A 72089-nucleotide genomic window follows, 5' to 3' on the forward strand; every position below is an offset into this window, starting at 1 on the left:
GATCCAGGTCATACGCCTTTTGCAGACTAGCCATGTTAGCTTGGGATACAGCTTCACAACACAGTCTTACTCTACAATCATCCTACATTCTGTTAGAACAAAGTTTTGTGGCAGACAAACTGAGCAGGACCAGAGTAAACCCTCATGAATATTAACTAGATTGAGGTCTTCCAAGATTTGAGCCATCTATGGGGAGTTATTTAAGGAGACCTCTGTGTCTCCTCTCTAAAAAATCAACTGACCTGGAAGGCAGATGCCTTTTCTTTGGACAAGAATGTTCCTGTATGCTTTTTCGCCCTTTCTGATGATATCCAGGGTAGTTCTGAAGATTCAGAAGGAATCCTCCTAGATCATTATGGTGACTCCCTTCTGGCCCAGGCAGCAATAGTTCTTCTTTCCTTTGGAAATGGCCTGGGCAATTACCAAAAGCTTCCACCTAGACTGGATCTGCTCACACAAGAACAGTGGTGTCTGATACACCCTGACATGAATTATCTTCACTTGACTGCCTGGATGATAGGGTCTTAATTCCTTTTAGGCACCTGTTTACTGAGTATATGCAGCCTGTACTAATACAGGCAAGAAAGCCTGCTACTAGAAAATCATAGAACAGCACATGGAAAAGGTTTTCTAGTTGGTGCCAACAGCATAACCAGCACCCATTCAGGCCTAGTTGTTCTCTGGTTTTACAATGTTTATGCGAGTTAGCATCCTATGGCCTTTGTTATTCCTCTGTTAGGGTCCATTTAATGTCCATTTCAGCATGTCTGTCCATAAATCTTCCTCATTCAATGCAGTCTTATTTCAAAATGTTTTTGAAAAGGGGTTCATTAGAGGTCTGCATGAAAACCAGTGGCCCCTCCTTGGGATCTTAATTATGTGTTAGAGAAGCTAACACTTGCTCCAGTTTAATCAGCTAGTCTGTCTGACTTCAGCTTCTTAACATGGGAAACAGTTATACTGATTGCTCTGACCCCTGCAAGAAGGGAATCTGAGTCGCAAGCTCTAATGGTGAGTCACCCCTATCTCATTTTCTACAGGAGCATGGTTTCTTTGAGAACTAATCCTTCTTTTATGCTTAAAGTGGTATCTGAGTTTAATTTAAGTCCAAATATCCATCTCCTCATTTTCTTTTCTGAAGATATAAATGAGGGAGAAAGGATACTCCATACCTTGGATGTCCACAGACAAATCAGGTACTATCTTGACAGAACTAAATCTTTCAGATCTTTGAATCAATTGGTATTTTCTTGAGAAGGTGTGAAGAAAGGGAAACCTGTGTCAAAGCAGATTATTTCCAAATGGCTAAGTTTCTTACCTTTTATTACACTCACCATAACAAATCTATTTCAGGAAAGGTCAAGGCCCACTCTACCAGGGCCTTGGCTTCATCTATGGCTTTTTGGAAAGAGTTGGACTCTAGAAGTATTCTAGAAGCTGCTACTTGATCCTCTGTATATACTTTTAAAAAGCATTACAGCTTGATTCCTTCTCTGTGTTCATATCAAGCTTTGCTAGGATCATTCTCTAGGGACTCCTGGACTCTTCTCCTTCCACTTCCCAAATGTAGTACACTTATACTGATGAAGTGGCATCTACACACACTGCCATGGCAGGTTTCACCGATATAAACTGGACAGTGTGGTGTAATAGAGACACACTTATGATTAGGTCCAAGTGGCTGCCCCATGGTAGTAACCTGTTGAGGTGGTCTGTTTCTCAGGTTTGTAAAGGTGTTGCACTATCTGGGCTTACTGTGGAGTGAGGGTCTTTATTGTGGCTGTGGTAGATATCAATGTTGCATCTCTTACCCTATGTATAGCTTCACATTTACACATTAGGCTGGTTCCTACAAAGCATAAAGGAATGAAGAAGGTCTCCCAGGCAGAGGTTGACATCCTGTTGCAGGCCATCCATGAGCATGGCTGACAGATTCTCCTAAATGACAAAATTGAAAAGGTCTTTCTTGACCATGTATGGTGAGACACTGTTGTGGACTGCAAATTTTGTCAATGGGTATAACAGACTGGTAAAACAAGTGTACTGTAGGGTCATCAACATGATTCACAGTGTCTGCAACAAGGCTATGAGATTGCATAGGGAAGGATGGGTCTGTGTGTGTGTGTGTGTGTGTGTGTGTGTGTGTGTGTGTGTGTGTGTGTGTGTGTGTGTGTGTGTGTATGTGTGTGTGTTTCCCTCTACACAGACTCCATTTTTTGGACATGGAGGAGTTCCTCGCATCTCAGACCACTCCCTCATATCCAGTGGTGGACTTGACATTGGAGGGGAACTTCCTCCACAAGTGCCTGTAGATGATGCCTTAGGTAATTATGCCTATATATATTTTCATATGATGCAACTTACCAGAGCCAGAACCAGACACAGTGAATATGGTTATTTCAGGTATTCAGCTGCAGTGTTTTTTTTTCAGAAAAGGTAAGTGGGCTTATATTCTTTGCATACTGTACTGTTTTACAGTTGTTGCATCTCTAGAATCTGTGATTATCACTAAGCAACAGTGATATACTAGGACATTTCTTTTTGCTTTCACAGTGTTTTTGGTTCATGAATCCTCCACTGAAGATGTTGGCATCCCTGATGAAGATGATAGCAACCAAACCATGGCACAGTCAGTGGCCACAGCATTATTGACAGGCAAGTGCTCTGTGGTGGGCATATTAACCTCCTCTTCCACTGTCATACTTCCATTCCCTGTACTACCCGCCCCTCAGTCCCAGGTGATCAGTGTAGGCCAGGAATTGTCTGAAACTGCATGCCAAGGTGCACCCCTTCCCCTGACTTCAGGCAACAGTGGATGCTGGTGACTTCAATGAGCATGAGGACAGAAGTAGAGGATAGTGTGCTTGCTGGCAGTACCTTGTTTCTCACTTCTGAGCTGAGTGACTTCATGACTGCTACACAGTGGATATACAGGGAAATCATACAGACACAAACTGATGCCATCATAGCCACTGCAGGGCTATTCAGGGCTATTCAGTGTGCTGCATGGGCAGCGTGATGACATCAGGAAGGGATTTGCTTATTTAGGCAGTATTTTTGAAAGGTGCCAAAGTGACTGCATTTCCTACAGGAGCCTGTTTGCTGCTGCATGCTAAGGATGATGTCACTGATGTGGCCATCCTTCATTTGCCTCCAGGGGAGGGAAACCACTGTCGAATAGTCAGAGTATGGTCTTGGTCCATTCATCCATGTTCTGCATGCCTGCTGCAACAATTGATGGTGCTATGTCCCATTACAGCTGCATCAAACACAATGTGTGTGTGTGTGTGTGTGTGTGTGTGTGTGTGTGTGTGTGTGTGTGTGTGTGTGTGTGTGTGTGTGTGTGTGCTGGGCATCCCCATGGCATGGTCTGCCATTCCTACTCACAACATGCAGCATCCTCGGTGCCAGCCATTGATCATGTCAGTAATATTCCTCAGAGGGACAGTCCCATTGGGGACATGCGCGATCAGAATACATGCCTACTCAGAGTATCCTGGGCCTGTCATACAGAAATACATACAGTATAGCAACATCTGCAGAGGCTGTATGCACCCACACACAATCTGACCAACCACCACCCATCTCTGCCCACATACTCATAATTGGAGACACCATCAGCTACCTGCACAGATTTTTATGTTTTACACACACACACACACACACACACACACACACACACACACACACAAAACCACATCATTAGCCCACCCAGTGCCTATTGTCAACCACTGTCATCGAGGTCCTCCTTACTTTAGCAAATGAATACATGTGTGCTCTGCCCTCAATGCTGAGTTACTGGGGTTGCATTTTGTATGATACACAGTATGGTCAGTCCATGCACTTTATGGCATACTCCTGATGTTATATTGCATGGATCATTTTTACTCTTCTTCTTCTTTCGGCTTTTTCCCGGTTAGGGTTCACCACAGCGGATCACCCGTCCGCTTATGATTGGCAGTGGACGTTTACAGTGTCGAGTTGCCAGCCCCGCGCCCAACCTTCCACAGAAGGCACACACACGCACGCACTCACACCTAGGGCCAATTTAGAGTGTCCAATCCACCTACAGCATGTCTTTGGGATGTGGGAGGAAACCAGAGCACCGGGAGGAAACCCACGTGACCACAGGATCATTTTTACTCTTAATTATGTTTAATTTAGCCCTTAGCTGTGATCCAAATACTGCCCATAGCCAGTGTCATGGTGTACAATGCACACCACATGGTCATCCATTGCAGGACAGTCCTCCATAACCTCTTCAACATGCCCACCCACAGCTGCTGGCTCTTGTAAGCCCTCTTCTCTGATGGCAGTATCCTGCTGTTTCTCTTTGTGCACCAACATGTGGCGGAACATTGCTTGCACACATGGCAAATATCTTGCTGCAGGTTTTTGGAGCATACTGCAGCATGCCATCAGATGCATCTAAGCAATGGAGGTGGGACTTCTTCAGTCCAAACACTCATTCAACAATGGTGCAGGTCTGTAGCAATGTCAGTTGTGTACATTCTGTCCTGTGGTCTGTGGGTTTTGTGTGGGAGTCATTATCCATGGCTCTAGGGCCTATCTGCCATCACTAATAAAATGTCTCTGAGGGAATTCATTCCTTACAAATTTCTGATGCATGCCAATCACCTTCCAGTGTAATATTTGGTCAGGATTCATAATCTTAGCTTATGCCTCACAGCAGGGTGGTGATAGTGAGGAAAAGAGTGTATTCAGACTGCAGTCGCAGGACCTACAAAACAAAGAAGGACAACATGAATTGTTGTTAATAATGGGTGATCTGAAGGACATATTGGAACAGATAGAACAGGATATGAGAACTGCCTGGATCCACATGGATGAGGCAGCAGGAATAAAGAAGAAGAAGCCATTCTAGACTTCTGTCTGGCAAATGGCTTGATGGCGGACAACACATGGTCTCAGCAAAAGAGGCAGTTACAAGATCACATAAAACAGTAACCAACATCCACCTCAGGTAGATGTCTTCCTTGTAAGGAAAGGCCCAGGGGTAGAATCAGTGATTGCAAAGTCAGCCCCAATGAAACAGTTGGGCCCCAGCATAAACCATTGGCTACCATGATTAGTGACAAGCAGTGGTCACAGAAAGCTCTATGGTTAAAAGAGACTAGGCCGAAGACCTGGAAGATGACTGGAGAGAAACCACAAGAGTTCAAGGAAATATTCTGGAGTCTGAAGATGAAGTAAGTGGAGTTGAAGAAAAATGGCAGCACCTCAATAGCATTTGTGAGGACTCCAGAACATATATGCAGCTGAGCCAAGTATGGAATTAAGGTACATAAGGAAAGCTGGTGGTGGAATACAAAAGTCCAGGAAGTCATCCAAAGAAAGAAAGAGTACAGCTAAAATCGGGAGATAGAAAAGATGGACTAGGCTAAGGAAGAATACCAGATAGCTAACAAAGAGGCTAAGAGAGCAATTGCAATAGCAAAGAACAAGGCATCAGAAGCACTCCACCAGCTTTTGGAAAGTGACTCGGCAGATGGTGCAAATAAACTCAATCAGTTTGCAAGACAAAGACTGAAAGATAAAGAAGGTAGTCATCTGACACCCTTCATGAGGAATGTCAGCAACAACCTGCTTACTAGTAAACAGGACATCAAAGGCAGACGTAAGTTGTACTTCCAACAGTTTCTGAGTGAACCCTGCAGAAGCTGTACTGCCCCAGATACATCCTATGACAAAATAAGAAGCACAGCCCACCCAGAACTAAGCACAGCACTAATGAAAATGAAGTCAGGAAAACAACAGGCTCAGATGGGGTCACAGCAGATATGATCAAGATGCTGGGCTAGTTAGGGGAGAAATGGCTCCAGAGGGTACTCATAGCAGTATGCAGAGAAAGGCACATCTCAGATTTTTGGAGAATAAGCAACCTAGTACCAGTGTACAAGTACAAATGGGACATTCACAACTATAGGCCATATAGAGGTATCAAACTCCTATCACACTGCATGCCAGCTTTGGAGAGAGTGATTGATAAATGAATATGCAGAGTAGTAGAAATTAATGGTGGGAGATGAGCAGTTTGGACTCAGATCAAGATGCAGCACAACAGACCCAATGTTTGCAGTGAGACAGAACATTGAGAAGAAGCTTGAAGTGATGAAAGAGTCCACCTGGGCATTTCTATACTTGGAGAGGGCATATGATAAGGTCCCAAGAAAGCTGATTTGGGCAGTCCTGCAATGGTTTGAAGTCCCAGAAACATTAGTAGAATTAGAGCAGGTTAAGTATAGGCACCAAATGACACAAGTATGAAGAGTGTTTGGACTCACAGAGGGGTTTCTAGTTGGAGTGGGTATGCATAAAGGTTTAGTTGTCTGCCCACTGCTATTCAGACTGGTGATGGAATACATTAGCAAATAGGTCAGCAGGGACAGATTAACAAAGCTGCTGTATTCAGATGATGTGACGTTACAGGCAGATTCTGAACAAGAACATCATAGATTCACAGATTCATAGGTGAAAACCAGGCTAACTGTCCTGAAGGACCATTTTAAGCCTAGCCAATAACCTGAGGACACAATCAAATCCGATAGCTTGAGTCTGTGAGGTAAAGACCTTAACCATTATTTCAAGCCCACTTCTGTAAATGAGAGGTGAGTGGAATGGACAACTGAATGCATATGGGATGAAACTGAGTACAGATAAGACAGTTGCAATGGCAACAAATGGGGGTAGAAGAAAAAGAAGCTGAGAACTAAGACGGTAAATAGTGCAACAGGTTAATATTCTTAAGTATCTAGGTGGGTGGTTAAAGAGAAGCGAAGTCTGAATGAGGAGGTCAAAGTTAGAATCAGAGGGGCTGCAGCTATGTGGTACAGTGTGTCAGGGGTAGTGTGTGATAAAAGAATGCCAAAGAAGTTGAAAAATAAGTTATACAAGATAGTGGTGTGACAAGTATGGACTACTGTATGGTTCACAAATATGGGCTGTGAAGGTACAACAGTTGAGGAAGCTAGAGGTGACAGAGAGTAAGTGCCTGAGATGAGTGGTAGGATGTAGACTGTGAAACAGACAAAGAACTGAGGACATCAGAACAGAAGTCCATGTAGCTCCAATTGCAGAGAAGGTCAAAGAAAACTGATTATAGTGGTTTGGGCACATGTTCAGGAAAGCAGAATACAATCTGGTATAAAGATTTGGGACAGTTTAGGAAGAAGGTAAAAGAAAACAAGACTGTCCAGCAAAGAGAGGAATGGATTGTGTAAGAGATCTGCAACATTCAGGCATGACTGTCAGAGTTGACAGGAGAGTGGCACTGAATTGAGAGCGAGAGGGATGTTGACAGTTGGTACATTGCTCAGATCCAATGTAGAAAATGGGAAAAATGGGGCTGATGATGATGACTTCATTTCACCCAGTCAAACACCAAATGAAGGAGATAAGCTGATAAGTTTTCAGCCCCCTTCCAGAAGTCAGTCAACAAGGGACACTCCCAAAGCCATCAAGATAACAGGTTCACAGGTGAGGAGCTTTGTAAGAAAAGGAACAGAATCCTAATGTCTCATAACACAGAATTTGAACTGACATCAGCCCTTGCAATGCTGAGCACAAGGCCCAAGTAAGGTGGTTGGGCATTACTAGCTACTTCAGGTATGAATGACCCAAGTCATGAAGGACAAGTGCACTAACTGTAAGATCTTATAGATGATTCTGTACCAAGCAGGTAGCCAATGCAGTTTGCACAGAATAGGAGTAATGTACTGGTAATGTGCTATACCGGTAACCTTGCAACAGAGTTTAGCACAATCTATAAGCAGTCAATTACAGTGTTTGGATGTCCCAGGTAAAGGGCATTGTAGAGGTGTAGCCTAAAAGACACCAAAGCATGAACAACAACTGAGAGACTGACTTGAGATAGCTGGTACTTGCTCTTAAAGGTCTTTTACAGAGGAAAACACAAATATTTCACTATGGCTAATACCTAGTCCTGAAGTGTCAGCCTTGAATCCAATATCTCACTTAGGTCACATACTTTATTAATGAATTCAAGCCTATTACTGCCGTATATAATGAAATTGGTCAAGTGGGTTGGGGGAGAATCCCTCAAAGATGCATGAACTACCAAGGCTTAATTTCAGTGTGGGTTAGCAAAGAGTGTATGTCTTCAAGGTCATCAGCAGATGAATTCATACTTGTCATGTCATCAAACAGAAAGGAGAGGTAGGTACATAACTAATGTAAAAATGTTAGCAGCATAACTATGGTATGAAAGATCTCACTTATTTAAAAGATCTTGTAGAAGAAGCATATATACCATGAACAAAAAGGTATAAGATAAACCCCTGTGTTGTTCTGCAAACTAATGGGTATATAGAAGAGGAACTAATCTTTGAGTAAACAATATTTGCTAGCATAAAATCTAATAAAAAATCTAATAAAAAATAATAAATAATAAATAAAAATAATCACAAATAGATAAAAATATTCATGAATAAATAAACAGAGTAAACAAAACACCCTACAGCCATTTATTCCTTAATACAGGCTTAATGGGGACATGATCATTCAACTCCATGGCTAGGTGTGCCCCCAACCTCAAGATCCACTCTAACTTGATCACCTTAGTACGAGTCAATATATCAACACCTTGCAGACCTGGGTTGATCAAACATAATACCTGGAAAACAAAGTTATGTTCAGGGCCAGTGGATAAGACATGTTTCGCTAAGGCATTAAAATCATATTGCTTCTTCATGCAACACACATGGTCCCTAATTCTTTCTTTTAAGCTCCTGTTCATCTTAACGACATAGAACGTATAACACAGCACTGGCAATGTGCCAAGTAAACCACATTTCTAGTGGAGCAATCAGCTGATGCCCTCAACTTCCACAAGTAGCCCGTGACAGGGTGCCTAAAGAACCTAGATTCATCTATAAACTGACAAAAATTAAGTTTATGGCATTTAGATGTACCCATCAAAACTTGGGATCCAGACATAACATGTCTAGGAAAACGTAACTGTTGCCTTAAGTTACTATGGTTCTTATATACAAATCTCGGGCCATCTGCTAATATAGCGGAACATCTGCTGTTAGTCTGCAAAATATGCCAGTTCCTGGTAACTATATCTTTCACCATATTTACACCATGGGAAAATTTCAAAACAATGGGAGGACAACAATACCTATGAGGTGATCTAATTGAGTGCCTGTATAGAGCAGAAAAATACGGACACGCTCTACTGTCACACTCATTGGTTATTCTGGCACAAGCTTGATCAACTTCAACTTGGGTATAACCCCTGATGGCAAACTCTTTCTTCAAATCTGACAATCTTCCTTCAAAGTCAGAAGTAGTACATGACAACCTCGAGACCCTAAAGGCTTGACTTCTCACAATGTTCCTAAATATGTGTTGTGGATGCATACTACAACTATGGAGATATGATGGTCTATAACAGTCATTCCTATGCATCCTGGTCAGCATTTTGCCATTCTCCAGCTGGATGATCACATCAAAAAAGTCAACAGTGACTTGGGAACAAGTGAGGGTAAATTTCAAAAAGTTACTACTATTATTTAAAGAATGAAAAAACATGTCATCAACAAAAACATCTATATATGGCAATATGACCTCTATGTTGTCCCAATACATGATGGAATTCCCATTCTGATATCAACAAATTGGTGTAACAATTTGCGGAGCTGGTCTCCATTGCCACGCCAGATTGTTGCCAGTAACATTTATCCTGAAACATAAAAATATTATGTTCAAGGACCAGCTCTAAAAACATGCATAAGAAGTCAATATGCTTCATGTCAAATTTATTGCTCCTAGCCAAAACTGCCCTGACCATACTAATGCCTTCCTGGTTAGGGATGCACGTCAGCAGGGATACAACATCTATCGTCACTAGGAATTGAATATCCAACACATCTCCCTCACTGGTCATATTATATAAATCTCTCAAAAATTTTATGATCGGTCTAAACTGTAGGAGTGTGGGGTGTTTGTGGATCTTGGGTAAGCTATGAATCTGAGGAGCAACAGGAAATTCAGTGATAAAGTAATCAAATAGTTCCTTGGTAAGTAGACCTAAATTAAAACATTCAAGTAAACAATTATCAGTTCTATTCTTCATCACACTCACAATATCAGCTTCCACATTAGTATATGTATCAGTATCAGACAACATCTGATTCATTATATCATAATAATATCCAGAGTCTAAAATCACTACACATTTGCCTTTGTCTGCCGGGCGGATGGCTATATTTTCATTTTTAATCAACTCATTCAAAGCTTGTTGTTCAAATCTAGTCAGATTATTACAACTTGTATTTTATCAATAATTTGATATATTTCATTCTCACAAACTGTAAGAAAGACATTAAATGCTGGTGTAAAGGCTGGTGTAAAAACACTAGGTTTCCTAAAAACCTTGGGTTCAGTATTCTGCCTCTCAGAAATATTAGGTCCATCATCAAAAAACATACGTAAAGACAAATTACGTGCAGACGTAAATTAATCATACAGTCAACAAAATCCACTTTAGCTGCGGGTATAAACGATAACCCTTTGGACAATATTGACAATTCATGCTGTGGTAACACATCTGGAAATATTCCAAACTAAGTTGTGACTTCCATCCCCAACATCTTTTTCAAGGAGCAGTTCTGTTGGACAGAAGGAGGTTCTTTGCGTTTCTGTCCTTTCTGTGTTTCATTGTCGAAGGAGTATTTCCTCCCTGTATGAATAAGGAGGGGCAGAATCTAAAAATCCAACTGAGACTGTGGGGGCAATATTTTCCTTCTAATCACTGGACCCAAGTCATTATAAGTAGCTGGTTCAGTACTTTTAGTGACACCAGGACAGTCCATCATTGGTGTAAAATACACCGACCTCTGGGGCTCCGGTGAAGTCACTTCAGTGCATAAATTCCCACTCATATTCATGGTATCAGAAGGCTTAACAATAGCCCACTGTACAGGGGCTGAAACAAATTCCATTTCTTTGTCCCCTCAGTAGGAACAGAAGAGTCTCTATTATCAGTATGGTTAACTATATGCTGTGTTCTAGGCCATAGAAAAACATGCTTGTAGCAGTGCACAGTATTCCTTTTTTGTGTTAGAAAAAGTGAAAAAAGATGAAAGGGGAGGCTTATGGAAGGAAAAAATAGAATATAGAGAGCTTTGGTGGCAGGTCACACTACAGGCTAATAAGTCCCAAGGACTAAATGATTTTATATCCATAGCCCCCCTTCTCAAATTGAGAGCTGCAAAATTATGACCCTTATATACATATTTTTACACCTTTATACTTACATCTTGGTTTATTTATATTCATATTTTGTTATATTCAAGTAACAATGAAATATAGAACTTGTTAACCTTTTTGTATTTCACACCTATGTGTTTTAACTAGTAAATTTTTTAGCATATTTATGTGTTTTAATATGCACAACTTTTAGTATAATCTAAAGATTCTATATACACTATTCATTATTTATTATTCATGTTTTTTAATCTATTTAAGTGCTTTTAGTATTAAAATTAATTTGATTGTAGGCAAGTTTGACCTTTGTTGAATGCTTCTAACTAGGGTTTTTATGTGTGGATGAGTAATATATATTTAATAATCAAATGGAATGGAGGAAAAAGGCCACTAGATGGTGCTATAAATGTCTTTAATGAAATTACTTTCACAAAGAAATGTTGACACATTAAAAACATAATTTGGCCCTTATTAAATTCTTTATTACAAAGAATTGGAATGTCATGTCACCAATTACATGGGAAAATTTTAGCAATCTTGCTATCAAAAATATCTCATTTCATAAATTAATTTATTCAAAACCAAAAAACAAACGCTATTACCAAAAATATTGGGGTTACTTGCTAGATATAATTCTTGACAAATAAAATTTGCCTACAAATTGTCATGAAAAGCTAACCTTTAAATAAGAAATGAATGTAGTATAACCAGTCTTTCTTGCATCTTCTCCCTTTTCTTAGTATATGTGTAACTAGATATTTTCCCTAAACATACAAATAAATGGTTAAATTTCTATTTTTACTTTATATATAGACTATCCCCATTCTAACTATCCCTTATGAGACCAAATGAACATAAGAATTCTCATACTTTACTTGACGATGTAGTGACTTCTTGTGTATATATTGTATATATATATATATATATATATATATATATATATATATATATATATGTGTGTGTGTAATTTTCTCGGAACGAGATTGTTGCCTGTTTTCTTTAGATAGGTATTTGTATTGTTTATTTGTGTTTTTGAGTTACCGTATTGTTGTTATTATTTGAAAAAAGAAAATTGAAATAAAGAGATTTTGGAAAAAAAAAACATAATTTGTATTTAGAGTTTTTTCAAGCATGTACACTATTTACATAATATATCTGTATTCTCTTATGATTTATAGTGAAGACAATAAGAAAAGGACTATACACATTTATACATACATTCTTAGTATAAAGTAATTTTTAATGGTATTCATACTTCTTGCAATTAATTAGTTATGTCATTATCAGAATTGATGGTAGTTTCAGTATAAAAGGATTTGATTGAGACCTGTACCCACATCTGAGGAAGTTCCTTAAACGAAAATGTATTGCTTTTAACATTAATGTTGGTCGCTAAATTGTATTAAATTTGATTTTACTGGTTCTACTGTTCGTGAGCTTCATTGTGCGCCATGTGGGTCTATTTTCTGGATTATTAGTGACATTTTTGAACATTGGCAACTTTGTTGGATTTTCATGGTCTATTTTTGCCATGGAAGGTGATACGAGTATGGACAGTGAAGGGAGGAACCAATGTGAAGAGGATGGCCAGACGAGTAAATTGATCGGCCAACTATCACAGTTGCTAGATCTACTTACCCCTGTTAGCCTATCCCTAGTTGACTTGATAACTATGATCCAGGATGGGAGGAACCAGGAAGTGCAGTACGTTGGATAAGTAAGACGCTGTGAAAATAGCGCGAATGAACTGAACACTGGTCAAAATCATAAAAGTCAACCAACAATGAACCATTCCATGGATTTTAAGCAGACACCAGCAGTTTTCAGAAACGCAGAGGGCAACGGGGAAGCCAGTACCAGTACAGGCTCTAAACCACGAAGTGGACATGCAACGAGTTTTTTAGGAAAGAAAAATGACTGTAATAGCATAAGCCTAAAGGAATGGCTTCAGGTCAGTTATTCTTCTGATTTTAAGGAAAAAATGCTAAATGTAAACCAGAGACTGATACTTATAAAAATCAGTTGGACAAATTAGAGAGACTTCTGTATAAATATAAAAGTTTAGAAGTGGAGAATGGATACTTGAAAGAATGTATTTCTGAAAATACTGTACCAAAAGGACTGCGGATATGCAAATATCCAAACAATGTAGTCCCTGACAGTATTTCTCACAAGGAGTTAGTAGAAATTTTCAACAGATGTGGGTTAGAGGTGCTAAGAAGTATGACTGAGGAAAATGAAAGAGTGAAAAGTGAATTAATTACGGAGATTGATGCATTAAATGATTGTATAAAAAATATTACAAAATTAAGGAAGTTATTGATGAACAATGTCATGAACTTATTAGAAGGAAGGTGAAAAAATTAGAAAGAGATATAATGGAATACAAAAACAATTCCAGTTACCCCAAACCTAAAACTAGGTTTAGGTTTTGGGAAAGAGAATACAGAGAATTTAGGGACGGTGAAATCTACCATGAACAACCTAACATAGAAGAAAATGTTACTGAATTAGATGATTTTAATGTATACCCACCATTAAGGAGGTCAGAGAGATTAATGAATAAAAAAGAATTTCAAGAGAATCAACAGACCTCGAATTTTTGGAAGGGAGGAAGAAGGGGAGGGGGAGGTACTAAGTCAAGCAAGTACCAACCTCCCCAACTGGGATACAGAAGTTATTTTTCAGGATATTACCAACCCATGTAGGTTCACAAGAGGGGATTTTAGTATTTATAATTTTAGTTCTAGGGAATTAGAGGAAGCACATTTTAGTTTATTATCTAGAGGTACAAAATGTATACCTTTTAAAAAAGGAGACCTAACTAAGACATTATTAGATGTCAAAACATTTTTAAGGAAAATTAATCTGCAAATATTTTTTAACCAGGAAAATGCAACAAGACTCACCCACTTGGCAAAAAAGAGTACTTTTAATCCCCCCCTACAGCCACAAATAAGAAATTTCGAATATTTAGTGGAAAACAAAATTAGAATGAATTTTGACAAAGTCAAGTATAAAACAAACCTAGAAGTAAAAGAAAACTTGGTCTTAAAAGAATTAAGAAATGACCCAAACATTAAAATTATGAAACAGGACAAAGGGGGAGGAATGGTTTTAATGGATGCTTTTATATATGAAGGTAAGATGAATGAGATTTTAAGGGACACCTCTAGGTATTCGAGCAAGCTTATCGAAGAATTGACATGGTGCTAGAAGACTTGTTATTAGAAGATTTAATAGATAGTAAAATTTACGGGTTTTTAAAAGTGGATAAGCCAAAGATACCTTCCATCTTTGGCATACCTAAAATACATAAAAATGGGACTGACCCACCCTTGAGGCCAATAGTATCAGACGAAGGATCTAAAACCCTTCCACTTGCAAAATATGTCGATAGTAAGTTAAACAAAATTATGGTTAAAAAGAGGTAACATTCCTAGGGATTCATGGGATTTCCTGAGAAGTATTAAACAAGAACTGGACAGTGTAGATATGACTTTCCTCACCATTGATGTAGTAGACTTGTTCTCGGTAATCCCCCACGAAGAAGGTCTGACATTTTTAGAAGAAATAATGTTCGAAGACAATAGTTTAACTCATGATGAATGTACGGTGATTTTACAATTAATTGACCTGGTTTTAAAGTATAACTTTCTATACTACAAGGGGGAATATTTTCATCAAACAAAAGGTATAGCAATGTGCACCAACATATGTAAATTTGGTATTAGCCAAGTGGGAGGAAAAGTTGGATTTAAGTTCCATATATAGTCACAAATCGTCGTTATACAAAAGATTTCTGGATGACATATGTATTTTTTGGACAGCACCTACTGAAGAAATTGCAGAATTTATACATTTTTTGATTAATAGTACTGAATTTTTGAGGTTTACACATAATGTGGACAAGGAAAAACAATATTATCTGGATACGGAGATCTAAAAAAAAGACAATATTTTTTTTTCCAGAGTATATAGCAAGAGCACTTACTCTAATTCTTACCTACACTACAACAGTGCACATCCAACACATCAAATAAGGAATCTAGTAAGGGGTCAGTATATAAGGACCTCTAGAATGACCTTTGATGCTGAAGATTTTTTTGAGGAAATGAAAGATTTGAACCAGATGTTTATGGTGAAAAAATATCCGACTCACATGATGGAGCAAATAGAGAAAGAAATACTGGAGGGTAGAACAAGAAAATTCAAACCTATACTGGGTCATGATGAAGAAACACCAGGAGAAAATAAACAGGAGATAAACTTTAACAGGGCATTGGTGTTAGAATTCAATGCAACTTCCACTATAGTGAGGAACATAGTGGATAAGGAATGGAACAGGTTCATTTCTATTACAGATTTAGACAAAATAACCAAGGAAAATTTGAGGGTAGTATATAACAATTCTTACAGTTTAAAGAATTTGTTGGAAAAATACCTCTGGGGACAAGGGAAATAAAAGAAAAAATGGAACTTTTAAATGTGGGTACTGCTCTCAGTGTACTTATATTGCTAACAAAGAGTCTATATTCCTAGAAAGCAGGAATATGGTATTACAAGGGAAGGAATATAACAATTGTGACAATTTTGGTTTGGTGTACTTGGCCAAATGTGAAATTTGTCAAGCATTTTACACTGGAAAGACAGAGTGTAAATTGAGAAGAAGAATTTACAAATACATTTATGATGTACAAAATAAAAAAGAAACAAATGCCTTATACAGGCACAAACAGGATTGTAGAAGTGCACAGTATTCATTTTTTGTGTTAGAAAGAGTGAAAAAAGATGAAAGGGGAGGCTTATGGGAGGAAAGAACAGACTATAGAGAGCTTTGGTGGCAGGTCACACTACAGGCTAATAAGTACCCAGGACTAAATGATTTTATATCCATAGCCCTCCACTTCTCAAATTGAGAGCTGCAACTTTATGACCCTTATGTACATATGTATATTTTTACACCTTTATACTTACATCTTGGTTTATTTATATTCATATTTTGTTATATTCAAGTAACAAAGAAATATAGAATTTAACCTTTTTGTATTTCACACCTATGTGTTTTAACTAGTACATTTTTTAGCATATTTATGTGTTTTAATATGCACAACTTTTAGTATAATCTAAAGATTCTATATACACTACTCATTATTTATCATTCATGATTTTTAAACTATTTAAGTGCTTTTTGTATTAAAATGAATCTGATTGTAGGCAAGTTTGACCTTTGGTGAATGCTTCTAATTAAGGTTTTTATGTGTGGATAAATAATATATATTTTTTAATCAAATGGAATGGAGGAAAAAGGCCACAAGATGGTGCTATAAATGTCTTTAATGCAATTACTTTCTCAAAGAAATGTTGACACATTAAAAACATAATTTGTATTTAGAGTTTGTTCAAACATGTACACTTTTTACATAATATATCTGTATTCTCTTATGATTTATGGTGAGGACAATAAGGAAAGAAGGACTATACACATGTATACATACATTCTTAGTATAAAGTAATTTTTTAATGGTGTTCATACTTCTTGCAATTAATTAATTATCTCATTATCAGAATTGATGGTAGTTACAGTATAAAAGGACTTGATTGAGACCTGTACCCACATCTGAGGAAGTTACTTAAATTAAAACATATTGTTTTTAATGTTAACGTTGGTCGCTAAATGTATTAAAGTTAATTTTACTGGTTCTACTGTCCGTGAGCTTCATTGTTCTCCATGTGGGTCCATTTTCTGGATTATTAGTGACATTTTTGGACTTTGGCAACTTTGTTGGATTTTCTCTGTCTTTGATGATGTCATATGCATATAAGTTACTCTGTCATCTTTTATGTTTGTCTGAAGAAGCGGTATGGTATTACCGTGAAAGTGCTAACCTTTTTTCTCTGCAATAAAGTCTTTTGGTATTATTAATTGCTGGTTCATCAAGTTTTTGGATTTAGCTGCATATCGAGCTGTTTTCTGCCCGCTTTGGGGACTTTTACAGTTACTTATGAATAAAAGCTCACTCATTCCAGTGACTAAGTTTGCATAAGTTTATTTTTCCAATAATTTTATAGAACTATTAACATTGGAGGTTTTGGGCTATTTATTTCTGTTGCATATAATTCTAAATGTAAGAGTTTTTATTTTTAGTTTTTCCCAAGTAACAAAGAAGTGAAGTCAGCCTGCTATTTTCACACTGGGGAAAGCTGTCTCCTCCTATCGCTTCTGTAGGTTATGTACTTCTTCGTCCTTTCACTCACTCTTGGTATACACAGGATTCTTGGATATGAGGCTGATTTACACGGGACATTGGTGATCTTTAGGTATTTGTTATGTTTTGTAGTTCATCCTCTGACAAAGGTGATAATATAATGTTGTTGTCTAATGAACAATGTTTTATTATGTCTAGGGAACATTTGTCTGATGAACTTATTCAAGCACTAGTGGTGAGGGTTATGCACAGGCTCAATCTGAATTACAATCTCTTATTAAGAGACTTGCTGCTTTCAGCTATATAATCATAAAAGTGTTATAATTTAATTTTAGTTAAATCTAGGATTCCACTATTTTATTGCATTTCAAAACAGATACAAATGTGTTTCTACCTCAGGGTAGACAGTATTAATGGCTGTGGCAGTTATTTTGAACAAGCTGGGAAGGTAATATATATGTAGGACCCATTGTTTCTATGTTTGCAACCTTAGAGCTTTTATTTCTGATTATAGAATGCTGATTGACAAGCTAAATGAACCTCAATGGACAAGAAATATGTTTTTGTTACTATTTTTAAACACCTTTATTATATTATCACTTGTGGCAATGGCAAACTTACATTTATATAAAAATAATCAAACCATATTAACAAGTTTGTTGTTGTTGTTTGCATTTACAAACATTATACATCACATACATTATTATATATCCTGTAATCTAGGCAACATTACATAAATTATTCAATTCCTGCCTTCTCTTGAACCTCATTCCTCTTCCAAAACATTTTCTGCATGAACTGTTCCCATAATTTCTATTCTTTTCAAAGCAATTTACTCCTACCCTTTTCTAAAGATCTGACCTCCTGTACTTATATCTTTGTTACAATACTGAATTCTTCAACTATAGTTGGTTTAGATTTTGATTTCCATTTTCTAGTAATTGCTTTTTTGGCAGCCAAAAGAAATAAACTTAACAAGACCTTACTATGTCTAGACAATTCATATCCTGTATTGCAGTTTAAAAAAATAATTTTCTTAGTGAAACTCAGTCTGCTCACCAAGTATTCCTGATAAATAACTGTGTCGGGAATTTTTAAAGTCTTTACACTTTCAAACAATATGTTCACAGTTACTTCTTTCTTCCCCATCACACCTCCAACATTTGCCAACTACCAGAGGAAAAATTATTTGGAGTCTGCTTGAAGTATAGAAGTATCTATACAAATACTTCCAAGCAAAAATTCGAAATCTTCTAGACGTTGTTGAATATTAGGTAGCCATACATGTCCTCCTATTGTTTCTTAGTGAATCATATATCTAATCTCTCTTCCCAGCCTTTATTGACCTCTTCTGATTGATTCTTATAGCTATCATACAAGATTTTATATGCCCTAGTAATTATTTCTTTTTTAACAGCAGCTTCTGTTCTAGATTAATTAAAAACTCAACTAGTGCAGGTCTTTCATTTAGGATTCCCCTATCCCTTTCTCATGGTTTATACTCAGATATAATTTGCTGATAGGGAAGGCAATCAGTAGCCTGTAATCCAAATGTCCTCTTGGCCTCTTCCCTTTCTGTTAACTTTCCTTCTCAAATTAATTGTTCTCAATGCCTTGGTTCCTTTGTTACCTTGTATTATGAACATTATTCCATTCTGATGGCCTTGAGGCTATCCTTAAATTTTGGGGTGATACCCATACAACTCATGCTATATTGCAGTTGACTGAATTTGTTTGAAGAATACATTTTTTTAATTCCGATAGTTGTTTGTTTAAACACATTAAGGACAAAGTCATGGTTTCCTCATGTGCTACTTCTTATGACAACTTACTTATGGGTTTATTTGAATTATGCTTATAGCCATGTACTTTTGGAAATATGTTGTTGAATATTATATATTTATTAATGGTATACTACTGACTTATAGTGAAGATACTCATGGTGTCCTTGCTTGGAAAAATGTTTTTTTTTTTTGCACATATAGGTAACAATAGATTTAGTTTAAAATTTACCCATGATGTGCAGAGAGATAATATAACCTTTTTGGATGTATTATTATATGTAGATAGTAATAGAATTTGTACTAAGTTATATATGAAGCCCGGTAATACTATTTTATTTTTACCAAATTCTTGCTTTCACAATGAACATCCCTTAACATCTTTGTCTTTTGGAGAATTGTGTAGAGGGGAGAAAAAGGTTATGCACCTAGAGGCAACATTTTAATAAAAAGCTGTAAAATGGAGAGCATGTTTTTGTCAAGGAGATATTGCCTGCATGATTCTAAGAAAGTGAATTGGAATGTATGTAATCTTAGCATTGATCATATCCATAAGTTTCTTCTGTAAGACCACAGGATCTTAAATTATCTTTCTGAATCTCCAAAGCTATTTTTATGTTTTTGAGTATGATCTATTTTCTGAGTCTGTAAAAAGACTGTGAAAAAAGCTTGGCATGTTTTCATAGATACTGCTAGCCTTAAGAATGTAATCCTAGTTTTCCTGATTTTTTTTTTACAAGGGGTTAAAAATATTTCTGATATACCAGATCATAATACTAGTGTTAGATCAGATGTGCAACCTGTGAAACCTTTGCTGAACAAAAACACTTATCTCTGTAATAATTCTGATTGTAATATATGTAAGTTTGTAGTTTAGTAAATATTCTTATATGAATAGTAAGAAAACTGTGGTAACTGTAACCCTGAGTCCGAAAAGGTGGTTTATGAATTGGGGTCTGAAAACTGATTTTAATTGGAACGTTCTAATTTAATTTAAATGTTTGTTAACATGTAATGATTGTAGGATATACACTTGTCTTTTCCTTTACTTTGTCATATTCTTGAAGGTCTTCTGACTAAGTCACTAGGTGAATAAAACTGCTGCTTTTATTTTGCTGTATTGTCATTCATTACTTCATAGGGTCATAGGTGTATGCTAAGCTAATGACCAGTATGCCCCTTAAAAGCCTAACAGTGCAACCCAAATGTGATCCACAAATTTGATTTATATTTGTTTTATAGGGGTATTTTATTGACTGCCTCTGACCATCAGAGACATACAAGTCAGAACAGGGGTGAATTTCTGATTACCCATTCATTGGTCCAGTTTGCATTTAAATAGGTATAGAGAGGAAATTTGTTTCACATGGCTAGGGAGCCTGTTCCAAAGTATGGAAATTCCCTGAGAAACATATTTGTCTCTCCAACATGTCCTATTTATTTTGTAAGCAACATTTATGTGTTTTAATCTAGTAGTTGTGATATTGTTTGTTTTGGGTATGTGCAAAAATTCATCAAAACAGGGTCCAGGGATGCCTTGTATGGCAGGCAAAGATCACTCTTTAGAAGTCTGTATGATACTGAGAAAAGAGACAGGGATTTTAGGTGACCAGCTTAGGACATTGTGTTCAATACCTCTATTCTTTTTTTGTAGGAAACCTTTGTAGATGTTCCATTTGCTGCATGTGGGGGTATTATACTCTATGATGGGCATGATGAGGAGTGAGTGCAATGGTATGATGACCTCTCTGGACCTAGATGCCATGCCCTTGCTTATAAGTTGAGTAACATAGATGGATTTTCTTACTGCCTTGGACACATGTTGTTTGAATGCCAGGTTACTGTCTACATGACTTCCCAGCTCCCTGACTAGTGAATTAACTTTTAAGGGAGTTTTATTGATGACAGAGTTACCCAGGTGGTAGAATTTCCAAAAGGTACTATAATGCAATTCTTGTTATTGAGCTGTAAGCTGTGGCTTTGGCATGACGCGTTTGTCTGTATTAGACCTTACAGAAGGGTATTCTCATCTAGTGGGGATTCAATGAACTCTTCCAGTTTGTAATCATCTTTGAACTTGCTAGTCAGAAGATCTTTGACACTGGCTTTAACATCTGAGGAGGAAATGCCGAAGAGGAGTGTGCCTAGCACAGAACCCTGGGGGTCTCCACTTGTGAACAGCTTCTTTGTGGAGGTAGCCTCATGAATTCTAACCTTCCGGGTCCTATTACTAGCCAGCTAGCTATCCAGCATGTTATAAAAGGATTTATAACTAGTTCTGTACGTTTCTTGACAATGCCTGCATGGAGAATTGTATCAAATGCCTTGGCCAGTTTTAGGTAGGTAGTATGCAGAGTTGTCCCCTCATCCATTGCCTTAGTGACCTTTTCAAAGAAGTCCACCTGATTCAGTGAGCATAATCTTCCATTAACAAAGCCAAACTGGGATAGATTCAGTGTCTGGAGTTCTCCTATGTCCTTGTTGTTAATTTCCATGATAGGTCTTTCCATGGCTTTGCAAATAAAACTAGTCAGACTAATGGGCCTCTAGTTTCCAGGATCTGTTAAAGGTCCTTCATATGAAGTGGAATGACCGTCACAGTCTTCCTTTCATGTGACACAAAGCCTATTTCAAGACTATAGTTAAATAGTGACTCTAGGGGTCCTGATAAGTCATATTTTAGAATATTCAGGAGGCATCCTGGGATGTTATCTGGACAGACTGAGGCTGTGTTCTTGGTTTCAGTGACTGCAGCCAGTACATGTTCCCTAGTTATGGTATTATTAGGGGGGTGGTTGGGGATGAGAAGGAGGTAAAGTTGGAATTGAATATGTCTGCTAACAGGTTTGCTACATCGCCAGGCTCAGTGCATTAACCACCAGTTCAACACATTGCTGCATACTATCCCTGATGTGTCTGACATAGTTGCAGAAGGCCATATGGTTATCTTTCAACTGGGAGGATATCTTAACCTCACAATTGGATATACTTGACCTAATTAGTCCTCTTATTTACCTATTGACTTTGATGAGAGAGTTTTTATCTGTATAGGAATTATCCTTCCTTACTTTTGCTGTATTTTTTTTTCCTTTTTTGTATATCCTGTTTAACTTGATACAGTACCAGGGCGGTTTGTTTCTGGGGCTAGTTCTGGGCTTACTTCTGGTAAGTATAGTAGCCTCTATGCATCCATAGACATGGTTGTACAGAGTTTCTGAGTGCAATTCAGCATATGCTGGTGTGTTCTCGGGGTTTGGAGGGACATTGAATATTGACAAACCATAAATTACTAACAGGTAATTTGCCTTGGAATAATTTCTAACTGTTACTGGTTTTAATGGGATTACAGAATTGATTTTGGTTTTCAAGGAGTCAGCTTTATGGTTAGACCTTGCCAGGGAAGATGAGACACTGGGGGTGAGGTGCAGCCTTCTCCCATATTTGTGAGCACAAGGTCCAGTATGTTGGAGCCTGTACTGAGTGGATTCACTATTTAGTCAAGGTTGTTTGTATTTATGAAGTCCAGGATTCTCTGTCCCTATGGATTTCAGGTCAGGTAGGATTCCCAATCTATAGAGGTGTAATTAAAGTCTCCCATGAGTAGGGCATTAGGTTGGATAGTAAATGTCTGTAGTAGGTCAAAGTATGAACTGTGAATTTCTTCAGACATGCAGGGTTACCTATAGCCGGCTAGGATGTGGTACTGGATTTTGTCTCTGGTGCTCTGTACAAGGAGGAACTCCAGCACATCATTCTGTTTGAGGTGTACTTGTTATTAATTTATATTTTGGCACCTATGCCTTTAGCCCTTGTCTGTGCAGCTACTGGTCTAAAAGTGGGGAAGGCACTGAACCCTTGCACTGCTGGGCACTGCTTGCCATTTTAAACCATGTCTCAGTAACTGCAAATATAACTATATTCTCAGGTGTGAGGGGGGGCTAGAAGGGAGTGTATTTTTTTATTTAGGCTCCTGGCATTGAGCAGTAACACCTTGAGATTCTGTTGAATTGATTTTGCTATCTTGGTAGGTTTGTCAATTTGGCATTACCTAAAAAGGGGGGAAGGGGCAGACAAAGCATTAGCCAGTTTTCAAAAGCCTAGAGGGAAAGGTGCAGACCACCCTTGGCAAAGCAATGTGGTCCATTTACCATGTCTTCCTAAACTAACAAATATCGGATTGCCTTAGAATGATACCAGAAAGACAAGGCAGTTGTTGAAATCATTTTTTTGCTTATATTGTGGCATAATTCTCTGTGATGGTAATATGCTGCTCAGTGTCAGTCTCATACCAGCCTGAGACACATAGTTTGAAAGCTCCATAATGTCTCTCTTCATATAGTCTGGGGAGGTACATCTCAGGTCATTTACACCTACATGGACTATGATGGAATCATACTGGTACCTGTGGCGTAATGACGTCAGTGCATACATGAATTGGTGGATCCTGGCTCCAGGGAAGGCACGAACAGTTATCTTCTCCTTGTTCAGCTTAATTAGAGGGGCATCAGTATATCTTACAGTGGCATCTCCTATGATGAGAGTACTGTAAAGTGTATTTGCCTGCCTTAGGGACTTAGTATTTTGGGCTCCACTGAGACTGACAGTATGTTTTGTGTTAGGTGTTGTTTTTTGTGACTGTCTCTGGGCTTGCTGAGGCATGCTTTGACAGAGAGTGGTCCAGGTAATCTTTGTTGTTTAGGAAGATTGCTTTTAAGTACCTCAACATGTTAGTCTATGTGTGTGTTGTGTGCTATATGAGGTGGGTGTTGTGTGTATTTGGTTTCAAAAACCTGATGTGGACTTGTATGCAAGAGTTTAGTTTCTAGTGTCATTTTGTAATTACACCTCTCGCATATTCTCTCTGATTCTTTAAGGATTAAGTGGCTGTCAGTAAACATGAGACAACTGCTACATTGTCTCAAAACACCTATATCAACCAAGCTGGCTACAGAGAAGTTAGACAATTGCATATGCATACTGTCCAGTTCTTTGATTTGTGAGCTACAAGGGGATGATGTATTGGGGTTCGAAGGCTATTAAGGGTGCTTTGTGCAGACTAATAAGAGTGCTTTATTGGGGCAGATTAAGCTAAACGGTACTAAATTCTACCAACTTTAATGTTTACACAATACTAAATTCTACTAAATCTGTAGGTATTGCCACTTGAGGCCCAACTAGCTTCTGTAATCTTGTTGGTGTATAAGGAATTTGTACAGTATTGCTGCTTTACAGATTACAGTTCTTTGGACCATTCTGTTGCATGTCTTGAGTATTCCAGTGAGACACTGAGGCATGAGAAGGGTTAAAGTAATTTATTGTACAGAAACATATCAGGAGCTGGAACTGAAACATATACTTCAAACTTCATATGTTTACTGACTGACTCATTACTTCTAACACACTCACATGTGCATCTCCATTCAAGCTTGCACTCACTCTGAATGACTATACAAAATGGCACTGATCTCGCAAGGGCTCAGTAACTTATATGCACATGCTCTCTAACTACAGTGGCTGACTAGATACAATATTCACACTGATCTACATCTTCCCTAATTTATTTTGTTCAACATGCAAATAAGAGAACAAAGGCATTTTGAGAGCTAGACAATATATCAACATTTTAACAAACAGAACTGAATTCAAGTCCAAGTTGCTGTGTATTTAGGATTCAGTCTGGAAATTCTACCTGATTGGGTAACATAGAAATTCTTACTGGGTTTAGCAACAGGGACAGTGTCTGGGGATTCTTTCACAAGTGGAACATCAGGGATTACATCAAAATTATTTGAAGGAAGCACGCTGACCTTTTGAATTTGAACAGGTGTAATGTCACTCTGAGAATTAGAGTAATTGGCACAGGCAATCTGCTGTGTCACTGATTTAGAGACAGGTAACACGTCTTCGATTCCTTCTGAAATCCATTCCTTTAGATTGTATGATGTAAGATCTCAGTTCTTCACAAATATTCTTCACTATTCCCACTCAGTCATATCCTTTAGATGTTTGCATTCTCACAACTTCTCTTTGTAGTAATGGTCTAAAGGCTTTACTGGTCTTATCATAGTACAACTTTTGTGACTGATGTTTTCTCAAAAGTTGAGCCTTGACTACTATGTTGGTCTTTGCATTTGGTACTACCAATTGTTTACTGATTGGTAAAGTTGTTTTAGTGTGTCTGGACATTAATCTCTGAGCAGGTGAGCAAAGCAAGTTGTCTTGAGGAATGTTTCTGAGATTGAGTAACTTAAGGAAAACATTGGTACAATCTCTCTTGGATTTCTCCAACAAATGTTTTGCACTCTGAACTGCACGTTCAGCTAACCCATTGGACTGTGGATACTGAGGACTACAGGTAATATGAACAGAGTCCCAAGACTCAGGAAATTTCTTGAACTGTTGACTTGTAAACTGTACACCATTGTCAGCAGTTCTCAGACTTAAATTGGCAGTGGTGGGATGCAAACACAGACCTCTAGACAAACTGGAACCTAAATCCAGCACCTTAGACTGCTCAATCACATGACTTGGTGTGGACAACCATGGACAGAAAAATGTCTCTTCAGTTTTGTAATTACTGTGTGGGACATCAAGTTATGAAGTAAGTTAGTTTCAAACCAATCTGAATAAGAGTTTACTAACACTAAATAATGTTGACCATTGTATTTGAAAAAAATCTGTTGCAACCGTCGACCATGGTTTTTGTTGATGCTGTTGCAAATTGAACATTCGAGAGTTTCCTTCTCTATATCTTTGGACATAGAAGGCCAAAATACAATGACTCTTGTCCTTTCTTTGGTTGAATCAGTACCTGGGTGACCATGATGCAAGATTTTGATATATTCTTGTTGTAATGCTTTATGAATTACCACTTTTGGACCTTTAATGATGATCCCATCTTCCATCACGAGTTCATCTTGGTAAGGAAAATACTGTTCAATGTCAAGGGGTAAACTGGTTTGTCATGTTGGCCATCCCTGACTAATAATGTTTTTCAGATTCTGCAGAACTAGGTCTGAAGCTGAATGATTTCTTAGTTCATCAATCTGTGATGACGAAAAATTTCTGACTTGTATGACTTCAAAATCTGCTGTTCCATTTCCATGCTGTTCTGTTCTTTGGCTGTGCATGAGAAAGCATCAGCAAGGTACATGTATTTGCCCTTTGTGTAAACAATATTGAAACTGTATTTTAGCAATTTTAACATCATGCATTGCAATTATGCTGGAGAGGTATGCCTTGGCTTTTTTCAAAATTGTCACTAGTGGTTGGTGATCAGTCTCTATTTGGATAGGTCTTCCATAAATATAATTACTGAAATTCGAAAATGCAGACACTACTGCCAAAAGTTCTTTCTCTGTTTGTGCATAATGCAGCTCTGTTTGGGTTAAAGTTCTTGATGCATAGGCTACTGGTATGCCTTCTTGAAGACATGCTGCATCAAGGGTATACTTTGAAGCATCACAAGAAAGAGTTACAGGTTTGTGAACATCATAATATCTCAATGTAGGTGGACTGGCAATTTTCTGCTTCAGGATATCAAATGCTCTTTGGTGCTGTTCCAACCAGGACCAGTCTACATTTTTGCATATCAGCTAAAATAATGGTGCAAGAGGCTCACTCAAGTATGGGATGCACTTTCCTAAATAGCTGAGCATACCAAGAAAACATTGTAAAGATGTGACATTCTCTGGAACTGGCATTTCAAGAAATGATCTGGTTGTAAGCTAGAACTGATAAACAAATTACCCACATAAGTAACTTCTTTCAGCTTGAACTTACATTTTTGAGGATTCATTTTAAGATTTACCACACACGCACAGTCCATAACTTTCCTCAGATTTCTATCATGCTAGTCTTCACCATTGCCTCTAACAGTAATGTTGTCTACTATAATAGCATATGGATAACCAGAAAAAAAATTATTCCATGGCACATTGAAAGACTTCACTGGCAGAACTGATTCCAAATGACATTCTCAAAAATCTGTTTCTACCAAAAGGTGTACTGAATATAGTTAACAATGAAGATTTGTGATCCAGTGGAATTTGCCAAAAAGAGGTTTTTGCACCTAAGACTGAGAAAACAGTGGAATTTGACATGAGAGTGGCTACCTCTTCTACTGTACCTATTGGATGATGAGGATACTTAAGTGCTTTAAGTCTGTTGAATCAATACATATTTCAATATCATCTGAGCTTTTTTATGAGCTATGACCATGGAGGATACCCATTCTGTCAGTTCTGCTAGTGGAGTAAGGACACCTAAATGCACCATTCTGTCTAGTTCTGCGTTTACTTTACTTTGGATTGTTACAAGAATATTCCATGCTGGTCTGACAACTGGACTTACTTCATGGTTTAATTTCATGGAATATGTGACTGTAAGTTTACCAAGCTTGTCTTTGAAAATATTAGCATAGTCACTAAAAATATTCTGTATAAAACTATTGTTGTTCATACTTATATGGTGAACCCCTTTATTAAATGAAATCAGTCCCATTCTCAGACTGTCTTTGATGCTTAACAGTGACTGCACATGTCTTTTGCCTATGTAAAACTGCAAGTCATAGCTGTTTCCAGCAGAATGGCATGAAAGAACTATTGAGCCATCTGTCTGAATCTCTTCATCACCATAAGCAACTAGGTTTCCACACTTTGTTATATTAAGTTTCTCTCTAGCTTTTATTTTAGCAAACATTTGTGCTGCTATAACATTGCATTTAGATCCAGTGTCTGCTTCAAGCTGTACAGGCTTTCCATTAATTTGTACAATATAAAATATTTCACTCTTTGCTGACAGCTGATAGTCTACTGTATTAACTGTTTCATCGATGGCAGAGACACCATGAACATAGAAAGTTTGCTCACAGCTCTCGGAGTTTTCTACAGTCTCTATCTGATCTACTTGCTTCTTCAGATACTCTCTTTTAACATAAATTTGTGACACTTTAGACTTAACAAAGAAATGGCATCCGAACCACCAGGCTAAAATATAAACACTTTAATAAAATCTGCACATATACAGGATAAAAGCATATAAATGAATAAGCACTTTTGGGACCATATCTCTTCATCAGATTAACCATTGCTCATAAAACAACCTATTTAAACAATAGAAAGCAAATCAACATCAATATTGAGGTCTATGCCCTTTTAAAATAGGCTTGAGTGGGATCATCCCAGTCAAACCTGGGATCCTATCCATTCTAAGTTCAATTATCCAATGTATCTCACATGATTCAATGAAATTCACTGGATCACCACCTCTAGGATTAACTTTGATAACTTGCAAAATCAAGAATGAAAATGCATGACCTTCATTATAGTTAATATGCTGATAAAGAGCATTATGTTCATTGTGTAACCGTAATGCTGACAAATGTTGTAAAATTCTGTCTTTTAAGCGACAATTAGTTTTGCCAACATAAAACTAGGCACATGCATTAAACCTGGCTAAATATATCACATTCTTTGTTTGACAATCAGCATAAAGACTTGGAATATAACACTTATGCATTATCGTATGTACAAAAACATTATTCAACCTTATCATGGAACAAGCTTTGCAATGGCCACAAACAAAGGTCTCAACCTGCTTGGAGTCAGGAACAGTTCCATATTTAAAACTATTATCAGTGCATAACATATCTTTCAAATTTTTATTGTGCTTAAAAGTGAAAAATGGCCTATCTCCTGTGACAGCCTTAATAGTATCTGCGAGAAGGATCTTCCAGTTATTGCATATAATATCGCACACCCCCCAATATCACTGCTATATTTAAGAAGTACTTGTTGTTTATTATTTTCAAATCTCCCTCAGGAAACAATACTACTAGGAGACTTCAATATTGAATGGAATCTATGTAACCACACTAATCCATCCACCCTAATTAACCTGTATGGCTTCTCTCAGGCTATAAACTCCCCAACTAGATCAAATAAACTTAATAATAAAGAAAGCATCCTTGATTGGATACTAACAAACAGTCCACAGCAAAAATATACAACAGGAACCCTCCCAGTTGACCTTAGTGACCACTCTTTAATATATATTATCAGACATAAAACTAGTCTAACTATCCCTACTGCAATCAGAACAGCCCGAACCAAAAAACATTTCAACCATGAACTGTTTCAGTCCGAACTTAAGCAATGTAATTGGTCACCTCTTAAGTCTCTCCCTATAAATGAAGCAGTTAATTACTTCAACACCACTTTCCTGACAATCCTAGATCATCATGCCCCAATGAGATCCATAAGAATGAAAACAAAAACAGCCCTATGGCTCTCAAACAATACTAAAAAACTAATCAGTAGTAGAAATAAATCTTGGGCAAAATGGCTACCAGAAAGTATACTATTGATCACCAAACCTTTAGACAACAAAGAAACATAACAAAAAAAGCTATCCTAGAAGATAAAAAGAACTTTTATACCCAACTACAACAATCATCCCTTCAACAACCACAAAAGTTCTGGACTGCTATTAACACACTACTATCCCCAGGCAAAGTAGCCAGACCAGATCCAATAGGTTCCAACCCCAACTGCCCTATACAAACTGCAAATGCCTTTAATACTTCCTTTACTACTGCTATACTAAATCTGGCAATTCAACAAAATCCTGATACCTCCAAATTACCTAGTCCTAGCTCCATTCCCCCCCCCCCTTTCACCTTGAACCTATACCCACTTCAGTTGATAAATTACCAGCAGAATACCTCCAAATAGGAGCCAATGCCATTGCCTACCCCGTCTCCATACTGATCAATAGAACCATAAAAGAGGGCACTATCCCAACTATCTGGAAAATTTCACACATTATTCCCCTTCACAAAGGTGGAGACTCCATTGACTTTTCAAACTATCGCCCTATAGCTTTACTCTCTCCACTCGCTAAAATTATGGAGAAATGCATCCACAAACAGCTACTAAATCACTTACTCCATTATAATCTCCTAGCTAACTGTCAACATGGTTTTCGGCCATTCCATAGTACTACCACAGCCTTGCTATCCTTTATTAATTGTATCAACAACAATCGCAACAAAAATATTCTTTCTTCAGCATTCTTTGTAGACCTGTCTAAAGCCTTTGACATGGTCAATCATCAACTTCTCCTCCACCTTCTGAAATCCCTCTCTCTAGACAATCCTGCCCTGAACTAGTTTACATCCTATCTGTAAAACCGAAAACAAGCGGTGCTCTGGCAAAACCATCTTTCAGTCCTCTTCCCCACCTCCATAGGTGTTCCACAGGGCTCTATTTTAGGTCCACTACTGTTTTCCATTTTCATAAATGACCTTCATCTCTCTACTCCACATTCGACCTGTATTCAATATGCAGATGATACTACCATCATTTGTTCTGGCTCATCCCAAACTGAACTACATTCTCTTACACAAAAAGCCTTAACCACTACAGAACAATGGTTCTCTAACCATTGTCTTCTCCTTAACCCAAATAAAACTAAACTCTTGCTCTTTACACCCACTCATTTGTCTCTACCTCTTCATTTCACACTCACATCTAGCAATGGTACCCTTATCTCTCCAGACCCCACCACCAAACTCCTAGGAATCACAATTGACAATCAACTAAAGTTTGACACTCACATAAACACAACAATAAAATCTACTAACAGAAAACTCGGATCCCTTTACAGAATCAAATCTTTCCTGACACCAGAAGCAAGAACCACCATAGCTAGAATCCACTTAATCTCTACCCTATTATATGCTTCCCCCATATATACAAATCTTTCTAAAAATAATCTTAACAAACTAGCTAGATCATATAACAATATCGCCAGATTTGCTACAAACTCTCCATATAGGACTCATCACTGTCTGAATCTAAAACAACTAGGCTGGCTTGAATTACCTCACCTTATGCAATTTAACCAACTTACAATCGCCCACAAAGCCCTATAACAACCCAACAACACCCCAATGCTCTCCACCCTCATAGAACCATACAATAACCTGAGGAATCTACGCTCCACTAATAAAAAGTTGATTCATACTTCCTTATCAAATAACTTAGCTGGAGACTCCATATTCTCTAATTCAATAGGCAAAATATGGAATCTCTTACCACAAGACCTTACTACCCTAACTTCTCTCCCACTATTTAAAGCTAACCTCAAACTTTTCTTCTCTAACCACTGGCTATGCTCTTGCAACAACCCTGACTAAACATTTTTTTCTAATTATTTGATTCCCTCAAAACACAATATTCTCTACTATAACTCTCCATGTAACTTTCTTTAAACTTTTCTTTCTTTCTTAATTCCTAACTCTGTTATTCCAGAGTACCTCTCACCATGCATCTTTGGTCTAGTCATTTGTTTAGTCATTTTTATGTATCTGTATTCCAGTCATGTTTTTAAAGTAATTTTTTAGTAAAATTACTTATTCTGATTCTGTAACATTCTATCTTAGCACTATTCTCAAATATCTGAATTTTTATGTTTATTGTTCTTAAGTCTATGTTAGGCTATTTTTTCAATCCTTCTTTATAGATGTTTTGCATGTTTTTAATATGTTTTTAACTGGAGCTTTTCTCCCTGGGCCTCCACTGAAAATGGACATGTATCCAGCTGGACTAGCCCGGTCAACAAATGTAAAATAAAAATAAAAATAAAATTATTTTTAACTCATTCCATACTAAATGTTGTGGTAGACACCCCACTGGCTGAATACTGGGGTGTTACATTAGTATATCTATTTTTCTTACTGGTACCAATGGCATAATCAACTTTATTCTTGTCATAACCTCTATATTTAAAGCAAATAGCTAAATGCTCTATCTCCTGTTCAAAAAATGAATCATCAGTGCATAACCTTGACAACATATAAGTCTGTCCCTTTATAATATTGTTGAAAACATGCCTTGGATGCATGCTGTCATATTATAAAAGGGTGTTTTTCCAACAAAATTTTCTGAACACAGAAGTTTGCAAAACATTATTAAGGTCCTTTGTAAATCTTACATCCAAAAAATCTAACTCTACAGCTGAAAAATTGGCACTAAATCTCAGAGAACATGTTGACTCAGGATAGCCTATAAACCTAGTCAAATAATTGAATCATGTGAGATACATTGGATGATTGAACTTAGAGTGGATAGGAGCCCAGGTCTGAATGGGATGACCCCGCTCAAACCTATTTTAAAAGGGAGTAGACCTCAATATTGATTTTGATTGGTTTTCTATTGTTTAAAGAGATTGTTTTATGAGCAATGTTTAGTCTGATGAAGGAATATGGTCCCGAAAGTGCTTATTTATTTTTATGTTTTTATTCTGTATCTGTGCACAATTTATTAAAGTGTTTATTTTTTAGTCTGGTGGTTCAGATGCCATTTCTTTGTTAAATATGATTCATTCATCTGGACCTTTGGTGCTTTCTGTTTGGTTTGTTGTTGGATACTTTAGACTTGCAAAGCCTTTTGAACTGATTCTACTTTTTACATTTGTGACATTGCCGTCTGACCAAAAGCTAAACACTTTTCCCATTTAGGTTCACGACTGCCTCCACATTTGCAACAGTTAACAATGCAGTTGGGAGTAGCTCGATTCAGTTTCTATTGTTTTTTCATCTTAACTTTCTGTTGCACACTCTCAACATTCGCATTAGCAGATAGTGCAAACATGCTTTTCTCATTCGTGAGCATATTCATATACTTTTTTGTCATCTCATATATTTGACAAATCTCTATGGCTTTGCTCAAGGTTAATTTACCATCTTGAAGCAAAATCTTTCTCACTGCATCATTATTAACACCACATACAAGACTTTTATCAACTCATCTCTTAGATCACCAAATTTGCATGTTTTTGCTTTATTTCTTAAGTTGGTAATATAAGCTGCAACAGTTTCACCAGGATTTTGATTTCTTATGTAAAATTCGTGTCTTTCCATTGTAATTTTCATTTGAGAGTTACACATTTCTCTAAATTTATGTTTTAAGCACTCAGAGTCTTACTGGGTTTTAGCCTGTAGCACAATATGGTGGTTCTCCCAATCCCTGCATACACAGCAGGTGCATACACAAATGTTTGTTCTCACTCAATGGCCTCTGAGCCAGCTAAATTGAGACATATAAATGCTTTTGTATATGCAGCTTTATCAGAAAATGCAGCCTGTACATATTCGTGCTCAAACACTCACCAATTCTCATCAATATTATTATCAAACATCAGTGGTTCAGGTCTGTGAAATCCCACCGCCATAACAACAAATTGCTTTTAAGCATAAGTGTAGACCTAGTACTTGTAATTATGCTAAAATGTACAACAGTCGCTCCAAAAATGCTTTATTTTAACACTGCAAACACCTCAATCACTCCTGATACTTCAGACACTTCAAAAAATCTTAGTTACTATGAAAAAGTCATAGATTACATTACATACATACATTGCAAAAAGGTTCAGACATATCCTTTTTGAACATTTTAACCTCTTTGAAGATTATTTCAAACAATTTAATCATTATGCCACTATTTCGGACATTTCGAATATCTCAGTAATTATTTTGAACACTTTGAATGCTATGCCACATGTTTGGCGACTGAAAATCAGTTTAAGTACCTTGGAATAATGGCTGACCTGTTTATGAGTTCACTCCTGTATATTATTTCACTTCTAACTGCATGCCTCATGGTTTGCAAGCTACGTCAACTTCAGATCCCATTCTGACACCATGTCGGATGTCTCGTGTATTCAAATGAGACACTGAGGCATGAGATGGGTTCAAGTTGTTTATTGTACATAAACAGTTCAGGAGCTGTAACTGAAACATATACTTCCTACTTTGCACTGTATGTGTTGCTCATCCCTCACAGATGACAAGCAGGTGGGGTATTTCGTTTAGATGCTTTAATACATAGAAACACATCATTGTAAAATATAAACAAACTGGCTAACAGACAGACCTTACATACATACATGCTTACATCTCAACAGCTTACAACAAAATGGCAGTCAGGTTCAAATGTGCTCAGTATTTCTACACTTGTACAAGCCCTTGGATAGCGTCTTAAAGATACATACACACATATTGATCTATATCCTCCCTCTCGTGAAAACAATATTAGAGTTAGTCATGCATTGCTATAGATACTAGAAACAAAACACAATGTTCACATCTAAGTTGCCTTGTATCTGTTACATGGTTTATAGATATGACCATATCTTGTAATATAACAATCTGGACTGAATTTAGCAATAGAGACAGTCTTTGGTGAACAGCTCATATCAGGAACTTCTGGATTTGTCACAGGAACAGGAATATTCTCTGGAACTTCCTCTGGAATTGGAACACTGAACAACTCACTCTGAGTAAAGGGTCTTTCTCACGAGCTATTTGCTGTGGTATAGGCTCAGTATTAAATGTTTCCGATTCTGCCTAAACTGTGCTCCTTGTGATTGCACAATGTATGATCTCAGCTCTGGGCAAATATTCTTCATGACTGAAATCTGATTGTAACCTGTGAATGTTTCCATCCTTACCACTTCTCCTTCTTGTAATACATTGAGCGGTTTGCTGGTTTTATCACAGTAGGACTTCTGGGTTAAATGTTTCTTCAACAGATTGCTCAGTGGAGCAAACAACTGATTATTGATTGGTAATGTGTTTCTGGTTTGTCTTCACAGAAGTCTCTGAGCAGGTGAACCAAGATGTTTATCACGAGGAACATTTCTGAGATTCAAGACATTCAGGAAAACATCACTATTATCTCATTTTGACTTCTTTAGTAACTGTTTCGCACTTTGAACTGCATGTTCTGCCAAAACATTTGACTGCCATACTCAGGGCTACTTGTGACATGAGTAAAGTCCCATTCTTCAGCATAATTTTGAACTGTTGGCTTGTAAACTGCATACCATTGTCAGAAATAACTTTTTGCAGACTACCATATGCTGCAAAATGGCACTTCATCTTAGTCATGACAGTACTGGATGCTAAGTTCGGAAGTAAGTTAATCTCAAAACAATTGCAGTAAGAGTCTACTAACACCAAATAATGTTGACCATTCCACTCGAAGATGTTGGTGGCTACTGTTGGCCAAGATAGTTCAGGAATCTGGTTTAGCTGAAGTAGTTCCTTCTGTTGATGTGGCTTAGTACTATTACATACAGAACAGGATGAAAGTGCTCTCTCAATGCCCTGCAACATAGAAGGACGAAATACTAATCCTCTCACTCTTCCTTTGGTAGAATCAGTTCCTGGGTGACCAAGATGCAAGACAGTAATATACTCTTGTTGCAAGGGCTTTGGAACACTTTCAGACCTTTCATAATGATACCATTGTCAGACAAAATCTCATTTCTGTATGGAAAATAAGGATGCACTTCTTGAGGTAAAGTAGATTGCTTTGAAGGCCATCCTTGATTGATAAAGTGGTTGAGCCTTTGTAAAACTGGATTTGTGGCTGTATGATCTCTCAGCTCATCAAGACATGTGAAAAAAAAAATTCTCACTTCCATGAATTCAAAATCAAGGTTCTCATTCTGGTGCTGTTTAGTGGCATTTCTGGGTGATCTGGACAATGTATCAGCAAGGTAAAGAATTTTGCCTTTCTTGTAGACAAGATTGAAATTATACTTTTGCAATCTCAGCACCATATGTTGCAGTCTGGCTGGACCTGAATGCATAGGCTTTCTCAAGATCGTGACTAGAGGTTGGTAGTCTGTTTCAATCTAGATAAATCTGCCATAAACATAATCATGGAGCTTTGAACATGCAAACACAATTTCCAAAAGTATTTTCTTGATCTGTACATACTGCATTTCAGTTTGGATAAGAGTTCTTGATGCATAGGCAACAGATTGATCTTCTTGTAGAATGACTGCACCTAGACCACATTTTGAAGCATCACAGGAAAGTGTAACTGGTTTGTGAACATCGTAGTATCTGAAAGTTGGTGGACTGTTTCAGGATATCAAATGCTTTCTGGTGTTGCTCTAAGACCATTTGTTTGTGTCTTTCAGCTTTTCCCGGTTAGGGGTCGCCACAGCGGAACTCCGGTTTGCTAATGATTGGTAGTGGATTTTTACGTACCGGGTTACCAGCCCTGACACACAACCTTCAACGAAGGCACGCCCCATTCACATATGCCTCCACACAGAAGATGCTGTAGCTGAGAATCAAACGGGACAATGTCTAGCCATGAGGCGACAATGCTACCATAGCACCACCACCGCAGTTGTTGCTCTAAGACCGTGATACATCTTTATGCGTCAGCTCTTTAAGTGATGCTGAAAGTTGGCTCAATTCTGGAATGAACTTGACTAGTTAACCATGCCAAGAAAACATTGCAGGGCTTGAACATTGTCTGGAGCTGGCATCTCGAGAATGGCTATTTGCTTTGAAGGGTCCAGTCTTTGGCCTGAACTAGTAAATAAATGACAAACATAAGTAACCTCTTGTAGCCTGAATTTGCATTTTTGCGGATTGAGCTTAAGATTCACCTGACGTGTTCTTTCCAGAACTTTTCTGAGGTTTCTGTCATGTCCAGCTACACCATTACCTCCTACTAGTATGTTCTCTACTATAATAGCACAAGGATACCAAGAAAAACTTTGCCCTATTGCATGTTGAAAGACTTTACTTGCAGAATTTGTCCCAAATGGCATTCTTAATAATCTGTACCTGCCAAACAAAGTGCTGAAAGTAGTGAGCAATGAGGAACTTTTGTCAAGCTGAATTTGCAAAAATGAATTCATTGTATCTAAGACAGAAAAAGCAGTGGCATTTGGCATCAAGGCTGCAACTTCTTCAACTGTGAGCATTTGATGATGAGGCCTCTTTACTGCTTTGTTCAAATCTCATGGGTCAATATATATTCTGATGTCATTTGAGTTACCACCCTGGAAGATAATCATTCAGATGAAGTTGCAACTGGACAAATCACACCTTGTCAAACTATTTTATCTAACTCAACTTTAACTCTGTCCTGCATTGCTATTCGAACGTTTGAGCTGGGCTAATAACTGGACTGACCTCTGGGTTTAACTGAAAATTTATTTAAAATGTATCATGATAATCTTATCTTACTTACTGATACTGCTGACTGCAGCTTCTGTGTTGGTGCCCAGTAATAATATAAGGTCTGAACAGTTTATGTGTGCTGAAACCAAAGTTTAATTAAATGCAGATGTTTGTCAGTTGTGCTAAATGCTTCAGTGCCTTGTAGAAACAAAGTCTGGTTAATGCAGATAAACTTTGCAGTCTATAACCTTCTTAGCAGTATATTATTATCATTTTGCACAGAATTAAATAAGCTGTCTATATAACAGATGACATGTACAATACTGGACAATTTACAGCTTTAATATCTTCAGATTTGCTTCTCATACAGCATGAAAGATGTTCTCCATTAAGCAGATGTAACAACAAATCAGATCAGATGTCACACATATACATTCTTATGAAAGCAGTCTTTTGGGAACTCTCAAAGTCATTACTTTGGTATTTTCTGATGTCATACAGTCTGTTTATTAAACATTTATGGAGTCTTTCCTGTTTGACAATTTTCTTTTCGAAAGCAGTCTTTCAGTATTCCCTGCACTTGATGGCATGCAGTCTATTAATAAGCTCCTTTGTGTTCTGTTTCAAGATGAATTATGTAACAGTTTAGGAAGTCTGTTGATGCTTGTACCTGGGTCCTTATCTGTTTCCCTTGAAGCTTGTTACACACAACTGAATGCCTCTTTTAGGAGTTATCCTTATCAGCCTTTTTCTTAAGCCGTACCAGCATGTTACATTTACAGATGAATGCCTTCATTTTCAGCTAAGAACAATTTAACCCTTTAATATATGTATGCTAACAAACAGAAATATATGCATTTAATTATCCCTACATATATTATAGCAACAGAAGTGTATATGCATATAACTAGCAAACAGAAGTACATGCATTTATATATTTCTAAATATATATCTAACAGTTCCCTCTGTTTTGTCTTAAAATACAGATATTTTACAATTGTTGAATATGACTCTATACAGTAATTTTACATCGACAATGCTTGTGGATATTGCTGCAAAGACATTGCAGCCTTCTTTTTTGAATACATATATGTTGTAAATGTCAAGCTTTGACTTGTTACTATACATACAAATGAATTTAGAAGCAAATTCTGTGAACAGTTTAAAACCTGAATGCAAAATTGCCCATTTACACAGATTTACAGAATGTTGTAGAAAACATGGTTTATACACTAAAAATGCTGTTTACATATTAAACCATTTACTGTACATTATATGCTTGCTTGTACAGAATGTTTTTGCATTTGTACATACATGGGCTGTAATGTACATTCAATCCAGTTTACAAACTGTGTATTAAACTGAAGCCTGCTAATTAAACATTACTTGAAACATTAAAATGTATTTCTGGTATTTTTGTCTTACCTTCATACATGTTAATTAACACAGAGCAATATGTTTTTTCTTGTATCTTTAATTAGTCCTTTCTGCAGTACTGTTTACACAGTAAGTATAGAATTGAAAAGTGCATTTTCTCCTGTAGTATGCAACATTTTATTGTAGTGTTGTTTATTTTTAATGCTGTGAGAATTGAATGTATGCCTGCCCTCTGGCTGTTAGGGACCGGTAAATTTATTTGAACTGCATACCATGGCCCATCTACTGGCTGTACTCAGTGTAACTTTTTTATTTTAGAATTTACCTGAAAATAAATTATTAATGACATGTATGCACAACTATTACAATTACGAAATAGGGTTTCTGTAGACTCTCTTGCTTTTTGCTTAGTGCTGCACGTGAATACTTAACAATTATGTTTTAGTAACAATAATGTTTTAGAAAAATGTAAGCCAACCTGGCCTGGCAACCAGCTGTTTTTTTTTTTTACCTTATAAATTTCAGCACCAGTAAATTTTTTTCTCTCCAACATTTCTTGTAACTACTTATCTCAGCCTAGGAAGCTCTGAGCTCACATAAAACAAAAGTTTTTACTTTTTTTTCTGCACATTCCAAACTCTTAAACCATAGTACATCTCTTAACCCCAAAAACATGCTCTTTATCTTCAGTCATTTGTTAATACATTTGCAACTTGATATTAGACTGCAGTTGTAAACTAGCATGGGCGCAGTACAACCTTATAATACTAACATTGCTTTTGAATACTGTTTTCCTGCAGTCTCTGCTATTCTTTGATGGTATTATACAATTACAAAATATTTTAAGAAGCAAAATAGATATTGTCTTAACTAACACATGCTTAAAACAGATATATTTACATTATTTACATTTGCTATTGTCTGCCTTTTGCTCTTGTGCATTTTAAACAGATGTACTTTAGGTGAAAAGAAAATAAATGCATGTCAGTCTTGTGACCTCATGTCCTTACTGCTTTTAAGTACTCTCATTTGATTTCTATGCCCTAGAACTGTTCTGTTATTTGAAATGGTGATTTTGAAATTATTTAACAGTTTAGTTATGAGAGGCTATCCTTGCTATGAGAACAACATCTTACATTTTACATTATTGTTTAACTGATGTGTCTTGCTTTAATGGAAGAAAAGTTACATTACATTCTTTTGTGTATGCTAACCATTTTCTAAACATAGAGTATAATGTCGTAAATAATTTTTTATTAGTGTAGCTAACTGCTGTTGCTTTAACTCTTTACTAACCAGATTATTTTTGTCTTGTGATTCCGTATGGGCTGTCTGATATTTCTCAGTATTCTGTTCTTCTGACTCTAAAGCTCTTATGCACTTCTGAAAAAAGTGTTTGTGTATGTTGTCTAAACTTCCTGAACTCATTCTGTCTGTCTCTTAGAAGTTTATTAGATTTTTCTTTCTGCTCACCGTGAACCTTGTCTCTGTTCTTATCTATGCTGTACTGTGCAGTGGCTTTCCACTTTTGTCTAAAGGGTGTAACAAGATGTGCAGGAGATTCTGTCAATAACTGACTTGACTGCTGTTGTAACTCTGAAATTAACATTTGACAAGTGGTGACAGGACATAATGCAAGTGCATGACCCTTATCTGGTTGTTTACCATAACAATGGTCTGTGGTCTGAACTGTACTTTTATATTGCACACATAAAGCAGTTTCATATGACTTGCACAATAAACATTTACTGTCATACCAGTCATGTTTCTGTTTAAGATACCAATCAAATGTAATCCATTTACATATTTCCTGACTGTCAACGTACCCAAATAAGGTTTTACATTTCTAATATGCTGTTTATACAACTTCTGTACTGTATCTAAAATTGACACTTTAATAGTAATACTGTGTTTAGTACCTTTTTGACTAGCATGATTTATTGCATTCATGCTGTCATGTAACCACAAACATTTGCTTACCAAAGTCCAAAGAGACAATTGGCCATGCTGCTTACTGTAGATGGCTTGAAAACATCTGTAGTTACTTGAAAAGCTGGTGAAATGAATCTGGCAGTTGGAGATTTGAACCTGAAGTGTCACAACCCTGGAGAATTTATGGAACTGCTTACTTCCTGCATGGCACTCCTACTCTGGATTCAGACATCTGAGGAACTGTACTACTGCAAACTGTGGAAATTGAAGTGCTCTTATTCTGGACTCAATTACGTACAAAAATGTTAGTTACTGCGCTTTTACTGAAGTGATCATATACAAGGCACAGGCACTACTCTCTCTGTGTTTGGATACAGGCAGGGCTCGCCATAGAAAAGTTATTTAAAATGCATGGGGACAGTCTTGTCTCACCTACTGATACTGCCGACTGCAGCTTCTGTGTTGATACCTAGTAATAATAAAAGGTCTGAACAGTTTTTGTGTGCTGAAATCAAAGTTTAATTAAATGTAGATGTTTGTCAGATGTGCTAAATGCTTCAGTGCCTTGTAGAAATAAAATCTGGTTAGTGCAGATAAACTTTGCAGACTACAACCTTCTTAGCAGTATATTATTATCTTTCTTGTGCAGAACTAAATAAGTTGTCTATATAACAGATGAGAAGTACAATACTGTACAGTTTACAGCTTTAATGTTTGCAGATTTGCTTCTCATACAGCATGAATGATGTTCTCCATTAAGCAGATCAAACAACAAATCATATTAGAGCTCACATATATACATTCTTATGAAAGCAGTCTTTTGGGAAATCTCAAAGTCATTACTTTGGTATTTTCTGATGTCATACAGTCTGTTTATTAAACTTTTAGGGAGTCTTTCCTGTTTGACAATGTTTCTTATGAAAGCAGTCTTATGATGCTCCCCACATTTGATGTCGTGCAGTCTGTTAATAAGCTCCTTTGTGTTCTGTTTCAAGGTGAATTATGTAACAGTTTAGGAAGTCTGTTGATTCTTGCACCTGGGTCCTTATCTGTTTCCCTTGAAGCTTGTTACACACAACCGAATGCATTTTTTAGAAGTTATCCTTATCAGGCTTTTTTCTCAAGCTGTACAAGCATGTTACATTTACAGATGAATGCCAGCATTTTAGCTGAGAACGGTTTAGCCCTTTAATATATGTATGCTAACAAACAGAAACATATGCATTTAACTGACTATATTATTCCTACATATATTATAGAACCTGAAGTGTATAGGCATCTAACTAGCTAGCATGGATATTACTGCAAAGGCATTGCAGCCTTGTTTTTTGAATAAACACATATGCCATAAATGTCAAGCTTTGACTTATTACTATACATACAAATGAACTGAGGAGCAATTTATGTGAATAGTTTAAAACCTGAATGCAAAATTGTCCATTTACACAGATTTACAGAGTGTTGTAGAAAACATGGTTTATACACTAAAAATGCTATTTACATATTAAACCATTTACTGTACAACATACTCTTGCTTGTACAGCATGTTTTTGCATTTATACATACATGGACTGTAATGCACACTCTGTCCAATTTACAAACTTAGTATTAAATTGAAGCCTACTAATTAAACATTACTTGAAACATTAAAATGTATTTCTAGTATTTTTGTCTTACTACCGTACATCTTAACACAGACCAGTATGTTTTTTCTTGCACCTTTATTTTAGTCCTTTCTACAGTACCGTTTACATAGTCAGTATAGAATTGAAAAGTGCCTTTTCCCCTGTGGTATGCAGCATTTTATTGCAGTATTGTTTATGTTTTTATGCTGTGAGAATTGAATGTATGCCTGCCCTCTGGCTGTTAGGGACCTTCATAATTTATTTGAACTGCATACCATGGCCCATCTACTGTGTGTACTCAATATAAATTTTTCTTGTCACATTTACCTGCAAACAGATTATTAATGACATGTATTCACAACTGTGACATTTTATTACAATTACCAACTAGGGTTTCTGTAGACTCTTTTGCTTTTTGCTTAGTGCTGCACGTAAATACTTAACAATTATGTTTTAGTAACAGTAATGTTTTAGAAAAACGTAAGTCAACCTGGCATGGCAAACAGTTTTGTTTATTGACCTTATGAATTTCACCACCAGTAACATTTTATCTCTCCAGCATTTCTTGTAATTACCCATCTCTACCTAGGAAAAGCTGAGCTCACATAAAACAAAATGTCTTACCTTTTTCTTTTCTACACATTCCAGACCCTTAAATCATAGTACTGCGCTTAACCCCTTCAGCACTTTCTTTACCTTTATTCATTTGTTAATACACTTGCAACTTGATATTAGACTGCAGTTGTAAAATATTATGTACTCAGTACAACCTTATATTACTAACATTGCTTTTGAATGTTGTTTTTGCTGAAATCTCTGCTAATTTTTGATGCTATTATGCAATTACAAAATATTGTAAGAAACAAAATAGATACTGGCTTAACTAACTCATGCTTAAGACAGATATATTTGCATTATTTACATTTGCTGTTGTCTGGCTTTTGCTCTTGTGCATTTTAAACAGGTACACTTTAGTTGAAAAGAAAATGCATGCATGTCAGTATGCTGGCCTCATGTCTTTACTGCTTTTAACTACTCTCATTTGATTTCTATGCCCTAGAACTGTTCTTTTACTTGAATTGGTGATTTTGAAATTATTTAACAGCTTAGTTAGCCACCTCATCTGGATAAGTAATTTCCTGGTCTGCCCCTCCATCTGTACTCTAGGATTATTTTCTGCTCCTAACCTACTTTCAGCCACACTGCTCTTATAGGTTAATAGATTCATAGATAGGTACTAGGCTATCGACCCAAGGGCATAAGTAAGTCTAGCCAACAAGGTTCCCTGGCTTACACCACCTAAGAAAGTTAATTTCCTGTGCCCCTGTCGAGCAGAGCCATAGAAGTGATCCATGGGGTGTATTTCCTATTTCCCATCCACTCATTAAGATTTTTCTTGAAGAGTGCTAATGAGGAACTTTGCTTGACATAAATGGGTAGCTTGTTCCAGAATATAGGAAGTCTCTGGGACAGGAATCTATCCCTCCAGCATGTCCTGTTTATTGTGGTGACAAGGATTAGGTCCCTAGAGCATGTAGCTCAGATGGATTGGGATTTCTTTAGGTGCAGCATGTCCAACAGCTCTGGGTTTAACATAGCTTTATATGTTAGGCAGAGATCTCCTCGGAGTAGGCAATATGCTACAGAGTAAAGCTGGAGTTTTTTGAGACAGTCAGTGTAGAGCATCTGTTTGAGGCCAGTAATCCTCTTTGTGAGGTACTTCTGTGGCCTTTCCAGCTGCTGCAGATGTCTTGTGAGGTACATTCAAAAAGGGGCATTGCACTCTATAAGGGGTCTAACGAGTGCAGAGTAGAGGGGAACAATGACCTCTTTTTTTCCTGGATGAGAACTCTTTTGTGATGAGGTGTGCCACATAGAAGAATTTACTGACTACTGTGGCAATGTGATTATCAAAGGAGAGACTACTGCCCACCTGGTTCCCAAGGTCTCTTATTACACATTAGGTATTAAGTAGACTGCTGTTTATGTGTCAGTTCATGGGTACAGAGTTTTTTTTACCAAAGGGGATGACATTGCACTTTTTGGCATTGAGCTTGAGGCCATGCCTCTGACACCAGGCATCTGTCTCAGTGAGGCCCTTCTGTAGGATGTCCACATAATTTAGGGACTCAACTATGTCTCCTGTTTTGCAGTCATCTGTGAACTTCATTAGCCAGAGGCCTTCTGTGTTAGCCTGTACTTCAGAGAAGTAGATACCAAACAGGAGAGGTCCCAGGACTGAACCCTGTGGTACTCCACTTGTCACAGGTTTGAATTCAGATTTGGATTCTGCAACTTTTACAGTGTGGGTTCTGTCAGTGAGCCAGGTGGCAACTCATCTTGTGACATATGGATTTATACCTAGTTTAGTGAGTTTAGCTATAATTCCAGAATGGGGGATGGTGTTGAAAGCTTTGGTGAGGTCAAGATAGGCTGTGTGAACCACCTTATCCTCATCTACAGCTTTGGTGACTGCCTCAAAGAAGTCAATTAGGTTCAGAAGTCATGATCTGACTTTCACAAACCCGAACTGAGTGGGGTCCAAAGTTTGGAGGTTACCAATGTCTTTGTTTATGAGTTCCATGATGATACATTCCATTGCCTTGCAGACCAGGCTTGTCAGGCTAATAGGGTGATAGGTCCCAGGATCAATGGTGGCTCCCCCTTAGTGGAGTGGAATAACTGTTGCTATGCACCATTAAAGCCTGACATGAGACTATGATTGAACATGGTGCTTAGGTGGGGAGTCAGTTCATTCTGAAATTCATAATTCATGTAAAATGCATCCTGTGATTTTGTCCGGTCCCATGGATGTTGTGTTTTTGGTTTTAGAGAGTGCAGCTTTTACCTGCATAGATGTGATTACAGGGACTTTGCATTCTTCCTGTACAGATATGGATCCTTTAGGGGTGAGAGGGGGGTAAAGTTAGCACTGAACCTATCTGCCAGGATGTTGGCAATATCAGTTGATTCTGTAATTTTCGTGCCATTGTGCTGTAAGTCAGAGCAGATCTGGGTGTTGCCACTGAGATTCTTGACATAGCTATAGAATGTTTTGTGGCTGGTTTTAGAATCAGTGGTGATTTTGTTTTTGTAGCTAGCTTTGGAGGATTTTATAAGGGATCTCAGCTTATTACTGAGGCTGACCAGGGAGCTCTTCCACTCATGGGATTTTACTCTCTTTTGCAACAGTTTCTTCCTTCTGTTGTAGAGTTTTTGGCAGGGATCCACCACATTGGCTTCCTTTTTTTGGAGGATAGCATCTTGGTTCTCTTTGGGATAGCAAACTGTATTGTCCATCTGCATGGGTGCCATGAAGTTCGCCACGTCTGTGTTAAGAAGCATGAAGTTGGCTTTGGAGAATATTTTTAAAGTGGTTTCCTTAATGGTGGGTGGTGGTGGGATGTGGATATCTAGGGTGATTAGCTTATGGTCGGATCTGACCAACGAGGAGTTGACTTAAGGTGTGGAACACCAGTCACTCATGTTGGTAATGACTATGTCTAGGATATTGTTGTCCCTGGTGGGGGTGTAGATAAGTTGATCCAGGGCATTGGAATTTATGAATTCCAGAAAGCATTGAGTGAAGGAGTTGGTACATGAGTAGTTTTCCAAGTTAATGGTGGGGCAGTTGAAATCGTCCATTAATAGGGTGTTTAGTTGAACCTGGATATTTTCCAGTATATCAAGAAAAGAGGAATCCTGGGGCATGGTGGGGGATCTGTAGCAATCTACAATTTGGATTGCAGTTTTGCCCAAAGTTAGTTGCACTTGGATAACCTTGGATGCATTATGGTGAGAAACTTGCCTGGAGGTGTGGATATCCTTAATGAATATGGACACACCTCTGCCTTTGGTGTTCTGGTCCAGGTTAGATGGCCAAACAGTGTGGTATGAGCCTGGTAATGCAGGGTTTCTCCCTAGAGCAATGGCCAGATGCTACTCAGGGCTAGGGTCATACCTACCTGGGCTACAAGATCGTAGAGCTCTTCTATGTCTGTTTTCATGTAGTCCAGGGAGGTATGTCTTAGGTCGTTCACTCCAACATGGACAATGACAGAGTCATATTTGTTCTTGTTGTGGCATGACCTGTATGCGTGGGGTATGTGACAGATCCTGGCACCCGACAGGCTGCTGACTTTAAAATGATTTTAAAATACTATGACTGTGAATCTGGCTTTAGATATTGCAATGTGAGTCTGTTACTGTCTCTGATTATTTTAAAATAAAATAGGTGATAAAGTCTGCATTGAGACAGACAAAAGTGCTTACTTACTGGATTATTTACTGCTTGAATTTTTGCTTGCCCTTAAACTTTTTATCTATCTACTGGTTTATTTACTGCTTGGATTTTTGCCTGTTATTAAACTTTTTATCTTCATTGAAATACATAACTACTGAATTGTTTTGTGACTGCTGTGGAATTTTGGATTCAGGTGTGGCGTTTGTTTTACCAGTTGCTTTTGTTCACCATTCTACACATGTTTTGGCTGTTGTATTTTAAAATATGATTTATGTTTCACACTTTTGAACTATTACTGTTTTTGGCTTTGCTAATACTTATGTAATGCTATCAAGTCTATTGTACTACAGTCTTTTTTTTAATTTCTTTATAAGGTAGTTTATGTATGCTGTTTAAGTATTGCAACTTCTCTTGTGAGCTTTTCTCCCCGGGTCTCTACTGAAGAAGGGCTTCTCACCCAGCCAGACTACCCGGTTATCAAATGTAAGTAAATAAATAATAAATAAATAAATTAGTTATGAGAGGCTATCCCTGTGTGTATGTTATGAGAACAGCTTCATATGTTTTTCATTATTGTTTAACAGATAAGTATCTTGTTTTAACGGAATGAAAGTTACATTAGTTTCTGCTGCGTATGTTAACCATTTTCTAAACGTAGAGAAGAATGTTTTAAATTATGTTTTATTAGTGTAGGTAACTGCTGTTGCTTTAAATCTTTACTAACCAGATTCTTTTTGTCTTGTGATTCCGCATAGGCTGTCTGATATTTCTCAGTATTCTGTTCTGCTGACTCTAAATCTCTTATACACTTCTGACAAAGTGTTTGCATATGTTGTCCTGAACTCATTCTGTCTGTCTCTTAAAAGTTTATTAAATTTTTCTGTCAGTTCACCATAAACCTTGTCTCTGTTTTTATCTGTGTGGCTTTCCACTTTTGTCTAAAGGGTGTAACAGAATATAAAGGAGATTCTGTCAATAACTGCATTGACTGCTGTTGTAACTCTGAAATTAACATTTCACATGTGATGACAGGACATAATGCAAGTGTATGACACTTATCTAGTTATTTGCCATTAACAATGGTCTGAACTGTACTTTTATGACACTGCACACAGAAAGCAGTTTCATATGACTTGTACAATAAACATTTACTGTCATACCAGTCATGTTTATGTTTAAGATACTAGTCAAACATAATCCAGTTACATATTTTCTGACTGACAACTTGCCCTAATAAGGTTTTACATTTGCTAATATGCTGTTTATACAACTTCTGTAGTCTACCTGAAACTGACACATTAATAGTAATACTGTGTTTACTACCTTTTTGACTAGCGTGATTTATAGCATTCAAGCTGTCATGTAACCACAAACATTTGTTTACCAAAGTCCACAGAGAGAGTTGGCCACACTGCTTACTGTAGATTGACTGAAAACTTTTGTAGTTACTTGAAAAGCTGGTGAAATGAATCTGGCAGTTGCAGATTCAAACCTGAAGTGTCACCAACCTGGAGAATTTATGGCATTGCTTACTTCCTGCAAGGCCCTCCTACTCTGGATTCAGATATCTGAGGAACTGTACCACTGCAAACTGTGGAAATTGAAGTGCTTCTATTCCAGACTCAATTATATACATAAATGTTAGTTACTGCACTTTTACTGAAGTGACATTATACAAGGCACAGGCACTACTCTCCCTGTGTTTAGATACAGGCAAGGCTCGCCATTGAAAGTTATTTAAAATGCATGGTGACAGTCTTGTCTTACTTATTGATACTGCCAACTGCAGTTTCTGTGTTGGTGCCTAGTAATAAAAGATCTGAACAGTTTTTGTGTGTTGAAACCAAAGTTTAATTAAATGCAAATGTTTGTCAGATGTGCTAAATGCTTCAGTGCCTTGTAGAAACAAAGTATGGTTAGTGCAGATTAACTTTGCAAACTATAACCTTCTTAGCAATATAGTGTCATCTTTCTTGCGCAGAACTAAATAACTTGTCTGTATAACAGACGACACGTGCAGTACTATACAGTTTACAGCTTTAATGTCTTCAGATTTGCTTTTCATACAGCATGAAAGATGTTCTCCATTAAGCAGATCTATCAACAAATCAGATCAGATCTCACATATACATTCTTATGAAAGCAATCTTTTGGGAACACTCAAGGTCATTACTTTTGTATTGTCTGATGTCATACAGTCAGTTTATTAAACTTTTAGGGAGTCTTTCTTGTTTGAGAATGTTTCTGTATGAAAGCAGTTTTTCGATATTCCCTGCATTTGATTTCATGCAGTCTGTTAATAAGCTCCTTTGTGTTCTGTTTCAAGGTGAATTATGTAACAGTTTAGGAAGTCTGTTGATTCTTGCACCTGAGTCCTTATCTGTTTCCCTTGAAGCTTGTTACACACAACTGAATGCCTATTTTAAGAGTTACCCTTATCAGTTTTTTTTCTCAAGCTGTACCAGTATGTTACATTTACATATGAATGCTGTCATTTTTAGCTGAGAACAGTTTAACCCTTTAATATATGTATGCTAGCAAATGGAAATATGCATTCTTACATATATTATAGCAACAGAAGTGTATATGGATCTAACTAGCAAACAGAAGTACATAAATTTATAAATTTCTAAATATATTTCTAACACTAACTTCAAGGAGTACACAACTGGAAGCTTCACTAGTTTGTCTTCGAAAAGATCAACATAGGTAGAAAAAATGTGCTGGGTGAAATTAGAGAACTGGTCTTTTAAGATAACATGTTGGACTTATTAAATGAAAGCAGACACATTTTCCAACTGTCTCTGAGCCCTAATAATGACTGGAAGTGCCTCTTGACCACATAAAATAATAAGTTGTAACATCTTCCAGCAGAGTAACATAAAAGTATTACTGAGCCCTTAGTCTGAATTTCTTCACCACCATAAGCAACAAGCTTCGTACACCTTGCCAAATCAAGCCGTATACCATGAGACACTCTAGCAAATGTTTGTGCTGACATAACATTGCACTTGGAACCCATGTCAACCTTAAACTCTATGGGTTTACTATTTATCCAAACAGTACAAAATACCTCATTCTTTGACCTTAAATCTACTGCATTAACTGTTTCTTGAAGCACAGATGCACCATCAACATATAGAGTATGGTAGACACTCTCTAACTGATCAACTTGTTTCTTAAAATGTTCCCACTTAATAAAAGAATGTGTGCCTTTTGATTTACAAAGCCTTTTGAAATGATTCCACTTATTGGATTTGTGACATTGCTGACCAAAACTTAAACATTTCTCCCTTTTAGACTCATGATTTCCACCACAGTTATGACAGTTGGCAATGAAACTGGGTAAGGACCCTGCTTTGAGTTTGCTGAATCAATCTTATGCTTCACTGAAACTGTGCAAACTCTGGAATGTGCTGGAAAGTTCTGGGGTTTACCAGTGAGTGCTGCAGGGGTTACAGTTGCTGCCATGTGCTTGAGTCTGTTTCTTTTAACTACATGCTGCATACTGTCAACATGAGCTTTATCACTATGCCTTCTAGAGCTATTTTCATTTGTAAGGATATTTTTGTGCTTTTCTGTGAACTCATACATCTAACAAATCTCAATGGCCTTATTCAAAGTTAAATCACTGTCACAAAGGAAAATATTTCTCACAGCATCATCTTTTATACCATACACAAGTCTGTCTTTTATCAACTCATCCCTTAAATCACCAAATCTGCATTTTTAGCTTTGTTTCTTAAGTCAGTTATATATGCTGCAAAAGTTTCACCAGGCTTTTGATCCCTTGTGTAAAATAAGTGCCTTTCCACAGTAACATTTGTCTGGGGGTTACCCATTTCTCTGAATTTACATTTTAAGCACTCATGGTCTTCCCTTGACTCAGCTGGTGCAACAATATGATGGTTTTCCCCCTCTCCTACATATGCATACACAAATGAACGCTTCCTTTCTATGGCTTCTGACCCAGCTAAATTATGCAGAATAAATGCCTCTGTACAGTCATCTTTATCAGAAAATGCAGCCTGTATGAAAATGTCATACTTTTGCTCAAACATTCTCCATTTTTCAGCAATATTGCTGTCAAACACAAGTGCACTGGGTTTTCGAAATCCATCTACCAAGCCCACAAAGTATGTTTGTGCATAGACTGAAAATATGGCCCTTGTAATTATGTACAAACGGACTGTTCTGTGAGCTTGTAATAACATTCACATGCACAATAAACTCTTTGAAATACTGTACATTGCAAAATATACTTTGTGATGGCTGTATTTTGCAAAATAACTGTACTGTAATACTGCACAAACATGTGAACACTTTATACACTTCTGATAACTCAGATATCTGATTAATACAAAAAATGCATGCTTAGCAAAAATGCGGTCCTTCTCTTATTTTATTCATTTTATGCAAGTTGGAATTTATTTCAAATATTTTCCTTAGAATTCAAATAGTTTTATCAATGTCAGACATATCAGTTTATGTGAATATCGTTTAGAGTGTTCTGTATGCCTCATTTCATATTTTGCAAATAAGAAGTAGTGCTGAGCTAGTTTAACATCTGGAATATGTTTCTGACTTATTTTGTGAATTATACATACAGTAGGGATGATTCACTCCTCTATATTTCTCCAGTTTCAACTGAGTTCCTCTTGATCTTGAACTGAAGAATCTGCATCCCATCTTGGCCTCAAGTCCTTTTACACATGTTGCTTCTGATACCATGTCACTCGTCACTCTCTAACATAGATGACAAGCAGGCAGAGTGTTTCATTTAGATGCTTTAATACATAGACACACATTAGGATGGATAGCAGCATCATAAAATACAAATGAACTGGCTAACAGACAGGCCTTACATACATACATGCTTGCATCCATACCACTCAACTGCACCAAATTACTCATTTTTTACCGAGTTTTGCGGTCCAAAGAATGGGGTGCCACAATTCCCAAGTGGCACCCCTTCATTCCTGATTTTTCTTTTTTTATTTTCTTTCATGCTTTTGGAGCTGACATCATCACATGTTCGATGACGTCAGCCCCGTCAGCCTATCAGAATTGAGCGCATTGAGCTCAAGGACACACATTTCTAGCTGGCTTTGAGCTACTGCTTGTGAGAAATAACTGTTTCTGGTACTAATTGAGCATGGACATCTGAAGGAAATGTGAATCAGGTACTATTGTGTTAACTGAAGTTAAGGCTTAATGAACTGCATCAGGTACTATACAACTGTATTAACTGAAGTAAGGATTCTTGCTGCAGAATTGTTATGTGTTAACTTAAGTAAGGCTGAACCTGAACTTGCTTTTTCGCTAACTAACTGAAGTGAAGGCATGTTAACTCGCTAACTAACTGAAGTCAAGGCTTCTCTGGTCTTGCTTAACTGCCCTTTTTTCTCACTGAGGAATTGCTTTTCTTTGAAAGAGGGTATATGTGTGTTTGTGTGTGTGTGTGTGTGTGTGTGTGTGTGTGTGTGTGTGTGTGTGTGTGTGTGTGTGTGTGTGTGTGTGTGTGTGTGTGTGTGTGTGTGTGTGTGTGTGTGTGTGTGTGTGTGTCTGTGTGAAAATGCCCCCCACTGAATAGATCTGGTGGCTAGAGGTACTCAGGCTCCTTGGGTACAAGATAAAAAGGGCCTAAAGTCTCTAGCCACCACCCCTTGTGAATTTATGCCTCATGTTTTTGTTCTATTCCTCATTAAATCTGTGGTTTTCAATACTTTTGTGGCAAATCACTGAAGAGCTGAATTAACTAAATAATGACAGGCATTTGAATTTCAGACTTCGTATTCTTCAGGCACTAAATAGTAACACAAAACCTTTTATTCTAGCAATTTTTTTAAGTATATAAGATCAGTATTTGAAATTTGTCCTTATTCTGGGGCTGTATTCCCCCATTATTGGCTTTGTCCAGGTTTTTTGTGCTACGATGTTGAGAGCTGTTGAGAAGTGAGAACTGAATTCTGTATTCCCCCATTACTGGCTTTGTCCAGGTTTTTTTGTGCTAAGATGTTGAGAGCTATGGTGAGAAGTGAGAACTGAATTCATTAAATTATGGCCATTTATTTTATTTATTTTTTTATTTTTTATTTGCATTTGTTTAACCAGGATAGTCCATTGGGCTCGAAGAACCCATTTTCAATGGAGTCCTGGGGAGAAAAGCTCCACATACAGATTAAACAAAGATGAGGATATACATATACATTACATGGGGTTAAACATTGAGAAAAAGCTCCACATACAGATTACACAAAAGTGTGGATATACATATACATTTGATGGGGTTAAACATAGTACAGTTTATGTAATTAAACATGCAAAGATAGCTAAAAACACAGGTAATAAGAGTAACAACATAATTTTTTTTTTTTTTTTTTTTTTTTTTTGTGAATAGAGTTAGAGTAGTATACAGGTAGGCCATGAGTAATGCTACCTGGTGTTTAGACAGTCAGAAGAGAAAAAGATACTAGAGTAAATAGTAGGTTATGAAAGGTGAGAGCAGGAGCATTCCCATGTGGAGGTTAGATAAGAGTGGAGTGATTTTTTTAAAGGATGGGAGGCTTGTAATGGTACGAATAGAGGGAGGAAGGGAGTTCCATAAGCATGCTAGTGAGAAGGACAGGAGGTTTTGTCCAGGAGGGTGGAGGGGTCTATGAATTTCTATGAAATTTTGATTGTTTGATCTTAGATGTCTTTGTGTGTGGTGCATTTTAAAGGTAGAAGAGAGTGAGGGGCAGAGGGATGGCTGGAAAATCAGTTTGTGAGCATATGTGAGTTGGGTATATGAGAGGTAGTTGGGTAGTTCTAACCATTTCAGTTTGTGGAGTGGTTCACAGTGGTGTGTTGATGACTTATTAGAAGTGGCAAATTTGGCAATTTTATTGTAACAAGAGGATAGTTTGGTTTTGAGGGAAGATTGTAGGTTAGTAAGAAGGGGTGCTCCATAGAGAAGGGAGGGTAAGAGAAATGTAGTTGAGAGAGTAATCTTGGTAGCTGAGCTGAGAAAACAATTATGACGGTAGAGCATGCCAAGTTTTTGGTGGGTTTTATTTATGTTTTGTAGTAGATGGGAATGGAATTTAAGCTTGTCATCAATTTGGACTCCTAATAGTTTGGTTTCTGATACAAGCTCAAGGGGAATGTTATTTTGGCTGTGGATGGAGAATGATTTATGATCGATGTTAGTAGTTTTTGAAGGAGTAAATATCATGAGTTTGGTTTTAGCAGCATTAAGAGCTAGATGGTTGTCTTTCATCCAATTTTCAGTGGTGGAGAAGGCATCCTGGGTAAGCTTTAGTAGAGTTGGTATGGATGAGGCAGCACAGATGATTGTGGAATCATCTGCATATTGAATAATATTAGCCTGAGGGATAGCATGGTAAAAGTCATTAATGAAAATATTAAAGAGAAGGGGGCCCAGAATGGAGCCTTGTGGGACACCTGTAGGGGTATTTAGAAAGGAGGAAGTAGCTTTTTTCCACTTGACTGCTTGTTGTCTAATGGAGAGATAGCTGTTAAACCAGTTGAGTGAAGTGAGAGAAAGGTTTAGATTAGATGGTTTAGTAAGAAGTAGGTTATGGGAGATAGTATCAAAGGCCTTAGAAATATCAAGAAGAGTGGTAGATACAATGAGTCCAGAATCTCTAGCTTTGTTCACAGTTTCAAGGAAGGATAGGAGGGCTGTCATAGTACTATGATGGGGTCTGAATCCGTGTTGGGTAGGGGTTAGTCGATTGTTGTCCAAGAGGTGGGGAAGGACTTGAAGGTGGATACATTTCTCCAGGACTTTAGAAATGGGAGAGATGATGGCTATGGGACGGAAATTGGAGATATTAGTATTATTTCCACCTTTGTGTAGAGGGATAATGTAAGCTTTTTTCCAGGTTTCGGGGACAAGACCTTCTTGGATAGAGCGATTGATGAGGATACTGATAGGGAGGGCAATGGCATCATCAGCTATACTGAGATAGTATGAGGGAATGTTGTCAGGGGCATTGGTGCATGGTTTTAATTTCTGTAGGAGTTTTCTTATGGTAGAAGTTGGAGTAGGTTTAATTGAAAAAGGGTGAGGTTGAGGTGGGGGTGAATGAGACAAAGGAGTAGGAGGGGGAGGTTGGTTGTAAGTAGAGGGGTAGGAGGTGAATTGTGTGTAAAAGAAGAAGTAAGTTTGGAAATAGAGTCTATGAAGAAAGAATTGAATTGGGTAGCAAGATCTATGTCTTGTGACTCTGGGCTGGGGTTTGGGTTTTCTATAGTACCAGGTTTTAAGAGTGAATTTATACCTGCCCAGAATTTTTGTGGGTTAGTTTTATGATTGTCTTGAAGTTGGATAAAGTAGTTTTGCCGGTCTATTGAGATAAGTTTTTTTACTAAGTTACGGATAGTTTTATATTGATTGAGGTTTGATGTAGATTTGTTTTTCTTGTATTGTGCCCATTTTTTATCTCTGAGTCGCATGGAGGTAAGTGTATTTCTTGTTAACCAGGGGGTGGCTTTCCTTTTTATTCTTTTGGTTATTAAGGGAGCATGATTATTTAGGATGTTTAGGAAGATAGTATTAAAGTGGGTTACTGCATTTTCGAGTGGTAGGGTTTTTAAGGGAATCCAGTTAATAGATTTAAGGTTGATGGAAAAAGCTTCAGGGTTGAAGTTTTTATGGAATCTGGTAGTTGTATAGTTGTGAGTAACTTGTAAGGGAGTTGGAAGACGTCTAGTGAAGATGGGAAGATGATCACTGAGGGGGTCAGAAAGGGTTCCACTGTCAGGGTAGTTATGGGGATGGGAGACTAGAATCCAGTCTAAGATGTTGCCACTTGAGAAGTCTTTGGATGGCCTAGTTATTGAGTTGATTAGTTGAGAGTATTTGAAAAGGTTGATGTTGAGGGGGTGTGTAGGTGACTGTATGGTGGACCAATTTATATTGGTATCTCCCATGATTATAGTTTCATTATGGATGTTACTTGATAGCCAGGAGAGGATGTTTTCAAGTATTGGGATATTATCTCCAGGGGGAATGTAGAGAGAGGCTATAGAAATAGATTTGTGTGTATTCAGCTGGAGATGAGCTAGTATTAGTTCTGCATTAGAAAACTGGGGAATGATTTTGTTGTAAGGTGTTAGGCATAGGGAGTATGCGTAGAGTAGAGCTACACCACCACCCTTTTTGTGGGATCTGTCTGATCTAATGATTGAGTAGTTTGGTGGCAATATCTTGGCATCCTTAATGTGGGGTTTTAGCCAGTTTTCAGAAATGGCTATGATGTCAGGTTTGTTATGGAGTACCCATGCATGAAGGTTAGGGATTTTGTTTGCTAAGCTTTGTGCATTAAGAGATGTGAATAGGATGGATTTAGAATTTGAGGAGGAGTGGTTTGGACCTGGGTTAGGGTGTATATCACCAGATAAAAGTATTGCAGTTTCAGTCTTCCTGTTTTTCTGGGTGCTGTTGATTTGGCATAGTTGTATGTTGCTCTGACTGTAGTGCACAAGATCCTGGGTTCAAGACATGGCAGTGAAATACAAGGTGGTAACACATTTTATTCTAGCAACTTTCCAAAACTATACAAGCAATGTTTAAAATGTGTCCCTGGTTATTGACCTTTTGTCCCCCCCAAAAAAAACTGAAATTGAAAATAAGTGTGAGAAGCTTTGTAAGATGCCTATGACTTACACTACTGTTTTATATATATATATATATATATATATATATATATATATATATATATATATATATATATATATACATATATAAAATTGTGTGCGCGTGTGTGAAAGTAGACTTTTATGATGGAAATGTTCTGAATTGGGCAGTTTTGTCATTATTGGTTCATGCATTTTGTTTCATTGCCTACTGAAAAAAAAACAATACATTTTAAAAAGCGCTCTAACTTAAAGGAGAACAACGGGGATTCTGTTTTGAAATACTTAACATTTCAACCTCCTTTCTCCCTGTTTTCCAATACTTTTACAAGCAATCGTCATCAAAGTGTTTAAAAGCTATGAATCCAACTGTCTTATTCAGAAAGTGCATAGCCTCACAGTACTGAGATAGTTTCACTTTTAAAAATCATTTCTCGTATATATATATATATATATATATATATATATATATATATCGTATGTATGTGCATATATATATATATATATATATATATATATATATATATATATATATAATAATATACACACACGTGCACACACACCCATACACACACACATATATTTTTTATATATATATATATATATATATATATATAGAGCTAGATATATATCGATATATATATATATATATATATATATATATATATATATATATATATATATATATATATATACATTATAGGTATATAGATATATAGATTATGGATATATAGTATGTGCGTATATAAAACAATGTTAAAGGAAAAAACAAAAATCACTATTAGATATGTGATGAATAGTGATGTGGTGGATATTTATAAGGAGAAAAGCACAAAGGGTGTGTAAGCAAGTAGAGAACAGAACAGAATAATCAAAATTAAATTAGACACTGCATACTGTCCTGCAGAAGTCTGCATGTAACATACTTTTGCCATAGCACATGTATTACTGTATGCATGTAGTGCATTTCAGCATGGGTCTACATCAAAATATGATCACACACTGACCTAGTAAAAATTTTCATGTAAACCAGTCTCAGGAAATACATCCCAGCAAACCAAGATGTCTGTGGGCAATTACAGAGAGCAATATTGTTACGTGAATAATGTAAATAATAAAAGACATAAATGTCTAATTGTTGGCATAATGGTTAGTTCTGTAATCAAAATTTGTACATGGGCATCACAAGACTTTCATATGTTTAAAAGCCTGTGTTTGTGCTTGTTTCCCACCTTTCCTGTAACTAGTCTAGTCCAGATACAGATTTGCTGTATCCAGGACTGTTTGTAAGCTTCTGAGCGGTGCCAAAGTCTGCTCTTCAACTTTTCCCTTAGATCTGCTAGTTCTCTCCTCTACTGCACGTTTACTAGCTGATTAGTCTAGCACTTTACCAGACTTCTTGTAGCAATTATTGTAGCACACAAAAATGCTACCAGCACTAAACTTTCTACAAGGAAACAGCTCCAGTACTTATTATTAATGGCCACCCCTCCAGGCATGTCTAAAGGTCAGTTCCCTGTGCTTTCTCCTATTAACCTGTTGAACTTGGGCATCCTGAGGCAAAGTAGCAACTGCCTCATGTACACAAACAGCCCTCTTCTCTTACCTCCCAACACTCAGACTTGCGTGAGATGTACCTATATATCCAAACTGGAAGCCACGCACTCTCCAGCCAAGACCGGAATAGCTGGTCAAGTGGAGAAGGTCAACACTTGCACCACACCACATGGAAAACATAGCCCTCCAGAACATACAACAGCACTGCCTTCACATAAAAACACAAACCACACTCTCAATAAAAATCTATCCAAACAGCAGAGACCTCCAAGGCAGAAATGCACTCGACCACCACAACACAACACTAATCACGAGACACATAACAATCCTAAACAGTGTGCCAGTCAACCAAAGCTCATAAAGCAAAACAGCATGCCCAACATGCTAGTCATAGGTGACTTGATAGTGAGGCACACTGATGTCTCACTCACTAGGTTGAATAAGGAGAAAGTAACAGTCAGCTGCCTGTCAGGTGCCAGGATCCTCCACATAACGCATGCACTCAGATCCCTAAACAACAGGTACAAATGTGACTCTGTCATTGTACATGTGGGTGTGAATGACCTGAGACATACCTCCATGGACTACATGAAAAGAGACATGGAGGAGCTCTCGGATTATGTAGCCCAGGCAGGTATGACCCTAGCCCTGAGCAGCATCCTACCATCACCCAGAATGATACCACAGTACAAGCAGAAAATGGTTGATTTCAACAACTGGTTAAGTTTCTGGTGTCATTCTAAGAGGATCCATTATCTGTCTGCCTGGGATGACATGATTGGCAGACCTTGATGCTTTGTCAGAGATGGCCTGCATCTGTCATCCCTGGGCTTCTGGATACTGGCGAAGGCTCTTGCCACCCCTATAGTGCCTTTTTTAGGCTGTGTTCAAAAAACCTAATTACCACCGTAGCAGCTACAAACAAATACAATCTGAGGGTCATGCTGCTCAATGCTAGAAGTCTAAATTTTAAAATGCACTTGCTCGAAGCACTCCTTAAAATGGAGAACATTGACATCTGTGCTGTAACAGAGACCTGGTTCAAAGCAGCAGAAAGCACCCCTGCACTTCCAGGCTATAATTCATTACACACCTTTCGGCCCCAGAACTTGGGCCAAAGCTCCAAAGGTAGTGGTGTTTCCATATTCATAAAAGATGCACACACATCTAGACTGCTAGCTCAACATAATGCATCAGCAATACTTCAGGTGCAGCTAACATTGGGTAAGACAGCAATTTAGGTCATAGCCTGCTATAGGTCCCCAACTATGTCCCAAGACTCACACGCCACATACCTAAGCACCCTGGAGAATATTAGGGTCCAACCTAACACTCTCATACTGGGCGATTTCAACTACCCCTCCATTAACTAGGAAAACTACTCATGTACCAATATACTTGCCCAACATTTCCTGGAATTCATTAATTCCAATGCCCTGGACCAGCTTGTTCTTACCCCCATTAGAGGTAGCAACATCCTTGACCTGGTCATTACTAACTTGGGCGACCGTTGCTCTACACCAGTAGTCAACTCTTCCTTGGTTAGATCCGACCACAACCCCCCCCCCCCACACACACACACATACACAAAGGTAGCCATCATAAAAAACTTCTCCAAAGCTAACTTTGGGATCCTAAAAACAGAGGTGGCTGACTTCACGGCACCCATGCAAATGGAGAATAGTTGCATGACCACCGAATCATACACCAATGCACTGTGCGAACACGTACACAAATGCATGGATCTCGCCATACCCAATAGCACCTAGACAGTCTCCTCCAAAAATAGGAAGATAATCTGGTGGTCCCCTGCCATAAACAAACACTACAGCAGAAGGAGGAAACTGATGTGGAATAAGGTGAAGTCCCAAGACTGGAAAAACTCCCTTATCAACCTCAACAAAAAGTTGAGATCCCTCATCAAATCCTCTAAAGCTACCTAGGAAAATAGAATTGCAGCCGATAGTAAAGACAACCACAAGACCTTCTATAGTTATGCAAAGAATCTCCATGGCAATACCCAGATTTGCTCTGAGCTACTGCACAATGGTACCTCCTATACGGAGCCAACAGATATTGCCAATATACTAGATGACAGATTCAGTGCCAACTTTACCCCTCTCTTCCCCCCAAAGGACCAATGACAATACCAGTAGATTACCAGGCACCCAGTATTACTGCTGCACAGGTTAAAAGAGCACTGTCCAAGGCCAAGAATACAGTTTCAATGGGACCTGACAATATCCCTGGCTGTGTTCTACATGAACTACAGAGTGAACTGGCAGCTCACCTGTGTGGTCTGTTCAATCACAGCCTCACCTCAGGCTTTGTCCCTACCAAATGGCACACTTCTACAGTCATCCTCCCATTAGCCTAATGAGTCTGATATGCAAAGCTATGGAATGAATTATCATGGACCTAATAAACAAGGATATAGGGAATCTCCAAACTCTGGATCCCACACAGTTTGATTTTGTGAAGGGTAGATCATGCCTGCTCAATTTGGTCGACTTCTCTGAGTCAGTCACCAGAGCTGTGAATGAAGGCAAGGTGGTTCACACAGCCTACCTTGATCTGGCCAAGGCCTTTGATACCATTCCCCACTCAGGAATCATAGAAAAACTCAGTAAGCTAGGCATCAACCTCTATATCACTAGGTGGGTTGCAAACTGGCTCACCGATAGAACCCACAGCGTGAAAATAGCTGACTCCAAGTCAGACTGCTGACCAGTCATGAGTGGAGTCCCACAGGGTTCAGTCCTAGGTTCTCTCCTGTTTGGAATCTACTTCTCTGTAGTCCAGGCCTACAAAAAGGGAATCTGGCTGACCCAGTTCACAGCCGATTGCAAGTTGGAAGCTATTATTAACTCCCCAAGTGATGTTGACATCCTACAGAAAGGCCTCACTGAGACCAACGACTTGTGTCAGAACCATAGCCTTAAGCCATAAAATGTGTTATCATTCCCTTTGGGAAAAACCTGGTTCCCATGAATTACCACATTGATGGTAGTCCACTGAACACAGAAGGTGTTATAAGAGATCTGGGAACACAGGTTGAGAGCAACCTCTCTTTCGACCACCACATTGCCACTGTGGTCAGAAAGTCCTTCTATGTAGCACATCTCATTACTAAGGGATTTGCATCCAGGAAGAAAGAGGTCATTGTCTCCCTCTACTCTTCCCTCATTAGGCCAATCATCGAGTACAATGCCCCATTTGGCATGTACCCCTTTAGACACCTGCAACAACTGGAGAGGCCGCAAAAGTACCTCACAAAGAGGATTCTAGGCCTTAAACACTTGTCCTATATGGACAGACTCAAATAAACTCCAACTACTGTCTGTCTCATAACGTGTACTTAGAGGCAATCTCTACTTGACTTGCAAAGTCATGTCTGACCCAGCTCTGTTAGAAATGCTACATCTAAAGAAATCCCAATCCCTCTGCTTCACACGCTTCAGAGACCTCAACCTCATTATCACAATCAACAGAACGTGCTGTAGGGACAGGTTCATAACTCAGAGACTGCCCATGCTATGGAACAGACTTCCCATACACGTCAAGCAGAGCACCTCACTGGTCCTCTTCAAGAGAAATCTTGATGAATGGATGGGAAATAGAAAATTCACCACAGGGATCACTCCAGAGGCTCTACTTGACAAAGGCACTTGGAGCTAAGGTCACGTGGCACAATGCCAGGGTAATCTTATGTGCTAGGCTTGTAAATGCTCCAGGGCCATTAGCCTAGTACACACCTATAAACCTATGTTGAGGCAGTGGTGATTTCAGTAAGCATGTGATACCTCTACCTTAAAATTCTACTTTGAGGGGCAAGTCAAATTAGTATTTTTTTGTCCAGTAATAATATTCTGTTTACAGCACTGTTAAAATGTGAGAATTTGAGGCAAACACGAAAGAGAGAAAGTAGCTAATTTTATTTGAAAAACACTGCGTTTCCAAATACTATGAATTATGCATCCCTGTTTCATGCAGGAGGCCATGGTGCTGCATAAATAAGTATCCTACTGTCAGAAAGAAAAGGCTAGAACTAGGAAACAGTGGATGAGTTAGGTCTCCTGTGGTGAGGTGTCTATCAAAGCAACAACAGGCCAAATTACCTTTAGCACTTTGACAGCTAGGGAGGGGAAATGTGAAGGGGAGGGGAGATAATCTAAAGAACTACAACTCAGGCATGACAAGAGAGTGCAAATTAAGATCTTTGTAAAGACGAAGCAGTAGAAAAACACTTAAAGTCTGTTCTGTGTCTTTGTCTCAGTTAGTTTTTTTAAGTAGTCACTGAACAGCAGGATATCTTAGTTGAAATTTACTGACTGAAAGACACCATTGTACGAATGTAAAATGAATGCAATCACAGTACTGAACACAGAAGCCTGCATGATGTAATGTGTTAAGGACAAACACTGAATTCTGGGATACGTGGAGGTTTAGAAAATTTTGGAACTCTCATCAAGATGCATATTTAAAAACCTGTAAAGAGTCCCACATTGGTGTTAAAATATTGGAATCCAAACATGATGAAATAAACATGGTTTTTGAGTCTGTGGCTGCGGTTCTCCTTTAATTCTAACCAGTGTGCTGTATTATTTAAGGAATATAATTTAATGAAGTCAGGAAGGTGCATCAAAGAATGCATGTATGTTTCTTGTTTTGTGTGCAAGACAGGGGCCTATGATATGAAAACCACCCAAAGGTAATCTTTATCCACCACTGGCCAGATGCATTTTCTTTAGATGTGGTATGGGTTTAAATGCTGTTTCAATGAATGTGAGTTTCAAGGGCAGAGAAGTTTTAATGCCAAGTATATTTTCATTGTGAGACAGTGTTGCTTTGTTTAGCAGATATCTATTAGTGTTTGTGTGCATCTTAAAGATACATACACACATATTGATTTACAGTATGTTTACTGACTGACTCATTACTTCTAGCACACACGTGCATGTCTGCATTCAGGCTTGTACTCACTCTGGATGACTATACAAAATGGCACTGAACTCACACATGGTCAGTAAATTATATGCACATGCTCTCTGACTACAGTGGCTGACTAGATACAATATACACACTGATCTACACATTCTATAGAGAAAATTTGCACTCTAGGTGTTTGCTACTAAACAGGGCACTGCTAATCCAGGCAAACATGCAAAATTTATCACATAACAGAAAAACAGAAAATGAAATAATGAGCCTTCTGGCCAATAAAATGACTAACCAGTTCAGACAGACCAGTCAAATATCTCCTACAACAAGATGAATAAACCCAGTCCGCTTGATGTAAAAAACACAGTTCAAGAGACACACAAGTGTAATGCTAACACAAACCACTTAAAAAACTAGCTGTAAATCTCTTGCTGAAGATAATTTCAAGTCATTAATAGTGAGAGGAAGAACAATTTTATACAAAATGTTCAGTGAAATGCACACATAAAAACAGGAAACAAAAAAGTGATCAGTCGACGTAAGTGTGATTTAGTAGCCAAAGTTACTTAACTTTGCCTGGATGGCACTGGAAACAAGTAAAACACTTCTGGATTGCAGACTAGGAATGTGCGCTTTGCTGAGCTCCAGGAAAATGTGCAGGAGAAAGTATATAGTAATGGAGGTTTATTGTAGAGCAATATTGATTTGCTTGGTGGGCCCTCAGTATCATGGATTTATGAAAAAAATAGATGGGAAGCATACACAAATAGCTTATATAACAGTCAATAGCAATGAAAGAAAGGAGGGAGTAACTTTGGAAATCAGATAATCATAAAGGAGTGGAGGGCAGAGCACAGTGTTATAAAACAACAACAACATCAGCAACAACAACAACTACAGCGGCAGCATTAGGGTGGGAGGGTTGGGAAATTTTCAAGGATCAAGCAAGCTAGCTACAGAGGCTAGCAGTCAAATAAAGGCAATATTGGAGTTTTTTCAGAAACTTTAGCTTAATGTGTTACTGGGGGATGGGGCAGACACAGATCACAAGCAGGTAAATGATAAGCAGATATAAAAACACTGAAGGACAATCTGAAGCAAAGTCAAATCATTCACTATTGGCCTTCTATTAAAGTTTAAGTCATCAGACTATGCAGAAATGTACCAGTAACACTGTTTATGGAAAAAATCCAGTAATAAATTATTAAGACATAAATCTGGTAGTAGCATGCAGTTCTGTCACATCTGTGAATTAAACTACAAGACTTTGGCCCAGAAGGGTTTAAAATATAAACAGATAGGTTTTACAAGTAATTCTATTTGTGGAGGTAGAAGTGCAGGAACACAATTTTTCCACAGCTGCTAATTAAAATTCAAGACAACGGTCCCAAAATGTAATCAGATGGAACAGAGCAGAAAAGTACAAAGCAGTATCACCATGCAGGTCAAGACTGCACTTAAATATTTAAACAGAATTGAAAAAATTAAAATAACTTAATTCTCTTTCCTTTTTTTTTGAAAAGCTGTATACTCACAGTTCCACACCTCTCCAAATCTTGGAGAAAAGACTGTGTGTTAAACAGTGTCATTTGCATAGCCTATAGGAGAGATGGAAGGTATGCTAGAAGAACGTTTAGCCACTAGTGTAATGGTGTTAGAAGAAGGTTTAGCCACTAGTTTAATGGTGCTAGCAGAAGGTTTAACCACTAGTGTAATGGTGCTAGAAGAAGGTTTAGCCACTAGTGTAATAGTGCTAGAAGATGGTTTTACCACTAGTGTAATGGAAGACAACAAAGCAACAAAGCAAACAAGCAAGAAGGACAGGAACTACTGCAAGGCACAACAGGGACTTTAAATAACAATCTGCTAGTGGGTTGTAAACAGAATTGATGGCCAGTTGAGACATCATGAAAGACTGGCATAAAATGCTATATTTAGGAGATAAAAGGAAGATCAAAAACAAATATGAAGATGCATAAATAATACCAAGTTATGTGGGAAGAAACAATAAAAGGAGTATAGAAAGAACATCAGATTTGCAAACTGAGTAAAAATTGACAGACTGCAAAGGAGCTGAAATATTTTATAGATACATAATGGAGAGAATAAAGACAAAAATACTAGATAGTGAAGCTAAATAAAACCAGTTGTCCAGAAAAAACACAGAGTAACTCTCTTCCAAAAAACAGACTCCAGGCAGGTAAGGTTATAAGCGATTTCATTCCCTTTATTCACACTCCAAAACAGAACTTCATCAGATACACACGATAGGATTTCACTTGGAAGTAATGTAATGGATGTAGGGAGTGCAGGTTTATATATGAAACAACTAATATAGTGATTGAAGGTCACAAAAGAACAATTTCAGTAACAGGAAATTACAATTGCAAGACAAAAGGGGTTGTGTATGTAGCCCTGTGCCAGTCTCACTGTGCATATTACATAGGAAAAATGGAGACTAAATTAAAAAAGAGAATATATCAGCACACATATGCAATAAAAAGACAGGATAAAAACAACACCCTATACAGACACAGTATGGGATGTAATGACTTTAGGAAGTTCCTTTTTTGTGTGCTGGAAAAAGTAAGGAGAGAAGAGAGGGGAGGCAACTGGCCCAGCTTTTTGGAGTACAGGGAAACATATTGGCAGGTTTTATTAAATGCAACAGTTTTCCCTGGAATTAATGACAGAATTTCATGAAGTAGTTTATTTCATCTTAGGGCAGATGTGATCTGAATTGGAATGTTTTTCCTTCTGCTTCTTTTATCATTAACAATGGTACTAGAAGAATGTTTACATTTATAAATAAGTAATCTCATCAATTAGATAGTTTTTAAATAATGTTTTCCTATATGGGAAAGAAACTTTTTATAAGGTTGGTTACTAGAACAGGAAAATGTATGTATATACTTTTAAAAATGTCTATTGATGGATTTTAAATGGAGGAATTAATTTGCAAATGTGTTGATTGGGGTAATTACTTGAATTGTATAAAAAAGAGGGAAGAGGGCAAGGTGTGTGTATCTGATGAAGTTCCACTTTGGAGTGTGAATAAAGGGAACAAAAGCACTTATAACCTTAACTGCCTGGAGTCTGTTTTTTTTGGAAGAGAGTTACCCTGTGTTTTTTCTGGACAACTGGTTTGGACTTTTTGTTTGTATAGTTCATTTTGAAGCTAAATAAAACATACGCTGTGCTGGACAGAAAAGAGTGGTGGACAGGCAGTGTTCCTAAATGGATATTACTGTTCTGTTTTTAAAAAGGAACTAAAGGCAGGTTTACTAAATCCATTAAGAAGAAGAATAAGAAATAAACACATTAACTCTGTTAATCCCATGCCTTTTACAGAAGCAGGATCTTGAATGTGCCTGAGTCTGAAGGAGGAGAATGTAGCAAAGCTTCCTGGGATTCATTTTAGAATTCAATGGACACAAAGAAGAAAGCTTATTGTACTAATGACCACCTATTCTGAAAAGTCATTGGAGGAGGGTGAGGTTTCTGAAGACTGGAAGAGGAAAGATGCAATCCCTTTCACAAAAACATCAGCAAGAGAGTGATGGGAAATGATAACTCTCTCGCTTTTACTTCATTCATATGGAAAAATCATGGAATTATTGTAGGAAGTGAGAAGGGGGGTAAGAAGGAAAAGAAAGAATAAGAGGAGGAAGAAGGGAATACAGACATTGGAATATCCTGTCAGATGTAGCTGAATTCTTTGACTAAGTAACCAAGAGCAATGACTAGAAGAAGAATATGGCTTGCTTAGAATTTAGGAAGCCATTTGATAAGGTACAGTATACGTTAACAAATAAATCTGATAGTGTTGGAATGGGTTCTACAGTGGCATGATGGTTTAAACAATGCCTGGATAAACAAAATGATGGTAGTGAAAAAATTAATAATAAATGGTATGTTTTCAAATATAAATATGGTTACTAATAAAGTTGCACAGACACACTTTCCAGGATGGTTATTTTTAATTTCTGCATAAATAACACTACAGATGATCTAAGAGGAAATGCATACATATTTATTGATGAGGACAATACATCATGATTTATACCCATGAGATAGAGAAGATGAGACTGAAGGAATTCTTAAAATCATACTAGCTTAGATTTAGTATGGAAAAGCAAAATAATGCAGTTAAGTAAAATTCAGTGACTTGACTACATAGCCATACTGTAGCAATATTAACAAAGTGAAATAAAAAGGTGATCCGATTTAAGAATATCACATGATCAAAAGGAGAGACAGCATTATCAGAAAGAAGCTAAGAGGGCTGTGGGGCATTGGATTGTATAAGAAGAGGCATCATTGGCAAGACATAAGAAATCATTACCTCTCTGCACAGATGACTGTTAAGATCTAGGACATAACTGTGAAGTTTTGGCAACATTACATTTGCAAGGTCATGAACAGTTTTCTATTTGAAAAGTTCACATTCAGTTCACAACAGATGAAGAAAAACTATATTTTCTTGAGAATATGCCACAGAAGAAAATTAATACTATCCCAACTTGCTATTTATATGCAGAGAACAATTGCACATTGTTACTTAGAAAATTATAATTTATTTTTCTCTACAAAATCTTTAGAGATAGTTACAATAAATGTCATTTGTTGTACCTTACAACAATAGCGATATTCCTATTTTCAGGATAGTAAACATTTAACACCATCAATGTCTTCTATGCCCATGCAAGAATAAGGTCTTATATTTGACCAGTATATGTCAAGTCAAATCATAAGTGCAAAAACAAAACTCTCAATGACAAATACAACAATACAACTCAGCCCAGAAACATCCTTCTGCTACAGAGACCTTCTCATTTTCCAGGAATCATTTCCCAAATAATCTACACTTTCATATTTATTGAAAAGAGGATGCAAGTAATACAAAGCTTATTTTAAGCTATAATTATATGCTATATTTACTTATAATATAATATGCTACTTATTAAATTTTAAATTTAGTCATCTTGAAAAGTTAAATTTATAAGAGAAATGTTTATAACACAAATCAGGACAGCACTGCATATGTAACTGTATTTTCTTCTTGGGATGCTTCTTACAGTTTTTTTGGGGGGGTGCATTTTTTTCCTTACCTGCTGACCATCATGCCTCCCTTCAATCAGGCAGCCATGAAGATCCCAACAATGAGAGCTTTTTCAACTTTTATTATCTAACCCAACTCTTTGTGGTGATACGAACAGTTGAATTACTGCTAAGATGACCTATGCCCATTATTTTGCATATGCATGTTCCCCCAAATGTATTGGCAGGAGCTAACATCATAAGGTGGAGCGATCATGGCCTTATCTTCCCAACACTGGCTCCTACATTATGATAGTCCTCCATTCTCCAGTCACATACCTATCATCAGAGTACTAGTGAGAGCCAAGCAGGAACCATTTTCCTCCACCCCAGGATCTACCCTGTATGTGCAATCAAGTGTTGGAGCTGCTACATGACCTTGCATTGTCTAGACTGTGGTCAGGGTTTTATCCTTATATGCCACAACTGCTGGTTATACTTCTTTCAATTTTTAATTTAATTATTATTTGAAAACAATTGCCATTGACCTGCATTGTGGCTGAAGAGAATTATGCACCAGAATACCAACCCTGTTAGTAAATAAATAATAAACAAAAAACATACAAAATAGATTATGGCCATCATTGGTGTAAGCCTTGCTTCCCGCTACTTTTGCTGTCAGTGAAAGGCTAATCCACCCTGGAAAGGTGGAAAATGCTCCTTGTGGAGTTTTGGGAGTTTAAGCAGTTCCTTGTTGAATAGGATAAGGAAATGAATGGTTCAGTACAGCAGCGAGGGTCTAGCTGGTCAGATTTATTTCAGTTTATCAAAATCCAGATTGTTGAAACCCATATGGTCGAGGCCACATGGGTGACAATTTAGTTCATCAATAAACTACATTTATTTAATTTTCTTTTATTTATCATTTGTTTACTGGGAAAGTCCAATTGAGACAGAGCCAATTTTCAGTGGAGGCCCAGGGAGAAATGCTCCAGATGCATGTCTTTGGAAAGTCAAACATAAAGCCAAATGACACCTGCAAAAAACACAAACAAGGTTGTTGCAGTGGGGCAAACCTCTCTGCACCCCACACCCCTGCTAATTATTTATACCAACTCTGAGATCACACTGCAGTGGGGAAAAGCCAAGTTCCCTTATCCCCACTGTACTGTGATCTCAGTCAAAATGCATTAAGGAACTAAACTGTTGACCTCTTCAAGGATTATAGGACATATCTAGCAAAAATCAAGTGGTGTGTTTCTCAAATGTGAGTCAAGTGGTATACCTCTCAAATGTAGTCTCAGTGGAATTCTGAGAAAGATCACAAGCAAAGCAGGAAAGCAAAGACTGCTTACACTCAAGGTACACTACTGCAGTAAGAAGTACTTGAGATATGAGTAGATGATTTCTTTCCATTTTTTGAAATGGCAAATATTCTGGATTATAGGGACTAAGTTATACATTACACAATGAAAATAATTATGGGACCATGTTCAGTTCAGCCTTTTTATTCTCTCTACAGAAAGCATGACTACTTTGAGCACTTCCAAGAAATGCCCTTTTGTCTAGATATGATTTGTGTCTATTATAACATAGCCATCAAAATGGAAAAAAAAAAATCTGATTGCCTCATCTCTGCTCTCTGCTGTAAGTGACTTTTTAATCATCACAGTATAAAGATCAACTCCTGCTTTTAAAAAGAAAATACTACCACTTAGAAAATGAAAAGAAACACTTAGCTGCCATTTCTTTTTCATTGCTAAGTGACAGGCTAAAACTTACGTATTCCTATCCATCTATGCATGGCATTTCAGAAGTGCTACGTGACGTGTATTACCTTTCTTACATTTAGAAAACTGCAGTATACTGATTGCTATCCGCTTAACTAAAATAACCTACTCTTCTTTACACTAGCTCAGCAGCACTTAGGGTGATTCCATGTGCATTGAACATGCCTTCTGTGCAGACTTTTCCCAGTAACTTCTGTAAATATAAAACCATTAATTTCATAGTAATGCAAGCATACTTTTTCAGAAGGGCCCATGCCAGTGGTACTAAATTTACATTATTATTCTAAAAAAAAAAAAAATACCATACACAATGGCAGAACAAAATAATACAGTCCCATGGCCAATTTTTACTCCTCAAAGTAACCTATCTATTTAAGTTGTAGCCTTTGTAGAAAATTCAGCATTTGCACAATACAAGCAGAGTAAAAATAACTGTGGTCCAAGCACTCTGCTACTATATGTCAGCTGACTTCAATATTTACTGTTTTAACTATAAGCTCTAATTACATCTCACATGCACTATATACCTTACACACCTATTAGCAAAATGTTATTTCTTGAAGATGTACATGGATTATTTACCCTTGAACAGAGCAAGCTTCCCATCATCAGTACTAGTTCAGTTTCTGTTATCTATTTTCACTTCAAAAATGTATATTTCAATACAGTTAATGTTTTGCATCTGTTATGAAACTTTTTCACAAAGCTTGCAAAGTTTCACAAGTAGACAGTTTTGACTACTCCATATTACATTCTACTTTTAGCACAACTGAGGTGGTTTTATCAACCCACCTTTAATGCTCTAATACTTGACTCTTACAGTAGGACACCTAACTGAGAACTTCAGAAGTGGTGGTCACTACAGCTTCCATGAAAGTTAGAAAACAGCATGAAATATTGCTAATTTCCTTAAAGACAATATTCCAACCTAGATAGTGCAAGGCACGTACCTCATCCTATTTTAGGAGCTGCACATATACAGTTACACATAATATTTTTAAAAAAATAAATGAAAACATCAATGATTGAGGAAAGTGTGGTAAAAATGGAAAGGAAAATTAAACAGCTGGCAACAAGAAGACAGATAAGAGACATTTGTAAATATTTAACATTTATTATCATATCTGAAAAACAGGTGAACTAAACTGAGGCCAGTGTAAGTCATTTTTCAAATTAAAAAAAAAAAAAAAAAAAAAAATATATATATATATATATATATATATATATATATATATATATATGGGTCTACTTTGTTTCATCTAACTTCCAATTCACTGACTTTCATTTCACTGACCCCATTTCACTGAAATTTCATTTCACTGACAGTTCATTTGACTGACAAGTATTATTAGCAAGAAAATGGAATATGCCCCCTTCCACACTGTAGTGCGACCCTGGAGTTAGAATATATAGTTGGGGGCTGTGGGGGGCGCAGCCCTCCACTTCCTTTCATATGATATTGTTAAGTTTTGATATAATATTGCTTAGTAAAAGAAAAGTAAGTGGGGGGCTGCGCCCCCCACACCACCTGTTGTGGGGGGCTGTGCCCCCCACACCCCCCCAACTATATATTCTAACTCCAGGGTCACACTACAGTGGGGAAGTGGGCATATTCCATTTTCTTGCTAATAATACTTGTCAGTCAAATGAACTGTCAGTGAAATGAAGTGTCATTCAAATGAAATTTCAGTCATTTGGTCTCAGTCAAATGGGAGTCAGTGAATTGGAAGTTAGGTGAAACAAAGTAGACCCATATATAAATATATATATATATATATATATATATATATATATATATATATATAAAAGCTGAACAAAGTATGATTTTTCCAGCAAATAATTCAGAATGTGCAATATGCACAATTAAAGCTGCATGTGATTTTTAAGCAAGAGTTTTGAAAGTGATTTCAAATATGCACATTCGTAAGATATTTTTAAGCCTTCCATTGTCTTCAAAGTTTATTGCCATAGACTACAGCTTTGTACAGAGCTAAGTGGTGTTTTAAACTACATACTTGCATTTGAATTCTGTATCTGAGAATCAATAAAGCATCTTGGACTCTAGAAAATAGAGACCAGTCTAAAAATAGACTGCATAAGTTATATGGTTTCCAGTGTTACCTCATTCCATGACATCTATTTGTATATTGCACAAGTACCAGAGCCCATCTTAGTTAAACATGTACCTACAGACAGTTCATTTAGCCTTTGTCTTATTTCTGAGAAATGCAATAGACTTTTTGGACTGAAAGTTCATGTCTGGAATTCATTGCCTGAGAGGCAACCACAAATAGTACATAGTCTTAAAAGTCAAATGTAGAGAGTTTACAGGAGTCTCCAATGAGTTCAGAAAGGCCAGATAGCTGATAGCTAGTATTATCCTGACTGTCATCTCTCTGTTCATCTCTTATCTTGTACTCTTCTATGCAGTTATCTGCATTTATATTTAATTTTAAAAGTGTGTGACCTAATTGCTATTGTTTTAAGCAACAAATCTTATTATTCAATTTAACAGCTTGTGGCTGATGGTTTGTTTATTCATATAAGGATCTATGCATAGAATATGTAAATTACTAATTGTTGGCATTACCACTTCAAAGACTACCTGTTTTAGCCTTACCATATTAAAGTCAAAATCACTTATTTCTTTATGGATAGTAATTACATTCTTAGTATACTAAGTTGGTCTACCTGGTGGCGG

Source organism: Protopterus annectens, chromosome 1.part1 (genome assembly GCF_019279795.1).
Source record: "Protopterus annectens isolate FY-2018-M chromosome 1.part1, PAN1.0, whole genome shotgun sequence".
Classification (NCBI taxonomy): Eukaryota; Metazoa; Chordata; order Ceratodontiformes; family Protopteridae; genus Protopterus; species Protopterus annectens.